At 36.5% G+C, this 72,089-nt stretch overlaps 1 protein-coding gene and 1 non-coding gene across 2 annotated transcripts in view; one reads left to right on the forward strand and one right to left on the reverse strand.

Moving 5' to 3' along the window:
- The first annotated feature begins 32,731 nt into the window (after positions 1-32,731).
- On the forward strand, positions 32,732-32,837 carry LOC139874005 (small nucleolar RNA R71). Its single transcript, XR_011767710.1, has one exon. It is a non-coding gene; the product is annotated as a small nucleolar RNA R71 (small nucleolar RNA).
- Positions 32,838-71,567: 38,730 nt separating this feature from the next.
- Positions 71,568-72,089, reverse strand: part of LOC139870492 (uncharacterized) — a 1,090-nt gene continuing 568 nt past the window's right edge. Inside the window, exon 3 of the mRNA XM_071858287.1 lies at positions 71,568-71,762. Coding sequence (XP_071714388.1) covers positions 71,568-71,762 — 195 coding nt within the window. The remainder of the gene's footprint in view (positions 71,763-72,089) is intronic.

Here is a 72,089-nt window from a genome sequence, read left to right on the forward strand (position 1 = left end):
GAAGTTTCGTTTTTCTTCAATGAAGAATGTGTTCAAGCGTTCAACTATCTGAAGGAACAACTCACACATGCACCCATCATGATAGCTCCCGATTGGAGCCTACCATTCGAAATCATGTATGATGCGTGTGATTTTGTAGTTGGAGCTGTACTAGGACAGCGGGAAGATAAGCACTTTCATCCAATCTATTACGCCAGCGAAACCTTAGTCGGAGCTCAAGAGAATTACTCCACTACGGAAAAGGAGCTGCTAGCAGTAGTTTTCACCTTCGCCAAATTCTGTTCCTATCTCATCCTGTCCAAACTACGATTTACACAGATCATTCAACCCTAAAATATATGTTTACCAAGCAATATTCTAAACCAAGACTCCTACGATGGATCTTACTCCTTCAGGAATTCGATATCGAGATTAAAGATAAGAAAGGAGCAGCGTACGTCGCAGCAGATTATCTTATTCGTTTGGAGAATTCAACGATGAAACAACTTATTGAACACGATATTAAAAACAAATTTCCGGAAGAACAGCTTATGAGCTTAGGACAAGCTAACATAAGATCACAATTCACTGATACCCCTTGGTACGCTGACATAGCTAACTACCTAGTTGCCGGAGTGGTATAAAAAGGAATGAGCACATCTCGAAGAAGGAAGTTCCTCAGGGATGCTAACTACTACTACTTGGAAGATCTGTACCTGTTCAGAATTTTCCCTGATCAGATAATCAGGAGGTGTGTAGATGAAAAACAAGCAACATGGATTCTTCACTAATGTCACCACCGACCAACTAGAGGTCATCATCGAGCAAACTTAACCGCAAGAAAAGTCTACGATTCAAGATTTTATTTGCCGTCTATATTTCGAGATGCGCAAGAGCTTGTAAAGCGTTGCAACGCTTGCCAAAGACAAGGTATTATCTCTATGAAGAATGGGATTCCTCAGACTAATATCCAAGCTTGCGAAATCTTCGATATATGGGGATTAGACTTTATGGGGCCGTTCCCCAAGTCTAATGGGAAATAATATGTCCTCGTAGTAGTAGATTAGTCTCCAGATGGGTCGAAGCCCAAGTATTTCCAACCAATGATGCCAAGGTCGTCACTAATTTCCTGAAAAGACTCTTCTGCCAATTTGGAGCTCCTCGCGCTATTATAAGTGATAGAGACACACACTTCTGTAATACCCAATTCATGAAGGTGATGCAACAATACAGAGTTACCCACAATATGTCCACTGCATATCATCCGTAGACTAACGGACAGGCAGAAGTCACTAACAGAGCACTCAAAAGAATTATTGAATGCATCATCAGCCATCATAGGAATAAATATGCCGAGAAACTAGATGATGTTCTGTGGGCATTCCGGACTGCTTTCAAGAATCCTCTAGGAACTATACCCTACCGTATGATCTATGGGAAATCCTGTCACCTTCCGCTAGAACTAGAGTACAAAGCTCTCTGGCATTGAAAACCTGTAACCTCGATCCTTTAGTAACCACTAGGCATCAGAAGATGCATATGAATGAACTCGCTAAATTAAGAGACCAAGCATATGAGATGTCATATATATACAAGGAATGAACAAAGCTAACACACGATGCAAAACTAATACCAACAAAGTTTGCTCCTGTAGATAAATTTCTACTCTATAATTCTCGATTCAAGAAGTTCGCTGGTAAATTCAGATCATGATTGAGTGGACCGTATAAAGTAATACATGCTTTTTCGCACGGAGCCGTAGAATTAGAAGGACTGATCGAAAATTTTAGAGTCAACAACCATCGATTGAAAGCTTATCTAGAAGATCAAAACAGGGAGGAACACCTCTTCTCCTTTGATCCATTCTGAAGACATGCCAGAAAAAGTCAAGCTGTAACAACTTGATAAACAAAGTGCTCTTGAGAGGCACCCCTTGCTTATCCTTTTAATTCTTAATTTTTTTTTCAATTTATTTTCAGTCTACAAAATATTTTACTATGCACTAACCCTAAGCGCCAAACTTGCACTTAGTACTTACTAGTTTGTTGAAATATATCCAGGCAAATTGCCAAGTTCAGGAGCTTCCTATAGCATTCCCATTCGTAGGAGAAGGAATCCCATGGTTTACCTATCAGAGAGCAGCACAGATCAGCATAGGCCTTTGACGGGACAGCTAGGCCCGAGATATTTGATTCTAGAGAGTGTTGAGGAGGATATCAGTACAGCACCGCCAGATCCTCCAGTACGATGCTCCAGACGTTTAGCTTCGAGACTCGCTGAGCATCTAGAGCCGTTAGTGCCACGTGCGCTATAGATTGTGATTCACCATGGAGCCACCATGAGTGACCCAAATTTCACATGGGCATTACTTAGAGATCATCAGAGACTCTACATAGCTTTCAGAGCATACCTTCAGCGTGAAGGAATGCCCCAGAGTAATCTAGTCCCTTCATCATTCAGATTAGCACATCGTGTTCCACCAACACGACAAGCTACTCTTAGGCGTTCTACTCCAGTCTCAATTCATTTGGTAGCCTCAACAGTTGCCCCAGTTTGTGCCACTCCTATCATGCCACCTGTTTTAGCTATTTCACCTGCTCCAGTCATTAAGAAAGCCCCTATCCGTGAGCTACATGAGGGCTGCCACTTAGTCACAGTCCCTATATCAGTTAAACCACTTATGGCCCAGGTCTTTGAGGTCTCCGGGAGCATCACTGATGAGGAGCCAACCCCGATTCTTTCACACCTGGAGATACCATCAGACCTATGTCTAGACACACTTTTGGGCCCAGAGTTGGATGCGGGACAGCCGCTTGAGGATTTTCCGAGACTCGAGAACGATGATGATATCTTCGGACCTAATGGATACTTCGCAGACACCGCTCTATAAACTGGCGAGGATAGTATTTCGTAAACTACTTTATTTTCTTGTAATTTTATTATAAAAGCATTGTATAAAAATATATCTAGTGGAAATGCTACTCTCTTTTGTTCTTCATGCAGAATTTTATCAAAGAGACTGGTCATTTCCAGCATTAGGAGCCTAACCATAGGAAAGCCCAGCAGTAGGAGAGTAACCTGACCGTAGGGAAGTAATCTTTCCTCAAACCTCTTTCAATTATTACACACTAAAATATCTAAGTGTGGGGTAAATCCCGCAACCAACTTAGAGATTCTAGAAGATATTGTCCTTAATTTATCAAAGTATTCAAAACATTATATTTTAGGGAACATTAGGGATAATGTTCTTCTAAGTGTGGGGTATTGGGTAAAGATTTACGAATAAGTGATAGGTCAAATCATGTTGAGATTAGAAGAAATGACAAGTTAGAATGAGATTCGGTATGTAAGAAGGAGACTCGGTATGAGAGAGAATCGGTAAAATTTACATTACACAGCTTCTAAAACTCGTTTACAATACAATGGCTATATAATTAGGACTACATGGGTTCCTTATATAGCCCTCTTCTAAGAGACCTTTATTTAAGCATGTTTCACATTAACACTATACAATTTCGGGGTCCTAACAATCTCCCCCTTAGTGTTAAATGTGAAATTTACAATATAATCCTATTTAAAACATCTAAAGGAACTTTATTCCTCTGAAGTGAACTTTGAATTTGAATCCTTTGAGACTATCATATCTTCATATGTTCACTCTTGTTTTGAGACAACTCTTCAGTCTCGTGAGAATGTATTTGACAATCTCATTATCTTCAGTTGAATATCAGTTATTGATCAGTCTCCATCTTAAGTATTTGAAAGCATACATTAACGTTCTGTCTGAGTATCTTCTGAAGTCTGAAACTCTGATGAAGACTTTTGTATAGTGAGGATTGACAAATGCAAACCCATATGGACAGTCACTTACTTCAAGTAAGGACATATATCTTAGCTCTTCAATCACTTGATTTAGCGGTTTGATTCCGAGCTTTTTGTGTCCAGATTCTAACCCCATCTGAAAGTCGTGAACATACATCCATCTCATTAAATCAAGAATAAACCTGTAGACCGCCTTCATTGCAATAGCATGATAAGTTAATGCAGATTCATTCAAGTCTATCAAGTAATTACAGATGAAGATAATGTCATCCATCTTTAATTAATCAAAATCCGCTTCTAAGAACTGATAATCCTCATCATCCATTCTTGTTGCTTGAAACAATGACATCTTCACTCCATCCTTGTTAATCATCAAAACCTTATTAATGCGTTTGATCTCTGAATTTTGCTGTTCTTGAAGTTTTTCTTCATTCTTCAATTTGAATTGTCGCGAACACTCAGATAAGCTTTGAGATATTCTGGTTTCTTATGATGTTTCCATGCACCCAGAACACTCATTGAGGCAGAAAGGATGAGATCAGAATCACCGTAGATTCTATAAGCTTGTTGTTCTATGATTGGTGAACGAAGAATCATCTTCTCTTCATCCTCATCAAGTTGGAACTCAGCATCACGCTCAAGAACAATCTCTGCAATTTGAAATGGAACATTAAGATCAGGAGGAGTCGTAGAATCTTCTTTGCCATTTGAGAAAATCTCCTTATCAAAGTGTATTCCAAATTCATCGATTGGAGATGTCAAGTTGACAAATTGATGTTCATTGAATTCATTGGCAACACTCGACGACCCCTTCAAAATGTTTTCAATATTATCAAAATTTCAATTGTCCTCTGGAGCTGACTTATTCTCTGATTGTTCAGTTGAATCTAAAATCATTAACATCCTTGAGTCACCCTCTCTCTGAGCCTCCGATTCATCTCGAAAACTTTCACATTGAATTTCTTCAATTTCATCACTTGTAAAACCAGATATTTCAACAACATCGTGATCCCAATGTTGACTAGATGAACCAGCTTCATGAGTTGATCTTTGAAAACCACTGGACCGATAACCACCTTGTCTATTCTACCCCTCATGAAGATTATCGGGATCGAAATCGTCATGGTCAGGCATGTGAATTGGTCCAGGTGACTTACATGGAGATAAAGGATATACTATTCTTGCTTGCTCAAGATAAATCATCATAGTCTCGCGAACTTCATCAAGATCAGTTCGTATAGCAAACTCAGCAAGATATAGCTCCTCCACCTCATTGTCAGAGAGATATTTAGGTCCATATCTATTTGAAATACGAGAAGGTAACCCAGTTGGGAGACAACAGTGTAACCATGTATAGCAGTAGCAACATCGGTTGAAGGCGATGTCGGTGGAAGTGTGTGAGTTGCCATGAGGGCAGGTGAGGATAAAAGTGCGGTATTATTCTTATAAGTAGGGCTGTACATACTACTAGTTAGATTCGTGATATCCCCTTCTGAAACATCCGCCCCCATGACTTTAGTCACATGGGACTCTGACAAAGTAGGAGAACTACCCGTCAGTTTAGTTCTCGCAGAGATATTACTATCTCTAACTCTGAAAATCATTGATATACCATGAGGTGGCACATCTCTTTCAGTTAACGACTCTTCCTCCAGACCCCGAGATTCATAATCCGGAAGAGAAGTGGTTTGAACCAATGGATCAATTTCTTGAACTAAGGGATCAGTCTGCTGGAAATCTGATAAATATCCCGAAGGATTGTCATGTTGACTCATTTCCATGGGACGTGGCAGATCTCCCTCATCAAGATAAGCCGGAATTCCAGACCCTGTTGTACGTTGAGGCACAAGTGGATTTTTAGCCGATACGTAGGGTGCCTTTTCAAGACTTTTCGGCTCCCTTTCGGCCATTTTGGATTTCAATGATTGAGTTTCCTCAATCGATTGAGTCAACGCAAACTTTATTGCAGAGGAAGACTTTACTGCCTTAGATGCCGAAGCATCTTACTGGGTAGGATTTATTATTAAATCATGTTTAGATTAGATGGGCTGATTGGTCTTTTTACCATCCTTGTGTTTAGCTCTCTTACCTACCGAAGCTTGCGCTTCATTTAGTGTAGGGCTTACTGTTATTGTTGGATGTGATACGGAAATGGGTGATGGTGACCTAATAGGCTCTAGGTCTTGGTCCGTATCACCAATGGTTGGAGTAACTGTTTGGCGTACGATAGAAGTCGTAGTCCTAGATCTAGTTACTCGTTGGGTTGGCGGAGTCTGAATCATCTCATCACGCATATATCATCTTCTCTTTGGAGAATGTTCTGGAGATGATTCAGTTGCTGAAGAATCATTGTCACTGCTCGCCTCAGGTGTTGTGGAAAGGGTTGGATCAATCCTAGGTGAACTAGGGTCCCTGATCCTCACGGGTTGAGCATGGTGTGCTACCCTAGGGCATTTGAGGTTTATCCTAAGAGAAGGATTAGCTGGACCGGGTGGTTGAACAACAGGTTCCACTACAACCTCTGGGGCTGGAACCACGGCGGGTTCAACTTGTACTTGTTGTACTGGGTTCGGGAGAGGTATTCCTACAGCCTCAAAATAAGAATGCATTCGAGCGTGTTGGGGTTCAACTAGCCTCACTAGCCAATTTGGAATTGGCGCAGTGAATTGATTATCGGAAATCACCGGGGTATTCATCTTCAACTCCCCAAATCTCTTCATCTTTAATCCATGTATACCTGGTACAAATATATTTGAATTTCTACAAGCATTTATAGCATCATGGATAAAGATACAGAAAAACCTTTCACAAGGAATGTAAGAACCCTTTGGTTTATCAACTTGAGCTTTAACCAAATCCCACAGAAGTTCTGCATAATTAGATGTTTCCACTCTTATGAAAGAGTAGAACAGCTTGAGCATCGGCACGGTTAAGCTGTCGGATCCACTCCGTGTCAACAGCAAGCATCTGTTGATGATCGAGAAGATCACATACCACCGAGAGTGCAAATATTTCTTCTGAAACTTAGTTGGTTGAACATTGGTAGCTCCAACATATCCAAGTTGGAAGATTGAGCTCATCATTTGCTGAGTAGCAGGGAAAGCAGGAGCATTCTATACAAGAGGAAGCTGAAAGATCCTCCTAAAATCAGCTTTGGTGATACTCCTCATTCCTTGTACTCCTCGTAGCTCAAATTCAAATCTAGCTTGTTCTCCCTCTGGATTGACAGCAGTAGGTTGTGTAGCCTCCACGAACCTAATAGTTCTATTCAGAAGCTCTAAATCTATGACAGCCACACTGGCAGTAGAGCTTAGAGTCGGCCATAACGTATGCCTCTCTAGAATAGCAGTCCAATAATTGTACGGAATGTTGTTTTCTGAGTTGATGAAGTGATTGTTTGCCATTTAGCTGTATAAATAAGACATAGAAGACCACAAGATGTTATCATAAAGCACATGTCTCTATTCTTATTTCCTTTGAAAACCTTTGAATTTTTTAGATTTTATAATTTTTATGGTTTTTCTAAGATATAAAAATCATTTATTCCAAACATGAACAAGCAATTGACAAACATGACATTCATATAATATTCATCACATTACAAAATCATCATGTAAAGTCAAATATATACCCTAAAGAATCATAACAACACATAGTCAATTTTAAACACAACTAAGCAGATTCGATATTCATGAAAACTTCAGATTCGGTAACCAAATAAGCTTGAGTTTTCATTTCAATGACTTAGATAATACATGTTAAGTGTTTCAAGTTATAAATCACATTATTTCAAAGTACCAAATAACAGACTCGGTATCATGCCAAGAACAGATTTAGTATCTTCAAAATTCAAAGATAATCACTCAAACATGCATATTTAGTATCATATCATGCAAAACATAACCATAATCAATTAACAACTCAATTAAATCAGAAAGACATGTTAATCATTTGAACAGACTCGGTACTGTAGCAAGAACACATTTGGTATATACAGAATCCATCAAATAATCAATTAAACATGCAATTTGATGTCAATTGATAGATCAAACAATTTAACATAGATTTGACAAGATTTCATGTTAATTATCCTAATCATATGAGTTTAATCTAAGATTCAAGATATTCGACTCAGATTCGGTATAATCAACACCTTTTCAAAATTAAGTGTCACAATCTGGTTATTTGTAATCTTTTCTGGTTAATATACATTCAATTATCTCAGATCTACAATATGTGCATCTTAGATTTGATTAAAACAAAGAAATACCAAGAATTTAAAAATACAGAAGACCGAACTCAGTAGATTAGGCAGACTCGGTAAATTAAGGCAGATTCGGTATGCAATTAATACAAAGTGAGAGAAAGTTTGACTTTGACCCTCCTATTTATAGATACCGAATGATTTTGAAAAACATGGGCCTTACCGAATGGGCCTATTTTACCGAATGCAGTCCATTTTTCAAAATTAAACAGATTAACTTCAAATTTTGACAAATCTTTATCAAGAATTTTTCAAGATTATCACATTTGCAATGAAAAACATTTCTGAGACAATTTTTGAAAATTTTGAACTTACCGAATCTGTGCAGTTGATTGTCAGATTCGGTATAATGCTAAAAATTAGCATTTATTCAGTAAAATTCAAATCTTTTTGAATTTTAACTTTTCCAATTTTTTATGAATTTTCTCAAAATAAGATTTGTACTTAGAAAAACTTTGAATTTTGTACAAAGTACAAATCTTCAGTGATACCAATTGTTAAAACGGGTTGCATACTGAGATGTATACAAGCCTTAGTAAATTATTTGAGATATAAAACAAAAAGTTTATGAATTCACTTTTGAAAAAATCAATTTTCTTTTCATTTTCTCCCCCTCAAAATGTGATATACAGGAAAGTAAATCAACATTTTAATATGTTCCCAAGAAAATGAATTATCTCCCTCTTGAAACATGATATCATTAAGTTACCTCTCCCTTTAGTAACCATTGAAAAATAAACCCAAGAAGTTAACAGAAATCTAAAGGCTCTCCCTTGAAAAATAATATCTAAAGCAGAAGAAATCAGTTGCTCCCCAAGAAAGTATATACTCCCCCTAAACACATGATCCCAGGTATAAGTCCCAATAGAGCAAAGGAAAGTTAAGCACTATACTCTACCATGCCAATCTCTTTGATCAAGAACTTTAGCCTAATTTCATCAAAGGGTTTAGTGAACATGTCAGCTAATTGTACTTTGGTAGGCACAAAGTATAACTCTACATCTCCTTTTAGTCTTAGAATGCTGAACCGGGTTGCTAGTTATAGAAATTGCACTTTGTGAATCACAGTATATCGGGGTCTTAGTTATCTTAAATCCATAGTCCAAAAGTTGAGTTTGCATCCACAAAACTTGTAAACAACAGTGAGCTGCAGCAATATACTCAGACTCAGCTGTTGACAGTGAAACACAGTTTTGTTTCTTGGATGACCAACCAACTAACCTATTCCCCAACATCTGAATTGATCCAGATGTGCTTTTTCTATCAACATGGCAACTGCCATGATTCGCATCAGTATAAGAAGTGAGATTGAAATCGGATCCATGAGGATACCAGATTCCAAGGTTAGGTGTACCTTTAAGGTACTGGAAAATCCTAGATACCGCTTTGGACTGAGATTTCTTAGGGTTAGGCTGAAAGCGTGCACAGACAGTTACAGCAAGTGTAATATCTGATCGACTTGTAGTCAGATACATTAAAGAGCCAACCATGCTTCGATAAAGGGTAATGTCAAAGGGTTCCCCATTAGCTTTAGCATCCAGTAAAGTCCTCATTGGGGTTGTATTGGTTTTAAAGCAGTCATTTTAAAACATTTTAGCATATCATTGATATACTTTGTTTGACTGATAAAAATCCCGTTTAGTAATTATTTTACTTGTAAACCTAAGAAGAAATTAAGCTGGTCAAGCATGCTCATTTCAAATTTGTTGGCCATAAGGTCACCAAATTCTTTGCATAAGGCCGGGGATGTGGAACCAAAAATAATGTCATCAACGTAAATTTTAACCAAGATAATGTTACCGTGGTTTTTACGGATGAATAGCGTTGTATCAATCGTTCCACGAGAGAAGCCATTATCCAACAAATACTTTGTTAAGGTCTCGTACCATGCACGCGGTGCTTGCTTCAGACCATACAAAGCTTTCTCCAAGTAGTATACGTGGTTTGGATGAATGGGATCGAAAAAGCCTTCTGGTTGATCAACATAAATTTCCTCTTGAAGATTACCATCCAAAAAAGCAGTTTTGAAATCCATTTGAAATGCCGTGAACTTCATATGAGAAGCAAATGCAAGGAAAAGACGAATAGCCTCAATCCTAGCAACCAGAGCAAACATTTCATCATAATCAATACCCTCTTGTTGTCGGTATCCCTTGGCCACAAGACGTGCCTTATTTCGAACCACAATTCCATCAGAATCCTTCTTGTTCTTAAAAATCTACTTAAACCTATTGGTCGTTGACCCGTTGGTCTTGGAACTAATCTCCATACTTTTAAATGTTCAAATTGATTGATCTCTTCTTGCATTGCTACCACCTAGTTCAGATCTAGTAAAGCTTGATCAACCATTATTGGTTCAATCTTACTAAGAAAGGCAGTGTATAGACACATATTCCAAGTAGCCCTTCGAGTTGAGACTGGAGCAGATGCATCACCAATAATAAGATCTATTGGATGACTCTTAGTCCATCTGTTGTTATGTGGAAGAGGTTGTACATCAGTGGTATCCATTGAAACATCAACCGTTGTTGACATTGAGCCTTGATCCGCTTGTGCTGATGTAACACTTTCTAATGGATTCATTTGAGTATCTGGAGAAACAACTGGAGTTGTATCAACGAATGAATCTTGAATTGGTTCAAGATTATTATCAGTAGGAGGTGGGAGGGAGGATGAAAAAGTAACAGTTGAATCAGTTGGTGTTGTGTCTTCATAAAAAAAATACTTGGTTGAGTCTCCACAGTAGTTGACTGTGATGGTGTAACCGGTACGGGTTGATCATTTGAATTTGTTGAGGAGCATAAAGACTATCAAACAAGATATCCAGTTCCTCTGTTGTAACCGTCGAAACACCCTTCTTCAAGAAAATTAAATTTTGCGCGGAAGAAGTAGTTGCCAGGTTAGGATCGGGTTTTGAACCGAGTTGTTCAAAATCCATTCTCAAAAAATCGAACTTGACATTAATGCTTTCCTTGATCATTTTTGTCCGTTTTTGATAGACACGATAAGCAACTTTGTTCGAAGAATAACCGAGAAATATGGCCTGATCGCCATGAGGATCAAACTTTTCGAGGCTGTTAGAATCGTTAAGCACATAGCATATACAACCAAAGACAAAAAAATATTTGACATTCGGGCGTCTACCATATAGTAACTCATTAGGAGTTTTATTCAAACGTTTATTAATGATACAACGATTTTGGGTATAACATGCAGTTGAAATGGCCTCCCCCACATTTTTGGATGTAGTTTGGAGTAAGCAAGCATCGTTCGAGCTGCCTCGCACAATGTACGATTACGTCGTTCGACTACTCCATTATGTTGAGGGGTTCGAGCAGCAGAGAACTGATATTCAATGCCTTGGTCTTTCAAATAACTATCAAGCAGGTCATTCTTAAATTCCGTCCCATTATCAGTTCGGATGCTCTTAACATGTTTGTTAAAATTCCGTCCCATTCCGTCCCATGAACTCAATGATAATGGCGGGGTTTTCTGACTTAGTCCTCATAAGAAAAATCCATGTAAATCGGGTATAGTCATCAACAATGACAAGCACATGTTTCTGGACACCAAGGCTAGAAACCTTCATGGGTCCACATAAGTCCATATGCAATAATTGCAAAGACGATGAAGTACCAGGGTTTTGCTTAAGCGGATGATTAGTCTGTTTCAGCTTACCCATCGCACATGATGGACACACATGATGCTTATCATATTGAAAGCTAGGAATTCCATCAACTAAGTCTTTAGACACTAGTCGATTAATACCCTTATAATTCTGGTGTGACATCCGATGATGCCATAATCATGAATTTTTCTTCGTTGAATGAGTAGCCAAACACATGATTTCATGTGATAGTGCGTCATTGAGGTCAATAGCATAAAGTGAAGCCCAACGTTTACCAACAAGAAGATCATTTCCATCGGTTGATTGCACCGAGCATTGACGACGTTCAAACAGAACTTTAAGATCTCCATCGCAAAATTGGCTGAAACTAAATAAACTGCACCCGTAACCCTCAACATATGAGACCCGTTTGATTTTTATGCCATTCTTCACAAAATCTCCATAACCCGTTATTGCTGCAATCTCATCATTTCCGAATGTAACTATTCCTAGGAATTTGTTAATGAAATTGACAAGCAAGGATTTATCGCCCGTCATATGTCGAGAGCAACCGGAATTGATATACCAAAGTTTAGGTACCCAAAGTTTCTTGGGTCCTCTACGGTTAGTACCATCAACAAACTTTGGATCAACAATGAGATAATCACGTAAATCATCATGCAAATTAGATAATAAAGCATCATTTAAAACCACATTACATGAAGCATCATATGCAATATCAAGTTTTACATCATTATCAGAAGTCTTAACACACAACTTATTCCATGCAGATGTTTTGTTCACATAAGAAAATTGAAAAACATGCGATGACTTCCTAGGTCGACTAGCAGATTGCTTTAGTTTGTTTGCTACTTTCTTAGTCGTTGACTTAGGAACCCATACAGACGTGTAAGTCAAATTTGGATTATGACCTGTGACACGGAAAACACCTCTGTGAGTTAGATGTCCAAACTTTTCAGTTGACACATGAGTTGATAGATTTTGCAAAATTTCTAATTTGATTTTACGTTCCTTTGCATCATACTCACTCAAATCAGGTTTAGAACTTGTGTGTTATTTAGACTTGACTGATTTCTTTAAAAGACTCTCCTTTAATTTATTTGACATTGGAATCATAGGAATCTTTTCAGTTAACAAAGAACCATTTTGAGAATGAACTTTCTTGACAACAAATTGTGTTGAAGGTGCGACTTTTGAAACATATTTCCCAAATTGAGAACGTAGAGGATTTTTAAAAATAGTAATGGGTTTTGCATCCTTAGATATTGTTGTCCCCTTCTCCTTCTTAGTAATCTCACCAACACATTCAGACACATTAGTTTCAACAGTAGATGGTTGCTTAAGTGTGTTAGCTTGTTTCAGTTGAATTATCTTTTGTTTTAAACTTTTAATCTCAAGACATAATTCCTCAGCAGAAACTATCACTTCACCTTCCTTAAAATCATATGTACATTCTTTCTTAGGAAGTGGAGGTAATTTATCACACAAAGCAAGCATTTGTTCTAATGATTGACAATTAAGTTACAATTCAACATTTTCCTTTTCTAGTATATCTAATTTATGACTCAAAATTCGTATAGCAGGTATACTTGCATAGAATTCATTTAAAGGATCAATTGTTGTGTTAAAGTCTATCAAGTTTTCAAAAGGTGGTTCATCTCGAGGTTCTATCTTTTCATCTAAAGAATTTTGACCTAGGGATTCTGGCTCAAAGAAGACAGTTAGTTCATGTGCTAGGTCTTCACAGAAAACATTATCAGAACATCCAGGTAAGGCAGGTAGAATTGGTTTCACATCAAAAGTTGGTTAATCAAACACTTCATCTATGTTAATAATGCTAGAACTAGGGTTGTTAAACACTTCATTCTCAAGCATTAAAATGTATTTCTCTAGCATGAGTGCAGGAATATAAACCAATCTACGTGTTGGTACATAATTAGCTCATTGCACATTCTTTTCAGTTTCAACAAGCTCCTTCAAGAAATCAGGATTTGATTTACCCATTTTAGCATTAATTTTCTCATACATTAAGCTAATTTGATGGTATTTTTTAGATTTTCGATTAACAATAATATTATCAAAATCAACATCAAAAGCATGCATAAAATGAGATGGTAAACCATCTTGAAAATAATCAGAATGATATAATCCTGGAATCTTTTTGGAAGCATCATCTAAAATCTTAGGATCTTCATAACCCAACCCCCAGTTTTCACCATGAATCGTTTTTGGTCTATTCATGAAAATTGATTGCTTTGAAAGTTCCATATCAATGATAGCTTTAGATAGCTCTGTTCGATAGAGTTTTTCCTCATATCGAGCAAGTTGTGCTTTCATTTGAAAAGACTCTTTTGAAAATGAAAAATTTCAGTGTTCTTTTCAATTATGGTGTCTTCCAATTGAATACTTTTCTTATTTAGCTTTGAAATTGTGGGTTCATGTTGGTTTTTCACATCAAAAAGAGCTTTTTCCAAAAATTGAACTTTTTCCGTAAGTCGTTCCGATTTTAGACGATAATCTGTCCTTTCGACTTTAATCGGATGAATTTTCTTTTTAGATCTTCCAACTCGGTTTCCGTAGAGCTGAGTTGGTCATTCAATCTTTGCAATTCCGATTGAAATTTAGATGGAGATGGTCTGGTCTCATTAATTTTGATTTTATATTTTAAAACGTTGTTTTCAGATTTTAAACCTTTGACTTCTTTTGACATTGAGACCAGATTCTTCATCATGTCATTTTGCATTTTTATAAAATCAGGTAAGATTTCAGATGATTGTACCTCTTTATCATCAGATGTTGAGTCAAAATTCTCCATTGCTTCCTTTGCTTTGATGAGCTTGGTCACCTTGAAAACATTTGCATGTTCCACCTCTGAATCTGAATCATCAGTCCAGTTAAACCAAGTATCATCAACCGGTTTCAGCTCTACCCCAGTTTCCACAATCTTTTTCATTAACATTTTCTTCTTGTAGTAAGCTGCGTCCTTCTTCTTAGGCATCTTGCACTCACAAGAGTAATGACCAGCTTTGCCACAATTAAAATAGATTGAATCATCCTTCTTGGAATCATCAGCACATTGTTGTTTTGATTGATCAGCTTTCTTGTAGTAAGAGGAAGACTGATATGGCCAAAACGGACAGTTTTATTTGTGCGATGTCGTCAGGTGGCAACGCGTCAGCTTTGACTATCAAAAGTGGATACTAGTTTAAAATTTATATTTAGAGGGGCTTAATTCTTACTACTCCTTATTATGAGTAAGGGAAGTATGACTTAGAGTCGTATTTTTAAGATATCAGTAGTATCGAACCTATATCTAAATCTTAAGATAATACTAAGGTGCAGGAGTAGTGGTTGATTACCTAATTTTGGATTTTCTAGATTAAGTAAGTAAAACAAAGTAAATTCGATAAAATTTGTAATTCAGATAAGGCTAAAACAAGTGCATGCTATGATTTCATCAGTTACTTTGTTGGTATTATGGAATGCTGGCTCATGGATAGGCAGTGACCTTATATTTACTACACTGGTCCTAAACGTCCCTGTCATAAGACATGTCACTGGGTAATGCGATAGGCTTGAAGATTCTAAATAGACAGCAACGTCGCGTACCCCCGACGCCCGTACAGTCTGACTACAGGCATACACGTTCAGACGGCACATCCAATTGAGCGACTCGGTTGGGTGACGTATTAACATTCCGAAACGGTCTAAACTTTCTTAAGTATAATAGAATAAATTGTTTTCCATATCCGAGAGACGCGATGTGCCTTAATGCTTTCGTTAATGATTGGTTTAAAAGATAGTTAGGCCCTTAAAAGAGTTCAACCATAAAGAACACCGTGGCCAAGTCAGGCTGACTTCCATAATACGTTCGGTTATCCTAGTGGTCAAATCCTTTATGTGTTCTAACAAACATTTCCTTAATTAACTAAGAATCCCTCAAGCTGGATGCAATGCTTGAGATCGCGTTATGGTGAAGTGTACTATTCAACACTAACCGTGTTCCATGGCCTTACTTAGCAGAGGTACAGCTTACAACAACCGTTGTGCTTCAGCGTGCACGTACAAAGTTTATATGCTTGGTGACTACACTAGCATGGTCTAGGACCGAAAATGTACTAGGGGTCTAGTTAGATGTTTCACTATGAAGGAGTCCTCAGTTGAAATCGAAGGCTCGGTGGACTTACTACAACCGGTGTGCCTCAGTCAAACTCACGTTGTATCCGATAGACTTCTCTTACCAAGGGGTGACACAGATAGTGTACTCTGAATCGGGGTTCACGACTTCCCAATAGCAGAGCCAATAACTACGTTCTATTAGTTGGAAAAGTGATTGAGTTCAAAGCATAATCGGAAAGCATTTCGACAACATAAACAAACCATAATATAGTTTCGGCATTATAACTGATTACGTCATAACATACACTAAAGATAACTACTCGCTAATCATGGTAACTGTATCACAAAGTATAATAATGAAAGACATTATATAAAGACAAAGGGATAGAAGTACCATTAGATTAAATGAGTTCTGAATACAAAAGTGATAACTTCAAGACTCCAGACCGTTCCTAATACAATCTTCGGCGTTCTTCTCCGGGTACTAGGTTTCCCGCACGGAGTCGAAGACCTTGAAAGTATGACTAATATTGTACAAGAGAGAGAAAGAAGTGAATTGAAGTGTGTGTTGAAATGAATAACAAATGCCCTTTAAATAAACTAAAAATTTCCCTGCAAACGGCTGGCATGCCGTTTGGCAGGCCGTTGGCAGGGGACGTTTTCCTGATCAGCCCATTTAACGAGGCCGTTTGTTGAGGGTGTATGGTAGGACGTTTGGCAGCCCGTTTGGCAAGCCGTTTGGCTTGCTGATTTGCTAGATCGTAACTTGATTTTTCTTGTCTTTCACCGTTTTCGCTCTAGAATCTTTGTTTTAGCTCCGTTTCTCTTGATTCTTTTTGCACCGTCTTCATAATTACTTATTCTTTAATATTGACCGATGAAGCGGTATTTTGGCTATAAAGTTTGGACCTTTATTGTTTTGGGCCTTAATACCGGGGTGAAAACGTGACTTTTTAGCCGATATCAAATATCCCACACTTAGACTTTGCTTGTCCTCAGGCAAACTTCTCGTTTTTACTTCAAGAAATCTTTTCGGAGTTTCTTTTCTAATAGCCTAAGCGGTTTGTTTTTTATTATAAGAGCTAAACATATGGTGAGTCATCTATGTTAGGGTTGAAACTATCTCTGCAAGCATGCGAGGAGGTTACATGACTTAGGCTAGCTTTTACGGGTCACTCAAATCACTCAAATGTTTAAGGTTCCCTATAGATCTAAGAAATGAATTTCACTCATAGCCAGTCATGTTATACTCATCGTCATAAGCTTAATAAAGACTCAAATCCAAGCTACTAGTGTAAAAACGGTAGTAACCATAGCTTCTAGGTCATTTGTCAATGATGGAAATGAATTTTGGAGCGGTGATGAAGTTTTTTTAAGGGTGAAAAAGGGTAACATAGTCTCAAAAGACTTTTATTTCAGAAAATTTAAGATAGATAGGAGTGCTGGTATTTTTGAGAAGCACTTTTGAATTATTCTTCCTTTTGAAGTGATAGGTATTTGCGGTGAAGTTCTTCTTCGGCGTTTCTCTTTATAAGTTCTGCTCCTTTTCTCAGAACTTTGAATTTTTTTTTTTTTTGAAGATTTCATCTCGAGAAACATTTTGCCGGTAAACTTTTTCAAGACCGTTGCCGTGATACTTGAGAAGTTCATAACATTGGGTTTACGGAAGGAATCTCATTTTCTGGATTTTCGAGTGATAGTAAAGATGATGTGGATGAGGTGGTGTGGTAGAAGTAGCGGAAGTGTGAGAGGGCTGTTTGACAAATGGTTAGCTCTTTTGATTATAACAGAATCACATATCGTTACTTGGAAACGCAGATCTAAAGCAAGTTCTGATTCCGAGCACAGACATCAGCGCTCTCAACAGAAAATAGTGAAACATTAAAGATGAATGCTGGTCTTATTTGGGGTGCCTCACCATAATCAATTTAGGTCGATAATGCCTAGTCATGCAATGCTCTTTTAGAGATTCGGTTCGTCCTAACAAGATTTCCACCTTATTTAAGCCTTATTTTTATTTACAAACGTTTCAGGTTTTCAAAAATACTTTTTCAAAAAGGCTTTCTTTTGTTAAAATTTGAAATTTGGCTTAAAAAAACTTGGAATCTTTGTAATGGGTTATTTTAATACCGCATAAAAAGGATTATACCAACATCCCACACTTAAACGAACATTGTCCTCAATGTTCCTAGTGTATCCCAGACTTAGGAGTTTTAGTTGAAGTTTTGGATTATTCGTTTAGTGTTTATCTAGGTTGGGATCCCACACTTATTGATAAGCTTAGGATGTGGCATAAAAATTTGAGCTAGTAGCGGAAAGAAAGGGTACCCCCAGCAGACGTGGTTGCTTGTGAAGAGCTGGCTGGCCTGGAAGTTTCGTCCTTCATTCATCGGCTCACTTGTCATCCTTTATTCTTCTAATCTACTTTATTGCATGGGTTGCCTCCCGAGAAGCTCTTTTGTTTAAGGTCGTTGGCTCAACCTTAGTGATGCTCAGAAAGTCGTCATTCCCCTCTGGTAGTTGTGATCTTGGTCTTCTCGAGGGAATGTGAGTCTTGGTGGATAAATACTGAGAAAGTGTCGGACCAAAAGTGGTAACAAGTCCGGTACTTCTCTTGAAGATCTTCTGAAAGAAAGATAATGCGTGGTTTCGGCTCGTGACAAATCTTGAAGTCCGATAAGAATATGATCCATTGCTCTGCTGATTGACCCATGAATGTCGATCATTGATGCAGTGCTGGTGGTGATTATCTCTCTATTAGGATGCTCGTTTCGGAGATCTTCAAATAGTGTCAGAAATTGTATCTTTAATATTTCAAAATCTTCTGATCGGTGGTCTCCATAATAGGCGTCCGTGGCTTTGCACAGAGTAGTCAAAAGGCGAAGCTAAAAAGAAGTGAAGAGCAGCCCTGACCCAAGCATCAATGTCACCATCTGTAACGACCTGGATTTTTCCGATCATTTTATACCTATGAGATTAATATTTACATAAATTAAACCTTACCAACATGATAAGTAATCTAAATTGTTGAGACTTATGTTTTTGAAAAGAGTTTTACACAACGTTTGACCGTCCAATTTGACCGATGATATCACGAACTATATAACATACGATAATTATACGTTTGTGTATATATATGTATTTTTATATATTTAACATGATCTAAGAATGTTTTAACATCTCATTGTGTACTAATAATAATGAGTTATAAGTATATTTTGAGACTACTAACTTAAGTTTTCAAAACGATAACTATATGTGACGTTCTTCGACTTAAATACTTAAAACTTATAATGCTTATACATGTATCGTATAGATATGTATTTTATCACTTTTAAAGGATTTATATACATAAAACAATATAAGTATATTTACAAAAGATAGCTATATTTGAATCCTCGTTCCGTTTTCTCAAGATTTTTATACGTATATCTAGGGTATATGTACCCGTATCATACCCAGCTTCTATACGTATTTACTATTGGTATATACATATCACAATCACTTTATTAGCAGCCATGAGTCAGCCAATTTTGGATCTTAGCATGCATGATTAATCAATTTGGCATATTACAAGACTTTTGCACAATATTACAAATTTATACATCTTTTCACCACCATTTATACTCCATTCCATTTTCATTTTTACTACACATTTTCTCTAACCAAAAACACACTCTTAGGAACCTTAAGTGTTCTTCACAATCTCAACAAATAACCATGAAGATCTAGCTTCAAAAACAACCCTTAATCATCATAAGAAAATCCATTCAAGAACACTTCAAAAATCCTTCCAAGTAAACAAGTTTACTTCCAACCTTTCAATCCAACTCCACCACTCTTTTGATTCTAGGATTTTTCTCATCTCTTACTGTAACTTTGTCCAAGTAACTTGAGGTAGTAACCTTATTCATAATCTTATTCAATTCATATTCATATAGCTATCTTATTTTGTGGTATAAAATTTTAACAACAAGAACATAGTTTGAATGATTTCAAACTTGTTCGCAAACTAAATAGATCCTTCTAACTTGACTTTTAAAATACTTTAAGACCTGTAATATATCATAATGATATGTTAACTTAACAAGATATAACTTGATTTTACAAAGAACACCTTAAAAACTGAATCTACGTCGTCGGAGTGCAACCGGGGGCTGTTTTGGGTTGGATAATTAAAAACCATCTTAAGCTTTGAATTGGAAGTTCATGTTTTGGAAAAATGATATTTCTTATGAATATGTTAACACATAAAAATTTCATGGTTTAACTCAAAGTGTAAGTATTTTTAGAAAAATGATCATTAAATGTTGTTTTTATGATGGAAAATGATCACTTTCATAAGTTTCACCAAAGTTTGACCTATAACCTGTGATTTTGAATACAACCTAAGGTATTTTCAGTTCATATTCTTAAAATTTGACTCGATCCAAGGAAGTGGCAAGTTGAACCAACAAAAACGGAGTTGTAATGAAGAAACTACGACTAAAACAAGATCGGGTATCCGAAGCTAGTTTAGCTACGAAAATATTTGGAGAAAAATTAAATTAATCATATATTTCTAATTAATATGATATTTCATATATATTTACTTATGATTTGATTTTATATATTTCACGACCACCCGTAAACAACACGAGATGATTAATCATAAGACCTCATGATTGTACGCAACACGTCATTTGACAACACGGTACTTTATGTACGCAACACGTCATTTGACAACATGGTACCATGGGTCAAGATTAATTCTGATCAATACGAATACGATGGGGTCTTTATTTATTTTATTTAAGCAACTAATTGTGGACCACTAACATCGGACTGCTAACTACGGACTAAGAAAATATTAAAAGTATTAAAAGTATATATATATATATATGTGTAACGATTACTTAAAAAGAAAATATGTTGATATATTATATATATGGTTAGGTTCGTGATATCTATCGGAGACCAAGTCGTGATAAATACCTTCAAGGCAAAAGTGAGTATATAGTCTCACTTTTAAACTCTAAATATTTCGGGATGAGAATACATGCATTTTATGATTTACGTTATGGACACAAGTGATTAAAAATATATATTCTACGTTGAGTTGTACCACTGGCATACTTCCCTGTAACTTGGTAACTACTATTTACATGAGGTATTGTAAACGCGAATACTGTTAATAGATCTATTGGGCCTGACAACCCCAACTGGACTAGACGACCAGTATTCAACGGTTGCACAGTACTTCGTTTCGGTGACTACACTTGGTACGGTGTAGTAAGATTTCATAATAAAGGGAATATGCGACGTTGATTAAATGTTAAGTATGGTTATCAAGTGCTCAACAACTTAGAATATTTTTATTAAAACGTTTATATATGAAATCTTGTGGTCTATATTTATAAGGCTGTCGGCATTAAACCTATATCTCACCAACTTTATGTTGACGTTTTAAGCATGTTTATTCTTAGGTGATAACTAAAAGCTTCCTCTGCAACATGTTGAATTTAAGCAAGATCTTGAGTATGCATATTTGTGTCAAAAATAAAACTGCATATCGGAGGATTTGTAATGTAAAATATGTTGGAAGTCGTATTGTTATTATCACATGTAAAGCTTGTAAGTCTAAGAATATCGCTAAACGATAATCATTATTAAGTTGTTTAAACCTTGCATTTGTAATAAAAACTATGGTTTGTATTGTAAAAACGAATGCAGTTTTTGAAAAATGTCGCATATAGAGGTCAATACCTCGCGATGAAATCATATGTTATTGTATTCGTCCTTATGGTTAAGGTCAGGTTATGACATGTGGTATCAGAGCGTTGGTCTTAGAGAACCAGAAAATTTGCATTAGTATGTCTTATCGAGTTTGTTAGGATGCATTAGTGAGTCTGGACTTTGACCGTGTTTGATTTCGAAAACTATTGCTTATCCTTGTTGGTAAAAAAAAATTTAATATGTAAATATTATGTGGTACTAACATGCTAGTTGTTATGTGATAGATGTCTGGCTTAGAACTTGTTATCACATTCAGCGACTCCGAACCAGAATCTTCAGATGGTGTTCCAGTCATTAACCTGTCCGATGATGAAAATGATACCTTTGGGGAAGACTCAAAATTTTCGGATGAATCAATTGAAGAGGAACCGGAAAGTGATCCTGAGGAGGAAGAAATACAGGAAATTACGAAAGACAAGTTTGAAAGAGGAAAGAAACGAAAGGCTACTGAATTGGAAAATCCAAATCCCAAGTTTAGTGAGGATGTTGTGGCACCAACTCCACCAGACACTTCCACCCCTATTCTCGCTATTCCTATTAGTTCTATCCCGGCATCTAGTTCTTCAGCCCCTCAGCCAAAACGCAGGGAGATAGTCAAGATAACCTTTAAGCGATTTCTTTGAACACAAACGTTTTGGGTTAAATGATGCGCTGTTGTTTTAAACCATGGGATCATATAACATTTTGTATAATATTACTAGTGTGGTTTGCTTAATGTTTGATGTAAGATAAGCATATGTAAAATAGTGAAGTGTGAAATGCAATAATTTTCCATGGTTGAGTATTATTTGGGTGATAGTAATTGATTTTCGTACTAAGCTATTAAGTATGAACTTTAACGGGCAGGTACTACCCTAGGTATAATTATAAAACGCTAATAAGAAGAAAAGGCTTTTATAATAATAACCGGTTCATATTATTAATAAGCTACGATGTACTGTAAATACATACTACATCTATAATATTCCATGTGAATAATTATTTTTTTCCATTTTTATTGAAGATTATGGCGCGATTGAACCGAATGACAGAACAAGAAATCCAGGAACTCATCAATCAGCGAGTGAACGACAGGATGTTATGGGTCGAGGCTACAAGAGGTGCTGCAGTTAACCCAAATCCTCGTGTGGGATGCACTTACAAAACTTTTCAAGGTTGCAAGCCCTCATCATTCAGTGGAACAGAAGGACCGGTCAGTTTAACCCGGTGGATCGAAAAGATTGAGTCTGTGTTTAAAATCAGTGGTTGTATTGAGAAGGACATGACCAAGTATGCATCGTGCACCTTACAAGATAGTGTACTCACATGGTGGAAAAACTATGTGAAGGCCGTAGGAGGAGATGTAGATTATGATACTCCCTGGGAAGAATTCAAAACAATGCTAATCAACGAGTATTGTCCAAGGAACGAGGTTAGGAAGTTGGAAGCTGAATTACGAAGCCTGAAAGTTATTGGTACTGAACTCATCAACTACAATCAGCGATTCATGGAATTAGCTTTGCTATGTCCGAATTGGTACCAACCGAAGAACGGAAGATAGAACTGTACAAAGATGGTTTGCCTAAAAATGTCAAAGCAAATGTTACAGCATCGAAACCCAAGACTATTCACGAAGCCATCACCATGGTGAACGAGTTGATGGACCAGATTATTCTGGATAAGAACACCGATGACAAGACATCGGGAAACAAAAGAAAGTGGGAAGGTAATCATCAACAATCCAACAAGAAACAAGAAACCACGCAAGGTGCGGGTAGCGGTTTGAACTCAGGTTACAAAGGACGAAATCCTTTATGTAACAGATGCCACAAACATCACTCTGGTTATTGTAATGTGGTGTGCGAAAATTGTAATCGAAGGGGTCATCTTGCTGAAGATTGTCAGATTCCTGTTACAAATAAAAATGGCACCAAGACTCCTACCACTAATGCAAATAGAACTGCCTTGGCCACTGTTACCTGTTATGGGTGTGGGAAACAGGGTCATTATAAGAGCCAGTGTCCGAATCCAGAGAAGAATAATGGATCTGCACGTGGAAGAGCATTTGTTATTAATGCTAGAGAGGCGTGTGAAGACCCGGAGCTTGTTACGGGTACGTTTACCATTAATAACTTATTCGCATATATTATATTTGATAATGGTGCCGATAGAAGTTACGTGAGTAGAGACTTTTACGCTAAATTGAATTGTTCATCATTACCTCTAGATGCTAAGTACATGATTGAGTTAGCTAATGGTAAACTAATTAAAGCCGATAAAATTTGTCGTGATTGTAAAATAAATTTAGCCGGAGAAATATTTAAGATTGATTTGATACCCGTAGAATTAGGAAGTTTTGATGTAATAGTCGGCATGGACTGGATGTCCAAAATAGGAGCTGAAGTTGTGTGTGCCAAGAAGGCAATTCGCATTCCTCGTAAGGATAAAACGCCAGTAATTATTTATGGAGAGAAGGGTAACTCAAAGCTAAAACTCATTAGTTGTTTGAAAGCTCAAAAGTGCTTGAGGAAAGGGTGTTATGCTATCTTAGCACATGTTAATAAAGTCGAAATGAAGGAAAAAGTGAAGAGCATCAATGACGTGCCTGTGGCAAGAGATTTTCCTGAAGTCTTTCCGGAAGAGTTGCCGAGATTACCTCCATTTAGATCTGTAGAATTTCAAATAGATCTAGTACCAGGAGCTGCACCAGTGGCTCGTGCTCCATATAGACTTGCACCATCTGAGTTAAAAGAACTTCAGAGTCAGTTAAAAGAATTACTGGACCGTGGATTCATACGACCAAGTACTTCACCATGGAGAGCTCCGATTTTATTTGTCAAGAAGAAAGATGGATCTTTTAGGATGTGTATAGATTATCGCGAATTAAATAAGTTAACTATCAAGAATCGGTATCCACTACCGAGAATTGACTTCTTATTTGATCAACTGCAAGGATCATGTGTGTACTCGAAAATTGACTTAAGATCGGGCTATCATCAATTACGTGTCAAAGAAGAAGATATTCCGAAAACTGCTTTTCGGACACGTTATGGTCATTACGAATTTTTGGTTATGCCGTTTGGGTTGACTAATGCGCCAGCTGTATTCATGGACCTCATGAATCGAGTTTGTAGTCCGTATTTAGATAATTTTGTTATCGTTTTCATTGACGATATTCTTATCTATTCCAAGAGTGAGCAAGAGCATGAGCAGCATTTAAGGTTGGCATTAGAATTGTTAAGAAAAGAACAGTTATACGCCAAATTTTCTAAGTGTGCATTTTGGTTGAAAGAAGTGCAATTTCTTAGCCACGTTGTTAGTAGCAAAGGAATTCAGGTTGATCCAGCTAAAATTGAGGCCATTGAAAAATGGGAGACTCCTAAGACACCAACGCAGATACGCCAATTTTTGGGTTTAGCTGGTTATTATAGAAGGTTTATTCAAGATTTTTCCCGAATAGCTAAACCATTAACAGCGTTAACGCAAAAAGGGAAGAAGTACGAATGGACTTCTGAGCAGAAAAGTGCATTTCAATTACTGAAGAAGAAGTTGACTACAGCACCTATTTTATCGTTACCTGAAGGGAACGATGATTTTGAGATATATTGTGACGCTTCGCGACAAGGTTTTGGTTGTGTCCTTATGCAACGAAAGAAAGTTATAGCATACGCATCTCATCAATTGAAGATTCACGAGCGGAATTATACGACGCATGATTTAGAATTGGGAGCAGTAGTGTTTGCATTGAAGATATGGAGACACTATTTATATGGGGTTAAATGTACTGTGTTTACTGATCATAAAAGCCTTCAACATATTTTTGATCAGAAACAGCTGAACATGAGGCAACGTAGGTGGGTCGAGCTGATAAACGACTCTGATTGTGAGATTCGCTATCATCCCGGGAAAGCGAATGTAGTGGCCGACGCTCTAAGCAGAAAGGAACGGGAACCAATTCGAGTACGAGCGATGAACATAAAAATTCGCATGAATCTCAACTCACAAATCAAAGAGGCTCAACGAGAAGCTCTTACTAAAGAAAACATAGGAAATGAAATAATGAAGAAGTATGAGAAGCAACTCGTTATGCGGGAAGACGGAATTCGATATTTTGCAAACCGTATTTGGGTACCGAAGTTGGGTGGATTAAGGAAGTTGATATTGAATGAGGCACATAAGACAAGATACTCGATACATCCTGGAGTTGGAAAGATGTATCAAGATCTTAAGACGCATTATTGGTGGCCTAATCTAAAGACAGATGTTGCAACATATGTTGGGGAATGTTTAACTTGTTCCAAAGTCAAAGCAGAACTCCAGAAGCCGTTAGGGTTACTTCAACAACCAGAAATCCCAGAATGGAAATGGGATGGTATTACCATGGATTTCATCACAAAGTTACCTAAGACTGCCTGGGGTTATGACACCATTTGGGTAATAGTTGATCATCTCACCAAATCTGCACATTTCTTGCCTATAAAGGAAACAGATAGAATGGAGAAACTATTACGATTATACATAAAGGAAATTGTTTCAAGGCGTGGAATACCTATTTCCATTATATCCGATCGTGATAGTAGATTTACATCAAAGTTTTGGCAATCACTACAGGAGGCCCTGGGAACTTGTTTGGATATGAGCACCACATATCATCCACAAACTGACGGGCAGAGTGAAAGAACAATTCAGACTCTTGAAGCTGCACCATTAGCAGAATTCTAGTATAATAACAGTTATCATGCGAGCATTAAAGCTGCACCATTCGAAGCATTGTATGGAAGGAAGTGCAGATCCCCTATCTGTTGGAATGAAGTAGGAGATCAACAATTAACTGGTCCCGAGATCATACACGAAATGACTGAGAAGATAATACAAATCAAGGAGAGATTGAAAACAGCCCGTAGTCTCCAAAAGAGCTACGCCGATGTCCGAAGGAAACCATTAGAGTTTCAGATCGGTGACATGGTTATGTTAAAGGTGTCACCTTGGAAAGGTGTAATACATTTCGGTAAAAGGGGTAAACTGAACCCAAGGTATGTAGGCCCGTTTAAGATCATCGAACGCATTGGACCGGTAGCTTATCGACTCGAGTTACCGCAACAACTCGCCGGAGTACATAATTCATTTCACGTCTCAAACCTCAAGAAATGTCTTGCAAAGGAAGATCTCACCATTCCTCTTGAAGAAATCCAAGTCGATGAGAAACTACAATTCATAGAAGAACCAGTCGAAATCATGGACCGTGAAGTTAAACGGCTCAAGCAGAGCAACATACCAATCGTTAAGGTTCGTTGGAATGCTCGAAGGGGTCCCGAGTTTACTTGGGAACGAGAGGATCAGATGAAATGAAAGTACCCACATTTGTTTCCCGAGAACGCAAAATAGGTACAATTTTAAAATTTCGGGACGAAATTTATTTAACGGGTAGGTACTGTAACGACCCGGATTTTTTTGATCCTTTTATACCTATGAGATTAATATTTACATAAATTAAACCTTACCAACATGATAAGTAATCTAAATTATTGAGACTTATGTTTTTGAAAAGAGTTTTACACAACGTTTGACCGTCCAATTTGACCGATGATATCACGAACTATATAACATACGATAATTATACGTTTGTGTATATATATGTATTTTTATATATTTAACATGATCTAAGAATGTTTTAACATCTCATGTACTAATAACAATGAGTTATAAGTATATTTTGAGACTACTAACTTAAGTTTTCAAAACGATAACTATATGTGACGTTCTTCGAGTTAAATACTTAAAACTTATAATGCTTATACATGTATCGTATAGATATGTATTTTATCACTTTTATAGGATTTATATACATAAAACAATATAAGTATATTTACAAAAGATTGCTATATTTGAATCCTCGTTCCGTTTTCTCAAGATTTTTATACGTATATCTAGGGTATATGTACCCGTATCATACCCAGCTTCTATACGTATTTACTATTGGTATATACACATCACAATCACTTTATTAGCAGCCATGAGTCAGCCAATTTTGGATCTTAGCATGCATGATTAATCAATTTGGCATATTACAAGACTTTTGCACAATATTACAAATTTATACATCTTTTCACCACCATTTATACTCCATTCCATTTTCATTTTTACTACACATTTTCTCAAACCAAAAACACACTCTTAGGAACCTTAAGTGTTCTTACAATCTCATCAAATAACCATGAATATCTAGCTTCAAAAACAACCCTTAATCATCATAAGAAAATCCATTCAAGAACACTTCAAAAATCCTTCCAAGTAAACAAGTTTACTTCTAACCTTTCAATCCAACTCCACCACTCTTTTGATTCTAGGATTTTTCTCATCTCTTACAGTAACTTTGTCTAAGTAACTTGAGGTAGTAACCTTATTCATAATCTTATTCAATTCATATTCATATAGCTATTTTATTTTGTGGTATAAAATTTTAACAACAAGAACATAGTTTGAATGATTTCAAACTTGTTCGCAAACTAAATAGATCCTTTTAACTTGACTTTTAAAACACTTTAAGACCTGTAATATATGATAATGATATGTTAACTTAACAAGATATAACTTGGTTTTACAAAGAACACCTTAAAAACTGAATCTACGTCGTCGGAGTGCAACCGGGGGCTGTTTTGGGTTGGATAATTAAAAACCATCTTAAGCTTTGAATTGGAAGTTCATGTTTTGGAAAAATGATATTTCTTATGAATATGTTAACACATAAAAATTTCATGGTTTAACTCAAAGTGTAAGTATTTTTAGAAAAATGATCATTAAATGTTGTTTTTATGATGGAAAATGATCACTTTCATAAGTTTCACCAAAGTTTGACCTATAACCTATGATTTCGAATACAACCTAAGGTATTTTCATTTCATATTGTTAAAATTTGACTCGATCCAAGGAAGTGGCAAGTTGAACCAACAAAAACGGAGTTGTAATGAAGAAACTACGACTAAAACAAGATCGGGTATCCGAAACTAGTTTAGCTACGAAAATATTTGGAGAAAAATTAAATTAATCATATATTTCTAATTAATATGATATTTCATATATATTTACTTATGATTTGATTTTATATATTTCAGGACCACCCGTAAACAACACGAGAAGATTAATCATAAGACCTCATGATTGTACGCAACACGTCATTTGACAACACGGTACTTTATGTACGCAACACATCATTTGACAACATGGTACCATGGGTCAAGATTAATTCTGATCAATACAAATACGATGGGGTCTTTATTTATTTTATTTAAGCAACTAATTGTGGACCACTAACATCGGACTGCTAACTACGGACTAAGAAAATATTAAAAGTATTAAAAGTAAGTATATATATATATATATATATATATATATATATATATATATATACATATATATATATATATATATATATATGTATATATGTATATATATATATATATATGTATATATATATATATGTATATATATATATATATATATATATGTAACGATTACTTAAAAAGAAAATATATTGATATATTATATATATGGTTAGGTTCGTGATATCTATCGGAGACCAAGTCGTGATAAATACCTTCAAGGCAAAAGTGAGTATATATTCCCACTTTTAAACTCTAAATATTTCAGAATGAGAATACATGCATTTTATGATTTACGTTATGGACACAAGTGATTAAAAATATATATTCTACGTTTAGTTGTACCACTGGCATACTTCCATGTAACTTGGTAACTACTATTTACATGAGGTATTGTAAACGCGAATCCTGTTGATAGATCTATCGGGCCTGACAACCCCAACCGGACTGAACGACCAGTATTCAACGGTTGCACAGTACTTCGTTTCGGTGACTACACTTGGTACGGTGTAGTAAGATTTCATAATAAAGGGAATATGCGACGTTGATTAAATGTTAAGTATGGTTATCAAGTGCTCAACAACTTAGAATATTTTTATTAAAACGTTTATATATGAAATCTTGTGGTCTATATTTATAAGGCTGTCGGCATTAAACCTATATCTCACCAACTTTATGTTGACGTTTTAAGCATGTTTATTCTCAGGTGATAACTAAAAGCTTCCACTGCAACATGTTGAATTTAAGCAAGATCTTGAGTATGCATATTTGTGTCAAAAATAAAACTGCATATCGGAGGATTTGTAATGAAAAATATGTTGGAAGTCGTATTGTTATTATCACATGTAAAGTTTGTAAGTCTAAGATTATCGCTAAACGATAATCATTATTAAGTTGTTTAAACCTTGTATTTGTAATAAAAACTATGGTTTGTATTGTAAAAACGAATGCAGTTTTTGAAAAATGTCGCATATAGAGGTCAATACCTCGAAATCATATGTTATTGTATTCGTTCTTATGGTTAAGGTCAGGTTATGACACCATCTTTGAGTATATCTCCCTACATCCTGCTTTGAATGTGAAAATAGGATCCGTGGATTCTTGGAAGATATGTGCTATTTGCTTCGTAACGTAGGTGGAAATGTTGACTTGGTCTGGTTCAAGATGAGAAAATGGATTGTTGCGTCTTACTTCCTCTGTGACTGCGTCTTGTAACTCTTTGATAATTAGATCGGCGTGGTGATCAATTGTTACGTAAATTACTAGCCTCTCTGGTGTGCTTTCAAAATTATCCCTCTCTAAGAGAGTGATAAGTTGGGCGTCCAGTGGAAAGATCCATATGCTTCCGGATGAGAGTCAGTAGTGCTCGTTGGTTTGCTGAGAACGGAAGTGCAGATTCGGTTAAGGCGTTGTAAACCTTAGAGTAAATGATCTTCTGATCTCGACAAAATCTCGTCTCTAGAATAGTGCGAACTACCAAGTCGTGCTCTCGCTGCCTTTCTTCGCGGTAGATATGATCGTGAAGGGTATTGATAAAGTACTGAATGCGTTCTTCTAGGATTTTAGCATTATTGTCTTTTCTCTAGAGATAACGACCGTATTCGTTTTTGATAGATGTGATTCTTTCGGTTAAGCGTAGGGTGTAATCAATTGGTGACTTATGGATGGTTTCGAGAATCTCTTCAAATTCATCGGTGTCATTGATGAAGGTTATCATGTCGCCGTGAGTGGATATGATTGGAATCCGATCTGAAGAAGAGTCTGGCTCCTCCTGTTCTGATTCGGATGGAGACTATGAGCTATCTAGAATGTCTTCATGTGGTTATTCCTCATTATCATCGGTAGAATAATCATCTGAATATTCGTCTGATGAACGGGTTTCTTCAGTATTCTGGTTCTTCACCTTGACACTTTCGGGATCAATTTCTATGACTTTAAAGTCAACCTTATCAGTCTTCTTCTTGAAGCGAATGATTAAACTGTGATCCTTAGTCTCAAGCCTCATTAATTCTTCGTGATGCTGCGGGCTTGGTATTATCGCAGTTTCTTTTACGTCTTCCATTTCCTCTTCCTCCTCAGGTTCGTCCTCTTCCTCTATTTCTTCGCTGGGATCCTCTTCTTCCATTTCTGGGTCGTCAACAGACTGTGACTCGACACCCATCTCGATGTCTTCGGCTGGTGGTGGAGACTCATCATCGGAAGTGATCCGTTTGGTGGAAATAGCAAACATCTCTGCCTGTCCAGAAAGATCAGTAGGTTGGTCAATTTTGAAGGTAACACTCTCCCCATGTGATCGTAAAATCAAGGTTTGATTGTACACATCAATGACTGCCCTAGCCATATTCATGAAGGGTCTTCCTAACACTATTAGTGTGTGTAGGTCTTCCTGAATATCCATCATTACGAAATCCGTAGGATACAAGAATTTATCAACTTTCACTAAGACATTTTAAACTATGCCCTTAGGATATCAAATTGTGTGATCGGCAAGTTAGATTGTCATTTTGGTTGGTGACAAGTCTCCTAACTCTAATCTCTTGTAGAGAGAGTAGGGGATTAGGTTGATACTTGCTCCTAAATCTGCAGGCGCATGAATGGTTCCAGATTGGTAGATTGAACACGGGAAAATGAAGCGGCCCGTATCTCCTAGCTTCTGTGGTAGAGAGTTTCTGAGTACTGCTGAGCAGTCTTCACTCAGTGGAATTTTGTTAGAATCTGGTATCTTTTCCTTTGTAGAAAGAAGCCTTCGGATATATCTCTTTTGATTAAGCACTTTGGACACGGTGTCCAGGAATCTTCCATCAAGTTTGAAGGAATCAAGCTTAGAAGGTTCCTCCTGTAACCTTCCAGGATAGGGTACATGAACTGGAGTTGCGGTGGACAACTGCTGAGTACGTTGATTTATTCTTGATTCTAGCTGACCTTCTCCGTGGTTCTTCTCCTGGGATTACTGAGTCCATTTGCTTAGCTTCCTCTATGTGGGGATTTTGGATAGTATTACTAGGTAACCTTTCCTGGGGTCGGGTTTCAAGGCGTTGTGATAATTGTCCGAGCTGTGTTTCTAGACTTTTGAGAAGAGCCAGTTGATTTCTCATTAGTATCTCTGTCTGGTCTTGTCTAGATGTAGTTCTCTGATTTAGCTGTTGTTGTCCTTGAATGAACTGTGTCAACTGATCATCGGTTCCGAGAGTGTGGTTAGTTAATTTTGTAATTTGGGTGGTTGGGGAATTTTCCTCAACTGGTGGACCAGTGAGTGGAAGTGGTTGATCGTAGGTCAATTGAGATTGTTGGGGTGGATAAGGTGGGTAATGATAGCGAAAAGGTTGGTTGTTTCTTTGGAATTGGTTAACCCTAGGTTGTTGATTGAATCTGGGATTCGATTGACGAGCTGGGTATTGAACATAACAGACTGAACCGTCAGGGTTTTCGTACTCAACTTGATATTCTTCAGTGGGTTGCGGGTTGGTACAATTAACACAGGCCTGGACCTAGTTAACTTGTTGCGGCTGCGTCTTCAATTCTCCGAGTTGTTTGGCAAGAGACTCCATCTTATCTGTGAAGGATTTGATGGCCTCTGTTTGATTATTAAGTGCGGACAGTGATGCAGATGATGAAGTTGTTTCACCACTGTTCCAGTCATGATGATGCATTGTCATGTTCTCGAGCAACTCCCATGCTTCGTCTGTGGTTTAATTCATTAGATTTCCTTGAGCGGCTGCATCGATCGTCGTCCTATGACTTACTTTAAGACCATTGTAGAAGGTGCAGATTTGGGCTGACCGTTCTAACTGGTGATTAGGGCATTTCTTCAGCAGGGTTTTAAATCTCTCCCATGCAGTGTAAAGAGATTCATCATAACTTTGTTTGAAGTTAAAGATGTCATTCTTAAGCTTGGTTTGTTTAGAAGGAGGAAAATATTTGGTTAGGAATTTAGTAGCCATCTCCGTCCAAGATGTGATGGAATCTTTTTCCAGTCCTTCGAACCATGTTTGTGCATGATGAATGAGAGAATAGGGGAACAAGTATAGCCGGACTATATATTGTCCTATCCCTAGCTGCTTGTAGGAATTCGAAAGAGATATGAATTTATCAAGGTGAGAATTAGGATCGTCATTCGGCAATCCGTGGAATTGACAGCCATTTTGGATGAGTTGTATGATGTGATGTTTTAACTCGAACAAGTGTCCTTGAATCTTTGGAAATCTGATTGGTCCTCCTCGACATTCAATCGAGGGTTTAGTGTTTTCTACTAAAGTAACGTGTAACGCCATTTGATTTCTGATTCTTGCTTCTTTACGTGCTTTAGAGATTATGGCGTCTGGATCAGGTACGAATAACAACAGCCCTACTCTAGATCGGGTTTGGGTCATACACTGGGTATGCCGCTTTTTGTTGTTTTAAATTTTAAATAGATAAACTAGGTTCCTAATTTAGTCTAAGGTGATCTAATGATTAATCTAAAGTAATCTAAGGTAATCTAAGGTAGTCTAAGGTATTCTAAGCTAAGGTATTCTAATTATCCTAATTATAGATATGTTTTTGGTTCTTGCTACTGATTCCCTGGTATTTTGATAACAGAGCTTCGCACGAACTCTTCAACAAACCAAGTGGCTAGGCCGACTACGGAGAGGCAGGATCCTTTTGGTTCCAATATAATTGGAGACTGTTCGGAAAATCCAACAACCAAGTCCGTGTATAATTGTCTTTCTTAGACACCACTTAAATGCTTGTGAATGAGTTTGATAGAGAGCAGTATTGTCTGATACCAGTTCCCCAGCAGCGGCGCCAAAAACTTTATGTTCCACAATGATATGGCCAAAATGGACGGTTTTATATGTGCGATGTCGTCAGGTCGCAACGTGTCAGCTTTGACTATCAAAAGTGGATACTAGTTTTAAATTTATATTTAGCGGGGCCTAAATCTTACTACTCCTTATTATGAGTAAGAGAAGTATGACCTAGAGTCGTATTTTTGAGATATCAGTAGAATCGAACCAATATCTAAATCTTAAGATAATTCTAAGGTGCAGGAGTAGTGGTTGATTACCTAATTTTGGATTTTCTAGATTAAGTAAGTAAAACAAAGTAAATACGATAAAATTTGTAATTCAGATAAGGCTAAAACAAGTGCATGCTATGATTTCATCAGTTACTTTGCCGATATTATGGAATGATTGCTCATGGATAGGCAGTGACCTTATATTTACTACACTGGTCCTAAACGCCCTGTCATAAGACATGTCACTGGGTAATGTGATAGGCTTGAAGATTCTGAATAGGCAGCAACGTCCCTTACCCCCGACGCCCGTTCAGTCTGATTACAGGCATATACATTCAGACGACTCATCCAATTGAGCGACTCAGTTGGGTAACGTATTAACACTCCGAAACGGTCTAAACTTTCTTAAGTATAATAGAATACACGGTTTTCCATATCCGAGAGACGCGATGTGCCTTAATGCTTTCGTTAATGATTGGTTTAAAAGATAGTTAGGCCCTTAAAAGAGTTCAACCATAAAGAACACCATGGCCATGTCAGGCTGACTTCCATGAATATGTTCGGTTATCCTAACGGTCAAATCCTTTATGTGTTCGAACAAACATTTCCTTAATTAACTAATAATCCCTCAAGCTGGATGCAATACTAGAGACCGTGTTATGGTGAAGTGTACTAGTCAACACTAATTGTGTTCCATAGCCTTACTTAGCAGAGGTACAGCTTACAACAATCGCTGTGCTTAAGCGTGCACGTACGAAGTTTATATGCTTGGTGACTATACTAACATGGTCTAGGACCGACAATGTACTAGGGGTCTAGTTAGATGTTTCACTACGAAAGAGTCCTCAGTCGGAATCCAAGCCTCGGTGGACTTACTACAACCGGTATGCCTCAGTGAAACTCGCGTTGTATCTGATAGACTTCTCCTATCAAGGGGTGACACAGATAGTGTACTCTGAATCGGGGTTCACGACTTCCCAATAATAGAGCCAATAAATACATTCTATTAGTTAGAAAAGCGATTGAGTTCAAAGCATAATCGGAAAGCATTTTGACAACATACACGAACCATAATATAGTTTCGGCATTATAACTGATTACGTCATAACATACACTAAAGATAACTACTCGCTAATCATGACAACAGTATCACAAAGCATAATAATGGAAGACATTATATAAAGAGAAAGGAATAGAAGTACCAGTAGATAAAACGAGTTCTAAATACAAAAGTGACAACTTCAAGACTCCAGACCGCTCCTAATACAATCTTCAGCGTTCTTCTCCGGGTACTAGGTTTCCCGCACGGAGTCGAAGACCTTGAAAGTATGACTAATATTGTACAAGAGAGAGAAAGAAGTGAATTGAAGTGTGTGTTGGAATGAATCACAAATACGCTTTAAATAAACCAAAAATTTCCCTGCAAACGGCTGGCAGGCCGTTTGGCAGGCCGTTTACAGGGGCCGTTTGCCAGACCAGCTGGTTTAACGAGGCCGATTGCTGAGGGCCTATGGCAGGCTGTTTGCCATTCTAGCAGGCCGTTTGGCAGCCCATTTGGCAAGCTGTTTGGCTTGTTGATTTGCTGGATCGAAACTTGATTTCTTGTCTTTCACCGTTTTCGCTCTAGAATCTTCGTTTTAGCTCCGTTTCTCTTGATTCTTTTTGCTCCGTCTTCGTAATTATTTGCTCTTCAATATTGACTGATGAAGCGGGTATTTTGGTGATAAAGTTTGGAACTTTATTGTTTTTGGGCCTTAATACCGGGGTGAAAACATGACTTTTTAGCCGATATCAAACACGGTGAGTTCTTGCGTTGATTGCTTGATTTTTAAACTTGTATTTGTTCAAGGCTTTTGTGAACATGGCTGCCATATTGACTAATTCAAGGTGAGAATCATCAACATCAGAACGATTCAACTCTTTAGAATCAGTTGATTCTTCAACAAGTACTTTCTTGGATAAGCTTTTGGAAGTCGTAAATGATTTGCTCTTCTTTTTGGCAATTAGGGCAAGTGGATCTCCCGGAGAAGACTATTTCCTTCCTTCTTGAAGTTTAGACACTTCAGGTTGGTAATGCAAAATAACTCCAACAAGCTCATGAATAGTCATCTTGTCAATATCTTTGGTAGATCGAATAATGGTTCCATAAGGAAGCCAATCAACATTGAGCTTTTTGAGGAACTTCATGTTAACTTCAGCATTTACTTTTATAATCTTGCACCTTTTCAACTCATTGAGAACACCATTGAAAATACGGTAGGTATCCTTGAGTGGTTCATCAGGTTCCTGCTTGAAATCTTCATAAAATCCCAGAGCCTTATTCAGTTTAGTAACATCTGACATGTCATAACCTTCTTGCTGTCGTTTGATCTCTTCCCATATATCTTCTGCTATAGTGTTGCTATCAACATTTTCAAACAACTCATACAAGATAGCTTGCATAACAATTTTCTTTGCCTCTATGTCACCCTGAGCTCTCTCACGTCTATCACCAGAAAGTTCATAGACTGGAACTGGCATACCAGTATCCTGATGATAATCTACAACTGAACCATCTCTCTGAGAAGCCCATATGTACTTTGCTTTCTCACTCTTGTAGTCTATGTACTGAGTGATACGGTGAAGCTATTGAGTGTACTTTCCATCAAACAACACTGGAGGTCGGGAATCTAATCCAATGATCAAAGTATCTTGAGTAGACATCTTGAAATTGAGGTAGATTCGGTAAAGATTTGGTATTACACAAATCTAGGATGAAGGTTCACAAAAATCTAACAAAAATGTCAGATTCGGTATCTGGTTCGGTACTGTAGCAGATTCGGTAAATGGTTCGGTACTGTAGCAGATTCGGTAAACCAGATTCTGTATCAGAAACTGATCAGTAATACAAGTAACATACCTAGATTCGGTACAAATACGGTAACCACAAGATTTGAAGCCTTAGAACACTTAAAACTAAAGTATTATGTGATATCGAGATCCTAATTCAGTATATGACTCGGTAGCCATATTCTGTATACTATTGAATGCAAACACAATCCATTTTCTTTGAATTAGATTCGGTAACCTTGCTGCACAAGGAAACAAGTTAGTAACACATAGAATATCAAAGATACCGAATGTATTGGATACCGAATGTCAACTGTAGCAGTTGACAATACCGAGTCTAAATATGGAAACTTAGAAATCAATCGAATCCTTTCTCAAACCACACCAATTAGCTGCGTATGATCAAACCGAATGTGATAGTATCACTAACACACCACAATCTGCAACACTTAATGAGAATTAACAACTTTGAAGCAGATTCGGTATGGCAGTTACGATACCGAATGTTGATCGAATCTTCAAAACTTGAAGAATTGATGAAATTAAATCGTCAGAAATGTGATTTAACACCTCACGATCACAACTGAAACCTCAAACCTTTACTAAAATACAAAATCAAGCTGGAATTGATCAATACCGAGAGTATTAGCCACGAACTCTAAAAATCAACTCGATTCTTCATAATTGATTTTAAAAAGCTGTAATGATGATTGAAATTCTTTCTAATCAACTTAATACACCTTCGTTGAACTTATCACACAAATATGAACGGCAGATTATCAGATTCGAATATACCGAATCTGATTCAATCTACCGAGAGCATACAGATTCTATAATCTACAATCTCTGGATCGATCTAGTGATGTAATATCACTCTCTGGAAGCTCTGATACCAAATGATAGGTCAGATCATGTTGAGATTAGAAGAAATGACAAGTTAGAATGAGATTCGGTATGTAAGAAGGAGACTCGGTATGAGAGAGAATCGGTAAAATTTACATTCCACAGCTTCTAGAACTCGTTTACAATATAATGGCTATCTAATTAGGACTACATCGGTTCCTTATATAGCCCTCTTCTAAGGAACCTTCATTTAAGCATGTTTCACATTAACACTATACAACTTCGGGGTCCTAACAACAAGTAACCGTGAAAACGCAAAATTTTGAAAAATTCTTTTGTCTAAAAAGTAAATAGCAAAGAATATTAGGGAAATTCGATTCTTACCTCGTTTTACCCAAAAAATTCTATAAAATTGCTAGAAATAAGTTTTCGGAACATTCACTAGAACAGAACGGTTAAGCTAAAACTCATGATTTGTGTCAAAAGTTTTCTTTTGAAAAAAATACGTAAAAGGCTACGCATGACCAAGCAGGACCCTTACTCTCAAGAAATGAGGAATTCTTGGACCCAAAGTACCAGTATGATCCATCAAATCTACAGTACTTTGTCAATTCATTTGATGAGCGTACTGGTGTACGGTTGAAGTTGGAACGTGGTTTTGACATACATTTCAAGGTCAATGGTTAGTAAGCGTCATACGTGGTGCATGTGCGATCCTCCTTCTGAAATCATTCTGAATAGAGAAGACAAAAGCCATCCATTTCTGTTTCCAATCCACGCATTTAAACCGAAAAACTTACACCAAAGAGTTGATGAATAAGAAAATACTCACCCCAAATTCACTCCCAAAATATACTACCCATTCACCTTCATTTCTTTACCACTTTTCAAAAGATCCAGAGATCAATAACGAGATAGATCGATCGGATTCGCTTCAAAAGAACTAGTTAAAAGATTCCGCAGAAGTAATACACACATGTCAGCCATGTTAATTGCACGCACCAGTAAGCAAGGCTCCGCGGCATCCGATGATTCCAGTATCCTCACCATGGCCATTTTGCAAATGGACAATTGATATCGTCGGGCCATTCCCATTGGGCCCATGTATTAAATTCTTAATGCACTTTTTTATAATAATATATTTTTATCCGTGCTTGCTTACAACTCTAAATATTGTGAGGAGCTGTAAAATTCTTGGTTGTGGCCATTGCTTACTTTATAAAGTGGGTAGAAGCTAAACCGCTTAAAACAATCATCGGAAAGCAAATATGAAACTTCATATGGGGAATATCGTCTTCTGATTTGGAATCCCAAATGCATTTATAAGTGACAATGGTACACAATTTGAGGGAAACCCTTTTAGGGATTGGTGCCTGATATCGGCCAAAAAGTCACGTTTTTACTCCCTATATTAAGCCCTAAATCAATAAAGTTCCAAACTTTGTCGCCAAAATAATTGCTTTTTCAGTTAATTTTGTAGGTTAAGTAATTACAAAGGTGATGCGAAAAGAATCAAGTAATACGGAGCTAAAATGAAGATTCTAGAGCGAAAACGGTGAAAGACAAGTTACGACCCAGGAAATCAAGTTACGATCCGGGAAAAACAGCAGAGCAGGGCAGGCCATCCGGCTTGCCATACAGCCTGCCACTATGGGAAACGGCCTGCCAGCATCCGAGTACCAAAAACGGCTTGCCTTGGCATACGGCCTGCCAGCCGGGCCTGCTATACGGCCTGCCAGCCGTATGCCAGGAAAGTTTTGCCTATTTAAGGAGCTTTTTGCATTCATTTTGACACACTCAATTTGTACTTCAATTTAGATTTTCAAGTTTTTTAGTTAGTTTTTAGTAGTAGCTAGCTTAGCTTTTATTTTTCGGAGGATATCCCGGCGAGTCCCTGCGATCTCGGTCAGATTTCTTCAACCTTTTCAGGTTTTTATCCGAAACGCTTGTCTTATTAATTAAACATGTATTGTTGTCATTTATGTTTAATAATGCCTTCCGATATTACAATGTTAGCTTAATTAATCTGTATGTTGCCATGATAGAAGTTTAGGTTAACGTAGTTATTTAAATTAGTACGGTTACTATCGTCATACTGAACTTGTGATTCCGGTAGATTTATATGCTAGCATCTTAAGGATTGACCAATCTAGGTTGTGATCAGGACTTGTCCACCTATATGAACTTAGCTACTTCAAAGGATTATGACCCCTAGTTATATTGTATCTGGAGATTCTATGAACTCGGTATGGCCGAAGTTCCCGAGAGGCATCTAATGTGCTTTTAGGACACATAACTTTGGAATTGAGACATGAAATACCTAGTATCCCTATTGTTTGTTCCAAAGATACCTCTTAGGAGCTATTAAGATCTAGTTAGTGCCTTGACTGTATGACCTAAACCTATTGCATGTTCTTGTTTGATTGTTGCCCTAGGATTAATTCATATTAACTGTTTAGGTATCTATTAGGTTTCTATCTACTTTACTTTCAGTATGTCAATTGTAATGCTGTATAATGTTTAGATTGGTATGATCTCATCAGTATGATGAAATGGTTGTTAGTTTTCATTAATGTTTTGTCAACTTAACCCGACAGACTCCTTCCGTTTGTGATCAGTGTTCAATCAACACAGCACATGTTATTTAGTTATCCAAACTGATAACGAGGTTTAGGATTAGAACTAAACTCACTAATAAACCTAGTGCTTTACTGAGGATAACCTCCAAGGTATAGTTACCTTTCAATTATACAACCATGTGACATACTTTTCACTACTCAACGAGAACTTCGAGAGTCTAGAGATACGTAGGTCTGTGTACTTGGCTCATCCAACCAGCACTATTCTAAGCATAGCTTTAACATAAACATAATTACCTTTCCCTAGCTCAAACTTATATCTTGGTCAACATTCCCTGGTCAGCATACTCCGGATATCCCTCCATCATCTTTACTTTTCCGCAATTAAGACTATTAGCTTAAAACCAACTACTATCCTTTATCTAGGTAATTTAACCAAAGACAATTATCCACTTGATCTTCAATTCGTTAAACCATTCAAAAGTACGATCGTAGGTTAACTTACACCTTCTACCCTTAGAAAGTTAAAAGTAAATTTAGTCCCCGCAAAATATAAATAATAAACCACTATTCTCACCTCCCGATAGCTGATTCTAACGCCTTACGGCCTAACGACATCGCATAAATAAAATCGTCCGTTTCGGTCATATCAGTGCCAAGAACTGAACGTATAACAAACATTTACGTTAGTTGCACACTCTCAAGCTAATGTCAATGCGAAGTTACAAATCGTGACATTCTGTTGGGCATTAAAGCACGACTTGTTTTATTTTAAATGGGTTGAGTAGATGAACTACCTAATGTTCTTTGGGCACATCGCACAACACCAAAAGACTTTTACAAGGAAACGCCATTCAGTTTGGTATATGGTTTTGAGGCAGTCATACCTGCAGAAATTAATGTGCCAACACGGCACATAGCCTCATTTGATGAAAGTAGCAATAGCGAAGAGTAGCGTGAGAATTTCAACTTTGTTGAAGAAGGCAGAGAAATGGCGGCAATTCAAGAAGCAATCAACAAGCAAAAAATTGCAAACTACTATAATAAACGTGTGCAACCATTATCTTTCCAGATGGACGATTTGGTATGGCTCAAGAATGAAGAAAGGAGAGCGGAAGACACTGAAAATTAGGCCCAAAATGGGAGGGACCATACAAAGTTATTGGAATAAGCGACAGAAGGGCGTATCGACTTGCTAATTTGAGTGGAAAACCAATAAAATGCACCTGGCATGTGCAAATATTAAAGAAGTGCTACATGTGAAAAGAAAACGGCGGAACTGGTCACCCCATCTATCTGTTTAAGCTTTTAATTTTGTAATTTGTATTGTTCTTCTCATTGTAATAAGACAACTTCACAAGTTGATCAAGTTTTTAATAAATTTAATCAATCAGTTTTACCCAATAACACTTGAATGTTGAATTAATTTGTTGATTGCACGCTCCAACTGCAGCTGCACAGGGATATACTCTGGATCGCGAATGGCATAGTTTAGTTTGGTTACTAAAACTATATATAATGATTACAGTAGTAAATAATTGGATTGTTTCAAATGCTTGTACATCGCGCAGGGGGGACACCTGCAAAGTTATGATTATAAATCACAAGTATAAGGTTACTTAACCATCCAGGCCAAGATTGGATAGCCACAAGGGCCCCAATGAAGCGAGAAGTCATGGATTCAAATCCAGCCACTGGAAAAAAATGGACGAACTTAATAGTGACCCTTGACTAAAGGGTGCTTTTTCGGGAATCAAGGTGACACCTGGGTTCCCGATGTCCCTAGGTTTATCTGCTGTGGGGGGAGGGGGCAATGTGCCCGTTCGGAGTAGGGGTTCCTCGGTTATCAATAAAAAAAGTATTGGGTTACTTGTTATAAAATACCCGGACATTGGTTTGGCCGGAAGACTCTTGGGCAAAAGGAATTGGATTGCCTATATTACGGATAGTGACATTGGATTGTCCATTCATAAAAACACTTATAAAGTTTTTATAAAAGTCAGGAGTATAAATTATAAGCATTGGTTTGCTCTTTTGCGGACAACATTGGCATGTTGCCGCAGGAATAAAAAGATTATGCTTGCATAGAGGGTCACTCTCGTCATGTAACATAGCATTTATTCTAAGTTATTGTGCCATTATACATAAATACGAGTCGTCAAAACCGCCTTGAAAGGTTCACAAAATAGTAAATGCACATAACAAAATAATAGAACACAACACACCAAAAATATCATTAAAAGAAATGATTACATATGTCCAACTGCATAAACTAGGTCTAACACTTATAAGTATGTGTGACCACTACAAAAAGCTAAGTAAAGGAATAGAAATAAAAACCTACTTCGGCTTATATAAATGTGCCGCTACCTAAGAAGGTAAATTCTACCCTCGCTCGCATCGGTTAGGAAAATAAACTTCTATAACTACATTACGCTAAAAAAATAAAAAAAGGTGGCTTAGCTGGTACGGTGCCCTACACTAAAGAGAATGTATAATCCTCGCCCGCAGCGATCAGACGCACATCCTGCTTTTAACATAAAATAAAAATACATATAAGTATAGGGAGGTGAAACCCTTATCTTGTCGGGCACCTCACTCCAACACAAAAAAATGCAGCTTTGAAGTGGGCAAACATCGCACCTCAGTCCAGGCTGCATGACAAGCTCAGTTGAACTTGTCATCAACAATCTTTTGGGACTTGTAGTCCCCATCCTTAACAATTTCCTCAAGATGAGAAATAAAAATTTGTGCCAAAGCATCACAAGCCGCATGGCATTTCTCTTCCGCACCCTCAATAAGCTGATCATAAATTTTTTATGGAATAATCTCCGGCACAGGTAAGTTTTCTTGGACAACCTCAAAAAAAAACATGCTCATAATCTTGAGCAGCAAGCATAGCCTTACCAAACTGTTCGATAAAAGCTTTACAGCCTAATGCATGCTGCACAATCGAAGGGATACCAGCTCTTAGCGTGTTGTATTCAGACTGAATATTATTGCGTTCACCCAACAAAATTTGATACTTGGCATTCCAATCATCAACACAATCCTGCAAGTGATTAACTTCAGAATTGATAGTACCAAGCTTCAACGACAAATCTTTTACATGCGTCTCTAAAACCTTACACACCATACCAAATCGATTGCTCGCATTCAACAACCTTTGGTTCTCACCAGAAAGAGAAGAAATCTTTTGCTCCGCCTTCAAATGTGCGTCAATAGCGGATTTCAGTTGATCCTTCAACTAATCTATTTTTCAAGTTTGGCGAACCCTTTGTTTCGCGGTAAGCTTGTTTGCGACCAATGACAATGGATTTTGATTTTTCTCGTAAACGATTAAGATCTTTGGCAAGGTTAAAAACAGTTGCTTAAGTATCAATAAAAAGATCCTCCTTCGGGGAAAGATCCTGGAACTTAGCAAGTAAATTGGTGGGACCACAAGCATGTAGGTGCTAGAATTTTTCACCAAAGGTGGCAGCAGAGATCTTGAAAAATTGATCGAAATTGTCCAGCTTTAAATCAGGATTTAAAGCATAGATTATGAGGCACAATCATATCTCACTAACTGATCAATCCTTAATTAGATGCTACGATCTAATTTAGGAGTTAAGTGCAATGAGGGGTGGATGGTGGTGTTGATATTGTTTTTGGGACCTTATGATCGTCTTTCACTTAGATTCAAGTGATCAATCACCATGTCTCGGTCTTGATCGAATTACCTTGGTTTGATTATGATTAAACCTTAGCAATTGCACAGAATCAACAACCTAAAATGAGAGGCCAAGCTCCCTATTTATAGGCTTCGAATTTCCAAAGAGTTGATAACCGCGCAGCAACGACATATCCGCAGTAATTGTGCGGGACACTTTCGCAGATATTCTTTGCGTATGGTTCCACAGTGTTTAAACTCAGTGCACAATTACTTTCTTATCTTTGCGGTTCTGTATGCTTTTGTATTTGAGTTGCCTTTTACACTTAAAATATACATATATATGCCTATATATATGATCAAGTCCCCCAGTTTATTGTGTTGTATTTATGCAGAAAATATAACATAATAAACTCTAAAAAATGTGGTTAAAAAAATGCACTTCTCTAAGGTCTGCAATTTTTTTTCCATTACGCATATAGCATATTATATTGCATCTGACAAGCTGAGCGTGTCCCATCAGGATTACCTAATGGCTCTTTTCTAGCCATTGATATATTGCTGCTAAATTATAGCCGTTGATTATAATCATTACGAATAACCTTATCCCCTCAACTACCACTATAAATAGGATCAATTACAATTCAATTTCATTTTACGCATTCACATTCATCTATCTTTCTATTAAAGCATTAACCACACAGATCAATACTCGCAACTTTCCGACGATTATCATTCACTTTCTTCCTTCATTATCTCCTTACTCACTTTAAATTTAAATCTTTTATTCATTCAATATGGCATCTCCATCTACTCTTCAGTCTTCTTCTGCCGTATCTATGGATAAGTTTTCATCATACATGACTGATGAGAAGATTGAGCAATTAAAAATCAATTATCCATTATTGGATCAGTTTACGCCCATTGCTCCTGCTCAAAATGAGAGAGCTAACAATCCTCCTAAAGGGATGATTGCTGTCTATGAAACATCAATGTATCAAGGAAATCTGAGATTTCTGCCAACTATCTTCTTTTTAGGCATCTGGGATTCATACAACATCGCCATCGCCCAATTACAGCATCGCCATCGCCCATTCTTCTTCATGAAAGCTGAAGCAATATGTGGATATAAAAATTTACTTTGCTGGACAATGGAGCTGAATCAGAACGCACATGAACGTAATGATCTTGATCAGATCGGCAAATATTTATTGGCCGAAGTTAAAAATGTACATTTGGTAGTTCGCCAATACAGCCATATTCCACTTTACTTAGGGCGAGTATCCACATATTGATCATGGAGTAATTATAATGTTACTCTCCATGATGCGACCAATAGAGGTATAATTTCATGGTATTATCTTTACACAACACTTATGCACTTTTCTGCGCATTATATATTAATGCATTTTACTTTTTGCTGATATCTTTCTTTCTGATCTAATGGTACTAGAGGATGCTTCTTGCTGTATGGCCATCTGTCTCCCTAAAGAAGGAAGCAGTACTACTATTGCTGTTTAAGAACCAGCTCTAAATTCGTTAACTATTTCAGAAGGCAAGCGAAAGAGCAGCATCACAAGTGCCCCCTCTATGCAAGAAAGTAGTTGCAAATTTCCACGCATTACTCCTATTGCGGAGGAAGTTTCAGGCAAAGGCAAAAATCAAAGTATGTTTCCTTTTCACGTCATATATGCACGCTATTATGTTTGATATTTTACTTTTATATAAATAGATTTTGTTCATTATATTGTAGCAGATCCTGTTGATCTAAGAGCAGATACAGAAGAAACCATAGAGGAAGCATTCATTAGCCATGATCTTCCAGATGAATAATTCAGCGATCCACAATTTCAAAACATCATCAAATCAATTCATATTGATAATTTTATGGCGAGTTTAAATGTTAGTGATGATGCAGCTGCAGATCAGCTCAAGCATTTACAATATGCAATACCGCTAGATGTTCAAAATGAATATCAAAGACTTAATAACCTTGCTGCAGAAAATACAAGCACTCAAAATTGTTTTAATTTTGTTTGTTCAACGGTTGATGGCATTAGACGCCGTGAAGCTACCCTAGCAGCACTTGGCACTGAAAAGGCAACTAATGATGTTTTACGCTCTAAAATTCACCAACTTGAGCAAGATAAGGCATAACTAGCTTGGGACTTTGAAAAGTCTCAAACTGCACTAAAAGAAACTCAAGAGGCTAATGTGCTACTTTCTGCCGCTATTCCTTAACCAACCGAGGAAACTAGGCAAGCAGAAGAGCAATTTATAAAGCTAGTCAAGCATCTGCCTGAGCTAAGCCAAAAAAATCATGGATTCGACGCCTGTTACAGATAAATTCCGCAACTATGTACCGTCTTCAAACATTTTTTCAAAATGCGGGTTTTTAGAGCTTTTGCTTAAAGTTACAAATCTTGCTACACCATGGCCTAAAGAGGTGCAACACGAAATATGCTCACTAGAGGATGCCTATGAAGCATATAATGAATGCGCAGCAGATATTGAGAAGATTGACATTCCTACACTATCAGAAGCTAGTCGCGGAGAAGACATAACCGCAGAAGATATTATACAATTGAAATTGTAAACTTTTCTGCTATTTTGTGCTGTTATCTGCGCATGTATACGTGCTTATTTTTCTAACAAACTTTTTGGCTCAATTCTTTTGCGTATGATTGAATAAAGTTCCCCCTTTTGTAAATTTCAGTTGCGACTGTTATATTTATATAGCGCTTAGTTCCATTTAATATTCGCAATCACTAGACTTGTCTTTTGCATTTTCAATCATTTATTATTATGCACATAATAAAGATTTACTTTAGCGAAACAATCTTTTACTTGTATAATTATCAATATACCTTGCGAATCTTCCAAGTCCGCCAAAACGATCCTTGGTCAAAATATTACGTTTAAAATACGCTAACTGTGTCATTGCGAAGCATCTAAGTTGGGCAAATTCACAACTTAGGAATTTAATATATATATATATATATATATATATATATATATATATATATATATATATAAGTTCCCATCATTTCACAAACACTTAATTAAATACTTGTTCCAATTTTAGCGGGCTTTTCCATCGCTATATTACTACTACGGCACTTTAATATGCAGAGTTTATTATGAAAGTAATACGCAATAATATTTGCCAAACAATTTCCTTATTATCCATATGTGCCTTAAGCACAAAATCCTTACACCAAGCATGAAAAAATATCATACAAATACCCTTCGCATAGGGAAACAATTTTTGAAAAAAAAATTCACAAGTATTTTCCTTTCTGCAATAATGCTGCAATTGTTTTTGCGTGTACTGCAATGAAGTGCGAAACCTTACCATTATTACTCATCAATTTTTTAATTCATGCATGACCATGCAAATGATGCTTTTAAATCTGCGCAATCTTTCTACAGAAGTATGTATCATAACATAAAAGCTGTCGCTGTTAAATTGTTATTGCCATCTACACTTGGCACATTTTTAGCAGAGTTAACCGTATTAAACATGGTATGCTCAATTGCCATTGTTTGTTGGTTCACATTCTCACTTGAGCTATCATCACTTTGCTTTACAAAATGCAGTTGGTCACAACCCCATGACCTTCAATACCCACATTTTCCTGCGCAGTGATTAACGCACAAATTGGCTCGCTTTCTACAGATGTCACTGTCGCTATTCCTTTGCATGTTGCAAACTTAACCATTCAGTGAATTGTGGATTAAATAACACCCAATTTACATAGCGTAGTGCGTCCCAGTAGGATATTAAAATGTGAAGTCGCATAACATATAAATTTAAAGTCTCCTTTCGCGTCCTTTTTGCGTCCACCTCATCAGTTAATTCAACATCTAATTTCAATTGCCCCAAAGGCCATGTTGCTTTGCCCGAAAATCCAGATAGCGATACTGCGGTTGGTAGCAGTTTTGATTTAATGTCGTCTGGCAATTTATTGAAACATTGCTCATACTTGACATCAACACTGTCCAGTGTCAATATGCACTTTGCACTTTCCTGATAAGAATTGTTGAATCCCAAATTTTACATGAGATGATTATAGGCTCACGTGACAATCCGCAATGTTGTACTGGTGGAAAGGTTATTGGCGCAAATTGCCATTTCTCAAGAACCTCGTCAGCTTTTCTTTTCTACGCGACATTGTTTATTTGCACCATATTAACCACTTTAATTTCCTTCAAATTTTCATTCTTGCTGAATAGTTGCGCTGACATTTGGCGTCTTAAGCGTGTTATCCAAACATGGCACAATCATTGCGTCTGTAGAACTTGCTATTTTATCAATTAACAAGTGATTCAATTTGCTTTGCGTTGTTGCTTCTGCAATTAATTCAACCAGATCGCGGCATCTGTTTGTGTCATGACCGTAATCATCATGAAAAAAACAAAACTTAGATTTATCACTCTTGTTGTTTTCTGACAGCGGTGGTGGATCTGGGAAAGCTTTTGCAATCCTCTCTTGCATCAATATTTCTTTTGGCATTTTAGATAGCGCCTGAATTATATTGAATGAATCATTACTCCACTTTCTTGATGAATTGCGATTGTTGCACCCATGGTTACCATTATCGCCATTATTGCGATGTCGATCATTGCGCTGATAACCGCCATTATTGTTTCTTCGCTGATAGCCTGATCCATGATTGTTATCAAGGTAATTATCTTGATTACCGTCTCGATAATAATCATGATCATCTCGCTAGCTTCTTTCCTTTCCCCAATTGCAGTTTTGCGTAATGTTATTGTCTTCCCCACAGCGTATATAATCATAAGTTTCTTGCATAACCTTTGCAAAGGTTTACAGTACATCTCTACGCAATCTCCGCACTAATGTGGGATGTTTCTACGGGTTAATCGTATGAACAAAACTAGAGATTTTTTGGTCTTCAAACAAATTTGGTATCTTCTGACATTCATAAACATAGCGCGTAAGCAAGCCACCTAGCTTTTCTTTAAACCCTTGCTTGATATCATGGCACTCAATGTGCGTCTTTTTCTGCGGCAGCAAGTTTTGAAACTGCAAAAGGAATTTTTCACACAGATCAATGAAGCCAGCAATGCTTCGCGCATTCAAATTGTGGAACCATTCTCGCGCTAAGCCTTGTAAAACCATAGGAAAAACTCTGCATGCGACATGTTCATCCCAATTATATGTACTCGCAACTCCTTCAAACCGCTGTAAGAAATCTAGCGGATCAGTTAAGCCTGAATACACGCGCAAAGTTGCAGGCACAATTGGCAGTGTTGTGATTGGATAATCAGAAATATGCGGGACAAATTTATCTGTCACCGAAGTAATTTCTGTCGCGGTTTTAGTTCGCGTTTCTTTTGTTTCTGCACAATATCTTTCAATCATCTTTTGAATCACATCAGGTTGATCAAATTTATGTTGCATGTCTTTCGGCACAATTTTGCGAAATATGTCTGCTAAAAATAATTGAGCATTTTCCTTTTCTGCAACATGCAAAGTTTCGTCTTCTTCCATATATTGTGGAATTGGTGTTCTAGGCCTTCTGCGTTTTAACTTTCTTACTTCAATAATTTCAGGATCACTCTCTGAATTATCAGAGAGTTGACGATGTATTTTTTAATGCTTTTGCTTTCTATAAAAGCAGCACAGTCGATCCAAACGCGTTACAATCACACACATCTTCAGTTAAAGCATCGCTGCTATCTATGACCAATTGTTGCTTTTGCGACAAGGTATCATTTAGCGGCCATTCATAGTTTAGCGGAATATGAAGATCAAGACCTTTCTCTTGACGCAATTGTCTTGCCTCTAAAGGCAGTATTACACGCTTTGCAGTTTTATTTGCTGCATCTTTTTCTGCGTTTTTATTAGCAACAATCGTAGTGCTTTCATTCGCCAATTTTTGTCTACATTCCCTTGAGGATTTGTAGAAATAACTTTTGCGGTATTTTCTTCGCGATTATTGATAACTTGTTGAGCATTGCGTTTAGCTGCAATCGCTTTTTCAACTACATAATTTTGTTGTGTTCCTTCATTAGCAATAACATTTCCTGATGATTTAGCAAGCAAATCTTTTGTTTGCTTGCTGATCTCAGGATTTGTTTGAAAATTGAACGACGTTGAATTTCTAAACTCACAGATATCAGCTCTGTTATTACTCTTCTTTTTGCTGTGTGTTGTCATTTTAACTTAACGCTTTTAATTAAAAGTAGAAACCTGCAAATCATGAAACAAGAACATGACTATAATTGAATTCGCAATTAAATCATTTGATTACACGGAATAGATTTATTGAATTCAATTTATTTTCACGTCCCACGGATGGCACCAATTGATCAATCCTAAATTAGATGCTAAGATCTAATTTAGGAGTTGAGTGCAATGATGGGTGATTTGTGGTGTTGATAATGTTTTTGGGACCTTATGATCGTCTTTCACTTAGATTCAAGTGATCAATCACCATGTCCCGGTCTTGATCGAATTACCCTGGTTTGATTATGATTAAGGCTTGGGCGTATTCACAAGCGAACCATAAAAACCTTAGCAATTGCACAGAATCAACAACCTAAAAATGAGAGGACAAGCTCCCTATTTATAAGCTTCGGATTTCCGCGGAGTTGATAACCGCGCAGCACTGACATATCCGCAGTAATTGGGCAGGACACTTTCGCAGATATTCTTTGCACATGGTTCCACAGTGTTTAAACTTAGCGCACAATTACTTTCTTATCTTTGCGGTTCTGTATGCTTTTGTATTTGAGTTGCCTTTTGCACTTAATATATATATATATATATATATATATATATATATATATATATATATATATATATATATATATATATATATATATATATATATATATATATATATATATATATATATAATCACTAACTTCTGCTCAACCATCTCACTAACTTCTGCATTAAAATAATAAAAAAGTAGTATTAGAAGTTACAATAATGCTTTCCAGGATTAAAACAATAAAAGCACTAAAAATTTAGGCATGTACCTCCAATCGGCCTCTTGCCCGCTCTCTTGGACGTGTTCACGACTTGGTTAACATGAATCTCTATAAAAAAGGATGTGTCGATTTCTTTCTCATTACGCGTATTATAACCTTGAGTTTCGTAGCAGCAGTGGTGATTTTCTTGGGTTGGCAAACCTGAGATTCCGTACGTTTACTTGTTTCTGTATCGGTCAACAACTTCTGCCCATATGCAATACTGGTAGTCTTCTTTAGCGGAATGTAAGACCTCATATCTATTTCTACAAAAAACGCGCAATAATATAAATAAACTATATAACAATAAAGCATTACAAGCGCGGATTAATAAACATAAAGTATTATTATACCCATTTTGTTTCTCATAATGACCGGACGTCTGTCAGGGCGCAGCGAGTAAGTCAAAATATAACCAAGAACGAGTGGTACATTATCATAAACACGAGGGGGAAGATTCAAATCAACACAGGAATTACAAAATAATTCCTTAGTTGTAGACATGGCCAAAGCCTTGTTTTGTTTGACTTTCTTGTCGAAATACCAAAGAAGGGTGTTATTATACGCTTCAGGAACAAAGGAGCGATTTACGAAGAAAAATAATTTTTTCCAATTGACTTTAAGGCCTTGTTTGGGAGTATCTATAAAGCCTCTTTGGTTATCAAATGAATACCAACCATGGTTACTTAAAGATGAATAAAACAAGTTTGTAAAAACAGCAAGCAAAGGAGTTTTGTCATTTGCACGACTCTACATCTAAAGAATCGTGACTTTTATTGCACCATAGGGGTGCAATTGTCCGATACCGATATTGTAATAGGATAGTACTTGTTTAACGACCCGTCAAAGTACACTTGACGACCATCGTTATCTTGGTCCCACAGCTTGATCATAACTCTATATGAATTTGATAAATTACCTTGCATTCTTTATTTAAAAATGATTTCCTATAAAGGAAATCTATCAAAATGTGTAAGTTTAGAAAAACTATACATTATTACTTAACCAAAAGTTGACCAAAACAAGTCAACAACATCCACTATTAAATGTATCAAAATAGAATGCAAGTTAATATTCATGAATCTTCAACTGACGTGACGCGTAAGTAATGACTTTCTTTCGCTGCATCAAAACACAACCAAAGCCCTGACACAAAGCGTCAGAATAGATAACAAAATCATCATTACCCTCAGGTAGAGATAATTTCAGAGCGGAAGTTAACTTCTTCTTCAGGGTTTAAAAAGCAGACTCTTGTTCACTCTTCCACTAGTATTCTTCCCCTTATGCGTTAAAGCAGTCTGAGGTATCGCTACTCGTGAAAAATCTTGAATGAACCTTCTATAATATCATGCCAATCCTAGGAACTGACGAGTCTGAGTAGGAGTCTTCGGAGTTTCCCACTTCTCAATTGCCTCAATCTTGGCAGAATCAACTTGAATTCCCTGTTTACTAACAACGTGCCCAAGGAATTGAACTTCTTTTAACCATAAAGCACACTTAGAGAACTTAGCGTTCAACACTTCTTTCCTCAACAAATCAAGCACTACTTCAGACGTTCTTCGTGCTCTTGATCACACTTGGAATAGATGAGAATATCATCGATGAAAACGATATTGAACTTGTCCAGATGAGGACTACACACACGGTTCATGTGGCCCATGAACACTACAGGTGTGCTAGTCAATCCGAATGGCATAACAAGAAATTCGTAGTGACCATAACGGGTACGGAAAGCGGTTTTCGGAACATCAGTTGAAGATAACCGGAACGAAGATCGATTTTTGAATAAACAGATGAACCTTGAAGCTGATCGAACAGATCATCAATTCTAGGTAGAGGGTAACAGTTTTTAACGGTAAGCTTGTCCAATTCACGATAATCAATGCACAAACGAAATGAACCATCTTTCTTCTTAACAAACAGAACAGGAGCTCCCCAAGGGGTCGAACTGGGACGAATGAAATATAGTTGCAACAATGAAGGAAGAAATATATGGAGTAGTCACATCGGTGGCATAGATATTTAAGGCAATTCTCTCAAAGGAGATAACGAGGATCATGGATTTCCAAGTAAATTTTCATTACATTTCCGAAAGAAAGACGTACGAAAGATGTGATATTTCAACAAGAGTGAACTTCATTGTACAATGAGCGAGGAAATCTAGGATTCATCTATATTCTTAAATTTATGTGCGGATGAAAAGAGCGTGAATCATGGGTTATAAAGAATGGCCGACCCCAGGTGAGATGAATCTTCCAAAAATAATTTCATGCACCTCCAAGTATTGAATCCTAGGATTGACATTTACGGGGGCGTTGCATTTGATAGCGAATATTGAGAGTAGAAACTCCTCAAACAGTCTAGTGTAATATATATTCATGATACCCACTATAACAACAGTTGGGGTAGAAACCCACCTAGCGCCTTTTCTACAATAGGGTGACCACCGAGTGTACCCCAGAATATTGATTTATCGGTCCCCGTTTCGGCCAAGTCCAACCATAAGAGGGTAAATTTTACGAGCGCAAAGACTTTCCAACAAATTTTATAAAATTGGCATCCAAAGTGGTGTAAGAGTTTCTATCAATGAACTTAATAGTAAGTTTCATCCTTAAACGGAGGATGAGAAGAACTGTGATCCAAACACTCTGTAGAGTAAAGCGAAAAATTTGATAAAATCATTCAAAGGATTTTTGAAAAAGCTTTAAACGTTTGATGTGACAACATAAATGGAACGAAGTTCTTAGTAAATTTAGAAGTATGTACAACGTGTACCATTTTATATAAAACAAATTGACTTAGTCAAACAGCTCCATAAATGAGTGGTCTTAAAATAATTTTTGAAGGTATGATTTAGTATATACTAGCCAAAATAGGTAAGGGTAAATTTATTCATTTGAATCCATACGTACATATATGATTTTATAAATTGTATACATGACAAAATATTTCATTACTTCCATTCACCCATAAATCCCGTGAGAACCGCCCAATTAAACAAATGTGTAAAACTCCCGATGATAAACAGAGTATCTGTATTTCAGAGGTTACAAGTTGAAGTAAGATCGTGAAAGATCGAGTAAAGGACTTGAATCGTAGTGCGACATTTGACCAACAAATGTTACGAGGTCATGAAAACCAATGAGTTAAATGTTATTTTGACTATTATCATGACAGAAGTCCTTGAGCCAAAACTGTTCCCGAGCGAAGCTGTTGCTAACAAGTGAGTTATGAAAGATAGAGCATGAAATTGATAATCTGGTTAAAACAAGCTCCTCGTATATCAACAAATAAGATAATGAATATATTCCCTACCCATGTAATACATCGGAATTTCTGAATGAGTGGTGTAAAAATTTTCTTTGACTCGCTTTCTATTCCTCATGTTACAATATTAGGACTTCTTTATGAATTAACGTAATATAATCAAGTTGGCCTGACGCCATTATATTTCACTAATTCATAGTTCCATTCCAATAACAATACATGAGGTCAGGACACGCGATCAACCTCGGATTTCCACACAATTTCTCTAAAACAATTTCTTAAACAATGTGCTAAGGATAACACAAGACACAACAACATCATAAGTAACGAATAGGAGTAACGATGACATAAAAATGTCTTCGAAGTACCAAGAGTCCCTAAAAGTCAAGAATGACGTTTTTCGGTTCAAAAACCAAAGCACATAGGCACAGCGGCACAAAGGCACATAATATAACAAGAATGTTATATACCTAAACATAATAGTTGACATTGAAATGCCGAGCATTTAGAAGTCAAGAATGACATCTCGCATAATATAACTCAAACGTAATATACATAACCATAATAGATGACATAGAAATGTCAAGAATTTCAGAAGTTAAGAATGATATCCCTCGGTTTCACTACCCGAGGTGTTCTTATAAGGATAAGTTCGTATGAGTCCGAGAATACGTTTAAATCGGAATGGGAGTTCCTCCCGGATTCAGAACATAATAGGGATGTATGTATGATAACAATATACATACCAATACGATACAAATAATCACATATAATAATATATTGTGGGCCGGGCTGTAGACTAGACTCACTAATGCACCCTATTGACTCGGGTAATGACATCAATGCAGCCTAATTCCCTACAACCAAAGCTCTGATACCAACTTTAACGACCCATCAAAGTACACTTGACGACCATCGTTAACTTGGTCCCACAGCTTGATCGAAACTCTATATGAATTTAATAAAACAACCTTGCATTCTTTATTTAAAAATGATTTCCTATAAAGGAAACCTACCAAACTGTATAAGTTTAGAAAAACTATTCATAAATACCTTAACCAAAAGTTGACCAAAACAATGTCAACAACATCCACTATTTAATGTATCAAAATAGAATGCAAGTTAATGTTTAACAAAAGCTGCCATCATAAATATGTAGACTCTCTAAGCACAGCGAAAGCAATCAATCATGAACCTGAGTATAAAACATGCGAGTAACTGTCAACAAAAATGTTGAGTGAATTATAGGTTTAATATTGCAAACAATTTTTAATTTAAACTATCAAAATTTATGTTTGAAAACATAAAACTCCTTTTTGGACCACAAAATTATATGCTAGAAAATATATAATAACATTATTCCATTTTCCGTGAGCCACCTGGTAACCACTTAACCATTTATTTACCCTTGCCAAACACAATAAATAATATACACCGAACAAGTGTATCTTCAACTAAATACGAAGTACTAAACATTCCGATTATAAATTGCTAGCGCGACTAGTTCGAAATGGGGTTGTCAAACCCGATAGATCTATCCATAGGATTCGCGTTCACCAGTAGAAACCAGTGATTACAATTACCAGATTAGGGAATATTTTTGTTCGACTCACAATGAATAATTTAAACCAACTTCTACTTGTGTCCAATACATAAAAATAAATTGCATGTATTCTCATCCTAAAAGATTTAAATAGGAAAATGGGACTATAACTCACCTTAATAGCAAACGAACTAACCACACAAATATGCGAACAGCAAATGAAGTAAAGTGATCAGGAATGATCACAACGCCAACCTATAAATAAAGAAGGTCGATATAAATAACTAACTTAGGTCAGGTCTTAGTATGATAGCTATTGTACATGTTACAAGTAGACATAGAACAATACTCAACATGCATCGGTTTGATCGGGACAGCGTACGGACACACACTTTCTATTTTTAGAAAGTTTCTATTTTTAGCAGGTTTCCATTTTTAGAAAGTTTCTATTTTAGGAAAGTTTCTATTTTAGGAAAGTTTTTAAGTTAGGAAAGTTTCCTTAATTAGAAAGTCAAAAAAGGTCAACTGAAAGTCAAAGTCAACCGAAAGTCAACTCAAAAGTCAACCTTGGTCAAACATAGTCAACATTATTCTTAAAAGTATAAGTTATATTAATAATATAGGTTATAATGTTAATTAAAGTTAAATATGTATAATTATGTCATAACATAAGTTTAATTAAATTAGAATGAATTTTTAAAGTTAACATAAGTTTAAATGATATAATTAATATAACATAAGTATTTAATTAATTAATTAAATATTGGTCATAACATAAGTATTATTAATTAATAATAATTTTTAAATTATATCATAAGTATTATTAATTAATAATGAATTATTAATCATATCTTAAGTTTCTAATTATAATTATTAAATCATAAGTATTTAATAATTAAATTATAATTAAATAATAACTAAGCCTTATAATAATTAAATAATTAATTAATCCTTATTATAAGTCTTATTATAATAATCTCATAATATAATATAAGTTTAATACTTATCATAAGTATTTTCCATTAATAATAAAAGTATTATTAATCATAAGTTTGATTAAAGTTTAATTAAATCATAAGTAATTAATAAATGATATAATAAATTTGTATATCATAAGTCTTAAATTAAATAATTACTTTTTATATCATAAGTAATTTATTAATAATGAAAATCATTATTTATATCATAAGTCATAATTATTAACCATAAGTTTTAATTAAAAGTTCATCGGGTCATAACTTGAGCCCCGGGAATCAGTTTTCGACGAGTCTTATATATATCTTCACCTAGCCAACCCATCCGACACATTAGTGTGCTCAAGAACATCCCAAGAACAGCAAACAAGTCGTGACTTACAGCCACTAATCAGTTTGGATCTTTAATCCGCTCAAACACGTGTTTTAGTCGTAACGGGTGATCCGTGGCTCGGATTTCGATGACCCGAACATGAAAGTTCATCCCATCATCAATCCTAACACACTATTACACCCTAAAGACTCCAAAAGTGGTCACAAAGTCGGACCAAACCTGGTTCAATTTTTTTTTTCACAATTTAATTCCAACAAAACACCATTTTAATCATAACTTATGTTTCGGGAATCGAAATAACATGAATCCGGAGTCTAAAATTAATGTCTTGATGATAGAAACTCATATAAATACTTTAATTTCACTTTTATATCAGTTAAGTTTACAGAAAATATCAAACAAGTTGCTGTCCCAAAACAATCAAACCGAAAACATGAATAATCGAGTATTTCTACTCATACAATCAATAATACAATAACATTTAATCATCATACTATAAATATATCATATAAAAACAGAAAAATAATTGAAAATTTGAAAATCTAGGGTTAGGGTTTATACCCTAATCGAGAATTGATTTATATGAACGCGTAGAGAAGAACGGGAGCAATCCGATTATGTAAAAAGCCCTATGATCCAAGCTTGATTTGATGATGAATGATGGTGATGTTGGTGCTGTAGGTGACGGCCAAAGAAGGGAAAAAGGGAGAGGGATGAGAGAAAATAGAAACTAGGTTTAGGGAAAATGGAATGGTAAGTGTAAAATGAAATAAATGAAAAAAAAAAAGAAATCACAAACCACCCCCATCTAGGGTGTCCGGTTTTCCATGGGTAGGGTGGGCCCCCCTTTGGCCCAAAATTGATAAATTATTAATTGCTTGTGGCCCGAACGCCCGATCGAAGCCTGAAACGCGAAAATGCTACTACGCGATTAATTTTTCGGAGAGATAACAATTACGCGACGGATAAAATATATAAACACTATATATATTCATATGATATCAAAATATCATATTTAAAATAATTTGGATTTAAAAATCCCAAAAGTTTAACCGTTGGTTTGAAAACCGAAAAGATTCGCCGGATAGAAATCCACGACACGTAAAAACGTACAACTTAAGATATGAATACAAATATTCACATAACACATAATAATTAATATATTATTACAAAAATAATAATATAGGTCATAGAAATGACGTGGCACGAATAACAATTAACGATTGTTAAATAATAAACGGTAAAAGATAACGGAAAAAGTAGGGTCGTTACAACTTGCATATAAAAAGTTGTTGGGGGTTTACAGATGTTGCCGTTATCCATGACTTTGTGATAGACGGCCATTTTATTCTTCGGTGGGCTATTTGCCCTTTGCTCTTCTGAAGGAGCAATCAGTTCTAACTTTTCAATCGGCGGATACCATTGAATAATATCGTGAATGATGTGCAAAAGTGTGCAGTGCTTAATTTTCCTTTCAAACTTTTAAACTTATAAAACCTTTATTAATACACTTTTAACACTCTAACGAGCAACAAAACTAGATCAGAGGTAGTATTTTAGGTTATCGTCCCAAGAGAGCGTAGATGCGTTATAAGTTGTTTTATTATTTAATTCTTATTAAAGAATTAAAGATATATTTTTATGTCTTTTATAGGATAGATTCTTATCTCTTAGGAAAGAGATGATTTAATGTAAACAAAATAACAAAATAAAACAAGAGATAAAGATTTAAGATAAACAACTATAAAAGAAAAGTGATTACAAGGACGTGTGAATCATGAGGAAATTGTATTAATTATTTCATGACCTATATTAACAAATAGCAAGATAACAATCATAGACCAATCATTATCCCTAAAAGGTTAAGCTAAATGTCGCATATCATTCATAAGGTAGGACCTAAAGCATACATTAACTAAGTTATGTTCATAGCTAATGTCTTCATTTATAGCATTTAAATAAGCACATGATAAACATTACCTAAACCTGATGTGGATCCAAGGCAACATTTAATTAGACTGACAAATTATATAAGCTAATAAACTTAATCAGATCAACTCAAGTTACTAGCTGAAAGTTAATCTTAATCAGGTTCTCATTCAATTGACAATTAAACACACATAAACAAAGGTTTTTCAATTAAGCCTAACAATAATGAATTCTATTATATAAGCGTGATTCAATTTCAACTAGTTATATAACTACCAATGATGTTTACCTAATTTGCATGCAATCCAAACACTATATTCGATGGACTAGATCTAAACAAGTGATATGAATCGTATATAAGATCATAGAATTAATGACTAGTTAATCCTAGATTCATAATATTTAATCATTAAGCATGGCAAACAAGTTATTTAATCATAGCAGACATAAACAGTTTAAATAATCATCACAGAAACATGAACATATAGATCTGGAAAAGAACCAGAAATTATACAGATTGAAGCACGAAGCCGGCGGCTTCCTTCCCATCAAGCAGGCTGCTTGGGGGTGAGGCCGACGGCTTCATCTGATTCCCAGATGAAGTTCAATCTTAGTCCAAGTAACCACTATGAATGTTTAGTTCATAGCAGAAGTCGAACAGAAACAAATACAGTAAATAAAATAAGTAAAACCATAAAATAAGGATAGAATCATACCTTAGAAAGAAGGTAGATGTAAAATAACTTGAATTAAAACTTGAATCTTGATTACAATAACTAAATCTAACCTAAGGGTTTAGAGAAAACCCTAAAAAAACGACCTAACCAGAATTATTGAATTCTGAAAACTAACACATATGAAAACTGAGACCAAAGGCCTGTATTTATAACATTCAGGGACGGTGGCCAAGCCGGCGGCTTCAGTGGGAAGCCGGTGGCTTGCCTTGGGTTGATGACTCCTTTTTCAAGTTAAATTTAATCCACAAGCTAAAATCTTTTAACCGTCATACTTAAGCCGGCAGCTTCGAAGATCCGCCAAATCTTTTTGATTTTGTTACCATTTTTTACTTGAACTTGGTTGATAAGTTGAAAAACCGTGTCTTTTAGGCCGGCGGCTTCAGGATGAAGCCGGCGGCTTCCTTTGCCTTTTTCTTAATCAACAAGTTCTTTCAATTTTACGAAGATTCTGGAACATTCTGACATATGTGACTCCAAGTCGGCGGCTTCGTATAGCCCATGTCGGCGGCTTCATCTAGAAGTTCTGCAATTTGCTGTGTTTTTTATCCTGTTTGATACATAACTTTGATAAAATCATTAGAAATACTTTTTCCCAATTTTACCCATTTTAGCGTGTTTTGGGGTTAAAATGACTCTAAAATACTAAGATAACTCCTCAAAATGTTATTAAAAACTGTATAATTTAGGAGTTATCAGTGAATATATTGGGGAGTGATGGAAGATTGAACATCTTTTACGTCTTTATCAATAGCCATTGGGTAAATGATATAAGCAAAAAAGAAGAAAGGCTATGAGATAAAACGGACCTTAACCAGAATACAGATGAAAATTATAATAGTTGTCAGAAATAAAACATGAAATGGGTGAATAATTTTGAAATAGATAGCGTTTGTGGAATAAAGTATGGAAATGCTATTTATAGGCCAATAAAATGGGTCAAACACCCACCGGGTTGCAATCTCAAATGTACACGTGTAATCATCTCGTATTATAATTTGTGATTAGACGCTCGGTGCACGATAGCATACCCAGGAAGTTGCATAATATAATCATTACCTTTTCGGGTAATGGTGATAGTTGTACTTCGGGTGCAGGAAGCGGAAGTGAAAGGATGTTTTTGCGACTATGCGCATACATTGCATTAAATGCACCTTTGGAAGGGTTTTTGAAGTAAATTTTAAAATATTGCATCTCTGTTTCCGTTTCAAGTATTACTTGTTTTCCTATTCGCATTTGAATGGACTTTATTTTTCTTTTAAAGTTCAATACCGTACATATATTGTCACTATATATGACATCGAATTGGGGGACTTTATGATACACATACATGCATGCCTATGCAGAATACGCATCCAAGTCCTAACTTGCATACTAGATGCCACCATCTACGTCCGTTGTGAATAAAACCAAGTGTTTAGCCGAGCTCCCTATGTGCCTATACGAATGGATATGGTCTTTAATGACTTGGTCAAACTGTTTACCTTGTACGCTAAGCTAAACGATAAGACCAACCTTATTCAGTTTCCTTAAATAGCGAATGTTAGTTAGGAAAGAAGAATCACGATTATATGGGGATAGAATCCTATTCAAAACCTAATCGATAGCCTATAAATACATGTCTATAAAACCCTAAGGGGTACGACATTGCATTCTATGTAACACATAACATACTCTCACGTACGAATTGCATTCGTGCGATCTTCATCATTGTTCAAGACTTTTAGGTAAGTTCATCGAACTATGAATCCTTCATGTGTTGGGGCCACTTAAATTTGTATGCTAGGTTGTTGGTGGACCCGTGATCGACCACCCCACCGGAATCATACAGGCTCTGGTGCGGGTTATCCACGACTATCGTTGAAAGTTCGAATGTCGTTGTCCTTAAACCTTTTTTATTTCACTCAAGCGTAGACTCACCCCAACTCCGTAAAAAATATGCATGATCATAATCAAAATAGAAAACGTAACAAACCAACAAACAGTTATCCAAAGTACCTACAATGTCCATAGCACTCACAAATACATGACAATGAACTAAGGACTTACATCATGCACTAAAAAACTCCCCCTATGACCCAATTCATTGCAAAAACAGCTTAAATGGAAAAGATAAAACTATAAGTACATAAATCGTAAGCGTAACAAGTACGGACTGCACGGTTATATTGAATTGGCTACTCCATGTTGTAAAGCTCATGAAAAATTGGATGTCTTCTTAACACCTTGATGTCAGCTTTGCACATATTCCAGATCTACCTTGGATCAAATATCCTTATCTGATTCAGCTCTTTCTCAGATTCCAGGATTATCCCCGCTTTCTCAGTTCAACTGTCATAGTACTACCATTTAAATTACTTACCAAAATGTTCTGGCATTTTGCGAGGATGAGCATACTTTATAGTCCTCGCATGCTTATACCATACGAACTTTATCCTTTGCTCAGTTTCAGCATCAGTCTAATACGTGATTCTTGAAAACCGTGTAGCCAACACTTACTAGCCATATTTAAACTCCTTCTTTATCTTATGTTTCATCTACCGACCCCAAACATATATCTCACTGTAAAGTAGTGTCAACCGGGCTAGTTCCATCATTTAAAAATACGGCAACGTCTTAAAATCAGCTACGTGCTTGAACTAATCAAAACTGTTTTCCCTTCTAACTCCAAAACAGTCTAAATCCTTGAAAAACGTCCAACTGAAATTTTTACCACCAGTCACTTTACCCTTTAGATTATAAAACATTTTATACTTGGGTTTAAGTGGTGGCTTAACAAACCAAGACTTCTTCATATTCTTCTGATGTTCTCTCCATTCTTGATTACTTTTTTTATTCAACTCCTACACACTTTCACTATCTTTTTTTATCGCTAAAGATTCACCAACCTCTTCAGTAGCCTTTTTTTCATCTACCTTACAATTCAACAAATCATCGCTTTGTTTCCTGAACAGATTAGCAAACTCTAACAACTCTTAACCAATGTTCTTATTTGATGAATTCTCGTCATTCGACGCATCCACTATAATAACCTCTTCTCCAATATCATCCTCATTATGTTAATTTACACTTGTTCCCGAAGTATTCAGTGATCTTTCACTAGCTATTAACTGTTCGACATCAATACCAAACATCCTATCTATCTCCTCATCACTCATAGTATGTACAATTTCTCTTTCTTTAACATCAAGTTCAGTGAGTTGATCACTGTACCTTGATTGTCCAAAACATATGTTAACCTATAAATATCAACGGAAAAAGGTTTAGGAAAATGTATCTCCTGAATTTGACTTACGTTCTCAGGACCATCAGACGGTGAGCTTGAATCGGAAGACGCTTCACTTTCAGTTGATACCAACCTATCTTCATTGTTTTTCAACCTAACAGTGCCGTCTTCACTATAAGCACAAAACTTATCTTTAAACCTACACTCACGACGATCTAGACGTTGGATTCTTTTAGCTTGTGCCTTTGAAAGCTTCTTCTTTAGTTTCTTTCTTGGAATTCGCTAACTCAGAGGTCAATCTATAAATGTTAGCTTAAAAATCTTCAACCGTCTTATTCTTATCTTTGTTGGTTGACTTCAGCTTATCACACTTTGAAACAAGATATAACATCGTGGATTGTAAATTAAAGATCTTGTCAGCCAAATTAGCATAACTACTCGATGGTGGAACGGTTAAAACTGTCGAACCTCCAGTCTGAGATTGTGTTGGAGTTTGTTCTTGTGGTGGAGTTGGTTGACTTGTTTGTGCAGGCGGTGTTGGTTATGAAGATTGTGTATTTTGAGGAGTAGAAGATGACACCTCATTTTTCTTTTCTTAACAGCGTATCGTGACCTCTTCAATCTACCTCTAATCGGTTCGATATCAACAATCGGAGTCACTTCCTTCCTCTTCAGCCACAACAGAATATCATGATGTTCATCAACCCCTAGATCCTCTTCCAAACTCAAATCCTCAACCTCATCAACATTTGGTACCGACTCTGACCCAACAGCACCGAGATTGACATCTTCCTCATCCGACTCAGCCAGAACCGGTGCAACATCCTCCTCATTAGAGTTGTTGTCATCATGTCTCCACTTCTTGTTTTCTGGAGCAACAAAGTCAGGTTTGATCAGATGACCGAATAAAGTTCTATTCGAGGGTGTGTCGTCTAACAGCCTCATCAGTCATGATATGCAACTTAATATTATCCTCGGGATCCCTAATCAACCCATCATGTTGGGAATCAATAATCAGTTGAAAAAATCAATGATAGATAACATACGGATGAGACTTGAACTTCATGTTCCCCACCATGTAATCAAAGATCATTCGCAAAAAGTTAAAAGGAATGTCCAAGATCAGAGCAACCATCAGTGATTTCATGAAAGTGTTTAACTCATCATGACCTTCACTTCTAAAGCTCAAATAGTGTAAGATCACGTAAGCAAGATATTTGAAAACAGGAAAGAAACCCGACTTCAGCACCTTTAACTTTGTAATATCCCCAGCAAACTTACACCTCTTCATACATCCATTAACTAGACCCATGTTGAGCTTTCTTTTCATCAGGCGTGTCATTAAAACCCAGAGTCTCTGGAAATGACTCTCGGTAACAACCACAAGTCTTCCCAGAACCACACTGTCGATCACATCCACCCGACGTTCATTTTTTGGGTCTTGGATAGCTTAGCATTCTTCCAAAAATCTCTTTGATGAGACACATAAGAAGGCACATCATAAGTAATTGCCTTTTAGATCCTGGAACGAGAGAGAGAAATTCCATCATCCCGTGATAATCACTTAACATCTCAAACTTGTTCAGATTTGCCAGCATATTGTTATTCTTGCTGACTTGAAGCTCATTGTTGTGCTCTGATGCTTTTTTAGAACGAGACTTGGTAACCCTCTTGGTCTTTAGACGCTTATCAGCAACAGTTCTTTGTGCACCACTACCAGAACCAGATCCCGTAGCACCAACTGGTACAGTTAGGAAAGGAGAATCACGATTATATGGGGATAGAATCAAATTCAAACCCTAATTGATAGCCTATAAATACATGTCTATAAAACCCTAAGGGGTACGACATTGTATTCTACATAACACATAACATACTCTCACGTACGATTGTACGAATTGCATTCGTGCGATCTTCATCATTGTTCAAGACTTTCAGGTAAGTTCATCGAACTATGAATCATTCATGTGTTGGGGCCACTCAACTTTGTATGCTAGTTTGTTGGTGGACTCGCGATCGACCACCCCACCGGAATCATACTGGCTCTGGTGCGGGTTATACACGACTATCGTTGAAAGTTCGAATGTCGTTATCCTTAAACCTTATTTATTGCACTCAAGCGTAGACTCACCCCAACCCCGTTAAAAATATGCTTGATCATAATCGAAATAGAAAACGTAACAAACCAACAAACAATTATCCAAAGTACCTACAATGTCCATAGCTCTCACAAATACATGATAATGAACTAAGGACTTACATTATGCACTAACAAACTCCCCTTAGGACCCAGTTCATTGCAAAAATAGCTGAAATGGAAAAGATAAAATTTTAAGTACATAAATCATAAGCGTAACAAGTACGGACTGCACGGTTATATTGAATTTGCTGCTCCATGTTGTAAAGCTCATGAAAAATTGAATGTCTTCTTAACACCTTAATGTCAGTTTTGCACATATTATTCCTGATCCACCTTGGATCTAATATCCTTATCTGATTCAACTCTTTCTCAGACTCCAGGATTATCCCCGCTTCCTCAGTTCGACTGTCATAGTATTACCATTTAAATTTCTTACCAAAATTTTCTGGCATTTTGCGAGCATGAGCATACTTTATAGTCCTGGCAGGCTTATACCGTACAAACTTTATCCTTTGCTCAGTTTCAGCATCCGTCTAATACGTGATTCTCGAAAACCGTGGAGCCAACACTGACCAGCCATATTTAAACTCCTTTTTTATCTTACGTTTCATCCACCGACCCCAAACATCTATCTCACTGTAAAGTAGTGTCAACAGGGTCAGTTCCATCATTTCAAAATACGGCAACGTCTTCAACGACGTGCTTGAAGTAATCAAAACTGTTTTCCCTTCTAACTCCAAAATAGTCTAAATCCTTGAAAAATGTCCAACTGAAATTTTTACCACCAGTCACTTTACCCGTTAGATTATAAAACATTTTATTCTTGGGTTTAAGTGGTAGCTTAACAAACTAGGACTTCTTCATATTCTTCTGATGTTCTCTCCATTCTTGATTACTTTGTTTATTCCACTCCTTAACACTTTCACTATCTTTATTTATCGCTGAAGATTCACCAACCTCTTCAGTAGCCTTCTTTTCATCTACCTTACGATTCAACAAATCATCGCTTTATTGCCTAAACATATCAGCAAACTCGGGCAACTCTTAACCAACATTCTTATTTGATGAATTCTCGTCATCCGACGCATCCTCTATAATAACCTCTTCCGCAATATCATCCTCAGTATGTCTATTTACACTTGTTCCCGAAGTATTCAGTGATCTTTTACTAGCTATTAATTTTCCGACATCAATACTAAACATCCTATCTATCTCCTCATCACTCATAGTATGTACAATTTCTCATTCTTCAACACCATAGTTCAGCGAGTTGATCATTGTACCTTGATTGTCCAAAACATATGTTAACCTATAAATATCAATGGCAACAGGTTTAGGAAAATGTATCTCCTGAATTTGACTTACGTTCTCAGGACCATCAGACAATGAGCTTGAATCGGAAGATGCTTCACTTTTGATTGATACCAACTCATCTTCATTGTTTTTCAACCTAACAATGCCGTATTCACTATCAGCACAAAACTTATCTTTAAACCTACACTCACGATGATCCAGACTTTGGATTCTTTTAGCTTGTGCCTTTGAACGCTTCTTCTTCAGTTTCTTTCTTGGACTTCGCTAACTCAGAGGTCAATCTATAAATGTTCGGTTGAAACTATTCAACTGTCTAGTTCTTATCTTTGTTGGTTGACTTCAGCTTATCACACTTTGAAATAAGAGATAACATCGTGGATTGTAAATTAAAGATCCTGTCAGCCAAATTAGCATAACTACTTGATGGTGGAACAGTTAAAACTATTGAACCTCCAGTCTGAGATTGTGTTGGAGCTTGGTGTTGTAGTGGAGTTGGTTGACTTGTTTGTGCAGGCGGTGTTGGCTGTGAAGATTGTGTATTTTGAGTAGTAGAAGATGACACCTCATTTTTCTTCTTAACAGCGTATCGTGACCTCTTCAATCTACCTCTAATCGGTTCAATATCAACAACCGGAGTCACTTCCTTCCTCTTCAGCCACAACAGAATATCACCATGTTCATCAACCCCTAGATCCTCTTCCAAACTCAAATCCTCAACCTCATCAACATTCGGTACCGACTCTGACCCAACAGCACCCTAATTAACATCTTCCTCCTCCGACTCAGTGAGAACCGGTAGAACATCCTCCTCATTAAAGTCGATGTCATCATGTCTCCACTTCTTATTTTCTGGAGCAACAAAGTCAGGTTTGATCAGATGACCGAATAAACAACTGTTCGAGGGTGTATCCTTCCCTTTGTAGAATCTCAAACGTCTAACAGCCTCATCAGTCATGTTAAGCAACTTAATATTATCCTCAGGATCCCTAATCAACCAATCATGTTGAGAATCAATAATCAGCTGAAGAAATCAATGATAGATAAGATACGAATGAGACTTGAACTTCATGTTCCCCACCATGTAATCAAAGATCATTCCCAAAAAGTTAAAAAGGAATGTCCAAGATTAGAGCAACTATCACTGATTTCATGACAGTGTTCAATTCATCATGACCTTCTCTTCTAAAGCTCAAACAGTGTAAGATCACGTAAGCAAGATATTTGAAAACGGGACAGAAACCTGACTTCAGCACCTTTAATTTTGTAATATCCCCAGCAAACTTACACCTCTTCAAACATCCATTAACTAGAGCCATTTTGAGCTTTCTTTTCATCAGGCGTGTCATTAAAACCCAGAGTCTCCGGAAATGAATCTCGGTAAAAACCACAAGTCTTCCTAGAACTACACTTTCGATCACATCCACCCAACGTTCACCTTTTGGGTCTTGGATAGCTTAGCATTCTTCCAAAAATCTCTTTGACGAGACACATAAGAAGGCACATCATAAGTAATTGCCTTGTAGATCCTGGAATGAGCGAGAAAAATTCCATCATCCCGTGATAATCACTTAACATCTCACACTTGTTCAGATTAGCCAGCATGTTGTTTTTCTTGCTGACTTGACGCTCATTGTTGTGCTCCGATGCTTTATTATAACGAGACTTGGTAACCCTCTTGGTCTTTGGACACTTACCAGCAATAGTTCTTTGGGCACCACTATCAGAACCAGATCCAGTAGCACCAGTTGGTACAGTCTTGGAAGCAGCATTTGATGGAGTTCCAGACATAATGAATCTGAAAACAAATGTTAGATATCACAAAAACCAACACTTAGACAAAAAAATTATATTAGGGTTTTGTCGTTGCAAATGTATGCATACAGGCTGTGAACACACGGTTACACCTGTAAACAGACAAATAGTGTACCAACTTACACGATTACAAAATAAAAACCATTGAGATTATGTAACGATGTGGATACAATGACTATAACCTGGATGCACTGTGAAACAGGATGAATGCAATGTGCAATCGTACGGTTGTGTTCGTCAGGTATGTTGGGTTCTTTACACTTAAACTCTGACCCATATTGATCTGATGATCGAAAAACAAGTTGGAATAGGTCCCAACACCTCCGAATAACTAGTTTAAATCATTTATTTCAACCTAAACCAACACATTCGATCTATTTTGATCTTAGGGTTTCAAAACCTAAAAATCCAAATATCTAGAGATTGAGTGAATGAAATTGTACCTTGTTTGGATGAAATTAATCATAATGACAAGTATAATAATTGAATCAACAGTAAAAACTCCTTCTAGCACTTTGCAATTTTAGACGATTTTTAAACTTGAACAATTTTGATAGCACAACTGATACGGTTATGATTTTGGGTATTTATACCCATTCTGCAACCGTACAGTTGAATATGTGTATCCAGACACAAGTCATGCAACCATGCGGATACAATGTATATCCATGCGGATGCAGTTTTTCATGAAAACTATTTCGGTCATCCTTAATCGTACATTTACAGTGTTTATCCGTGTAGATACATGTTGTATCCGTACGAATGCAATACAAGTGTAAATTTTAACTTTTAATTTCAAAAATTTCACACACTTTCAAAAAAAAAATGCTAAAACGCCATTAACATACAATCGAAAGCATACCTGTTCACACGTACCTTCACAAAATCACTTATGAGGTCCAACAATTCAAAGAATGAATCAAGTAAATAATACCCGATCATTACCAAGATTTTTCATTTAAACTTTCAACCTCCCCCTATTACGCAGACTCGGAGATATGATTAGTAACCAAAACCAACTAAACTAAAACAAACCAAAATGTTTTTGGATTTTATAAAATATATGCTAAAACACACCAAAATCTTTTTGTAATTTTCATATTATGATGCAAACTAACAACTGTAAAAGAAAATACCACATGCAAAATAAATAATGCCAACAAAATTATTAAACTAATCAACTAACAAAGATGAAGTCACAACTAAGACAAATATAGTAAACATTGAACTGTAAAAACAAGTAAATAACGAAGGACAAAGTAAACACATATTTTTGTGAGAAAGATGATTCTATCCAGGGATCAGAACTGAACCATATTAGCAGTTTTAACATCGTTCATTCTTTTCAACTTGTTTAAGTACCTACACTTTTAGTCTTTGAATGTCAATAGAGCTCTTCAGACTTTCCTTTTAAGCTTTTTGATGATCACGTTAGCATTAATTACTTGAACATATTTCTATGTCTTCTTAAATCATAGACTTAGTCATCATTTGAGATCACACAATTTATTAGGTAGTCAATTAAGCATAAATCAATTGACCTTGTCTGATATCACCTTGACGTACTTTCAATTTAATTGAACATGAATATTCTCACGATGTTTCTAGCAACGATGTCAGCCATGAACTTCTACCTTAAAGTCATAATCTTCGTTTCAGATATATTGCGTATCTCAATTTTTTTGAATACTCTGAAAGAACGCATTTAGGAACCGACGACTATAAACCCCATTCTTGAATGGAAAATGTATAATGATGAATTATGTGATAGTGATATATTTGGGAGTGATTGAAAGATATGTCAGAATGCCCTCCAGAAAATGTCTCCAGCTATCTAGCTCAATTGGCACAAATCCATACCACATATAATAGATGAGATGTCTTGCTAAGTATTAGTGTTATGGACAGAATGATTTGAGTTCCCTAGATCTGATAAACTCCCCCCCCCCTCGGATTTAGATAACTTATTTCATTCTTGATAGCTCTTTGCTTGAAACATCTTACTTGGCCGTGCCCTTGGATCGATTTCAAGGTTTCCTCCCAGGCAGCGATGGGGGCGGGGTTATTATCGCTGCATCGGCATAGTCGAAACGGGAGATGATCGCAACGGGTGGTTTAGTCCCCCTCGGGTGATCCCAATCGCTGTTAAAAAAAGTAGAGTTTGAATCTTGCCATTTCTTACAGTTCTTGATCCTTTAATTGTGGAGCACCGTCCTTATTTGTAAACATTAAATTATGAAAAGATTTTTTTTTAATTTTCTGATGTTGCCCATTTAACTTTGCAAACAAACATATAACATAAACAAAGCTACATATATGATTATGCACCACAGTCTTCGACTTAAGTTGAATCTCACGAAGACTTATCTTTAATCTTTGGCATTGAAGTAGTCTCCTTCCTTTGATGTCACATACTAAAATAATTCATTGTCTGTGATACAAGATTTCACTTCTCAATACGTTCATAGTGAGAACACTCCCTTTTGGATACCCAACTTATATATGAGTAGAGTTTCGGTCCAAGCATTAAGAGTAAATAGAAATTGGTATGCATTCTAGATAGAGTAAACTCACATTGCGGACTTAAAAAGCTATCCTTCTCTACCGAGTATAAATTGTAGTAGGGGAGACCTCAACCGTCTTTTGAGTTCCTGGACAATTATTTTTCGATCCATTCTTAGTGATAGTTAGTTGACTACCCTCAACCACTGTAAAGCTTTCCATGATTTCCTTGTCAATATATTTACTTTTTATTTATGTGATAATCTCATTCTAAAATTCAATCGTCTAAGCCAACCAAAATATCATTGACTAATCATGCATTACTTACATTATACAAAAATGATAAACATGCAAGTTCGGTAATACAGTCATTTCCTTTCCACATATCACTTCTCGTTTTTATGTTTTTCTACTTTTTATGGTTTTTCATTTTATCATTTTTTTTTATTTTCCGATGTTGCCATTTTCTCCCCCCTAAAATACTAATAATAAAAAAATCTTTTGATTTTTCGAATTTTATCTAATCTAAACATAAGAGAATATGCAAAACAGAAAATAAAATGATCATGCAAAGCAGGAAATAAGCTAACTAAACATGTAAACATATGAAATATGCAGATTCAAAATATACAAATGATACACACAAGTTGGTTACTTTAATATCTCCTTATCAGACACAATCTCAGCCCTTTCTTTCACACCAAGTACAGTTAATAGGTATTGGAAACGAGGTCAGTCAAAAGCCTTAGTAAATAAATCAGCACAATGGGTTGTGGTACCTATTTGCAGGACATTAATTATATTATTTTCATAACAGCCCCTAATAAAATGATATGTGATCTCTATATGTTTGGTCTTTAAATAATTAAAGGGTTTTTAGTAACAGAAATAGCGGAAATATTATCAACATAAAGAGGAGTGTTCGAAATGTGCCATCTCACTATCTACTCCCCAGAAAAGAACATCCACCAGATGTAGATTTAAAGTTTCTTTTGCATCCCTCGTAGTCATAATCACTGTGCGCTGTTATCTCAAACCCATCATTACCCGCATACCATAGGCCCAAACTAGGAGTCCCCTTGAGATAACGCATGATCTTCTTTGTTGCTAACATGTGGATCACATTTGGATTTGCCTGATAACGAGCACACGGTTAAGTAGCGAGCATGATGTCAGGGCGTGATGTTGTGAGATACATAAGGGAACCAGTGATAGCTCTATATAAGGTCTGGTTGACTTTCCCCCCTTTGATTTTCCAGCATAATCTCTTCATTCACCGATAGAAGATTTTTGGCAACTCGTTCATATTCCATCCTGAACTGGCTCAAGATGTCAACTACTTACTTTGTTTGTTGTAGAAAGATAGCCTTTTCTGTTTGATCAACCTACAACCCCGTAAAGAAGCTAATAGTGCCCAATGAACTCATCGTGAATCTTGTATGCATTACATCTTGAAAGTCAT

Source organism: Rutidosis leptorrhynchoides, chromosome 10, assembly GCF_046630445.1.
Source record: "Rutidosis leptorrhynchoides isolate AG116_Rl617_1_P2 chromosome 10, CSIRO_AGI_Rlap_v1, whole genome shotgun sequence".
Lineage (NCBI taxonomy): Eukaryota > Viridiplantae > Streptophyta > Magnoliopsida > Asterales > Asteraceae > Rutidosis > Rutidosis leptorrhynchoides.